Source organism: Alosa sapidissima, chromosome 10 (assembly GCF_018492685.1).
Source record: "Alosa sapidissima isolate fAloSap1 chromosome 10, fAloSap1.pri, whole genome shotgun sequence".
Taxonomy (NCBI): Eukaryota; Metazoa; Chordata; class Actinopteri; order Clupeiformes; family Clupeidae; genus Alosa; species Alosa sapidissima.
In genome coordinates this window covers 31,549,787-31,621,875 of record NC_055966.1, presented here as the reverse complement: position 1 = coordinate 31,621,875, position 72,089 = coordinate 31,549,787, and the positions used below count along the sequence as shown (strand labels likewise).

Here is a 72,089-nt window from a genome sequence, read left to right as displayed (position 1 = left end):
TAAACATACGGGTAGCTACCACTAATCTGATGTTATTACACCTACTGATGGGAGAGACATTAAGTTTTAGTAATTGTTTGAATTATAAAGGCAGAGACGTGTAAAAACAAATAATTGAATATGAATGCGGTAAGGCTGATGACATCAAAGAATGTTTGTTGCCTATGTGAGTTTGATAACATACAGCCCCAACCTAATTACAATCCTGATTATAAGTAACTAAATTGGTCTTAATTTGATTTGTGATGGGATTGTGTTTTTAGCCGGTGCAGGGTAAAATGCTAATCTCTTTTCTAACATGAATAATTGAATTAGAACATTTGGAAATCTAGATATAAACTCAAGCTCTCAAATATGGCTGGGGGAAAAAAATATCTCCAGTACGTCACCACATCCAAAGTTTTGCAGTAGTCTCAGTTCTGTCCATCATAAATGCCGAAGAATGGACTTTAGCCAATTAGCTGAGTTCTCTGTGAAAGAGAGTTCTCCCTGGAGGAGCCTTTGCGATGGCGGCCGTCACAGGGGCAGCTCGCTATCGCTCCAGCAGCTATTTAACTACCCCCCCACCCCATTCCACCCCCACTTCACCACAACCCACCATCGCCTGGTGGAAATATAGATTCTCTGCCATCCATTACATTTGATCTCCATTCATCCCTGCCCTCTAGGTCACTGCGCCACCAGCTTAGCCTGGGCGCTTTTCATCCAGACACTTTTCAAATGTCCCCTCGCCGGAGCTCTCGGGCCGAACTTTCAGCTGGACTTTTTTGGGGTTTTGCCTCTTTCTGTAGGGGGACCGTCAGTGAGTCTGTGATGTCGGGGGCGGAATGCAAGGGGCTAAGAGGGTGTCTCTCCGCTGCGGAGCGTCTGCGTGAAAGGGCACTCTGGTCCAGTGTGGCTCCGTCGGTGATTGTGAAGCGGGCCGTCTCTTTCTCACTCCGCTCTGATCCGGGCTGGAATCTAAGCCGTTGTCTCCCGGTCTTCGGTCTCTCTAAACAGTTGATCTTCTGTGTGTCCAAATCGCCTTAGGGACGGCCTTAGGAAAGGGCGAAAAGTGGTGAGAGAGACAGACTTGCTTGTCGCTAAACTTTGCTCTTGGCAAAGAGAAATGTGGTTACTTTTATGTATTTGATTCCATTGTTCAATTTCTCATGGTCTGAGACTATGTGGTCAGTGTTTCGGGGCTGGCCAGTCTATGACGAGCAGGAAACTGTATTTGCATGCAGCACGGGACTCACAGCACACATGTCCATTTGTATTCTGCGTATACAGTGACATTCTCTTCCCATCATGTTATGTAAGGGGATCGCAGTACATGACGACAATTTGATCCATTTAGGAGATGCTTTCAGCCAAATGAGTAGAGTTTGGTAAGTAAGGCGAGTAGGAAAGCTTTTTTCCCTTTTCTATCAAGATTATGAATTACTGGCAACTTTAGAGGTTCCTATAGAGAGCAATCTGGTTGATGTACAACAGCATCTATTTTATCTCTAAGGTGATAAGCGAGAATATGATCTTCCACTAGATGAATTCTAACCTACAGTCTCTGAAGAATTCATGTAACTGGACACGGTCCATGAAAAGTTTCTCGAGGTCTCGATCAGATAGTCACAGAGTACATTACAATCCAAAAACCACTCAGAACTTTTCCCCACATCTATCTCCTCCAACACCAATTAAGCACCAACCACAGTCCTTTAGCAAGTCTGACACTTGACCCGTGCGGCATCATGCAGCACAGCGGATGCAACGGGGGGTGGAGAGACAGTTGCAGGATCGCTTACCATTCCTGTCCTCGTCCCTGCCTCCCCCCCAGGCCTGAACCACCCGTCCCACGGCCCAGAGGGAGGTGCCCCCCCCCTTCAGCAGCTTGCTGGAGTGCACTGGACCACACAGCTCCCCCTCCGCCTGGGATGACATTTCCTGCGGCAGTGCCTTTGCGCCGAGACATTCAGCTGGGACCGGGGTGTCAGGCGCGAGGGGCCCCCGCAGTGCCGCGTGTTTTGCGCGGAGCACTCCGAGCGCTAAGCTAAACGCAGTCCCCGTGGGAGTGGCGAGAGAGAGAGAGGGAGAGAGAGAGAGAGAGAGAGAGAGAGAGAGGGAGAGAGAGAGAGAGAGGGAGGAGATGACGTGCGGCAGCGGAGGAGGGTGTGGAGACGGATGAAGGGAGCAGTGGGGGGGGGGGGGGGGGGCGATGGAGGGGTTACATTATCAAAGCCGCTAATGAACGATTGTCTAATTTCCATCAAGAGCAGTCCTATGGCCCGTCTCAGCCCTGCTCCTATCTCCCCACTAAATGCTGTCATGATAAAGGAATGCTTAAAGAAAGAGGGGAAGGGGGTTGGAAGATGAAGGGAGGAGGAGAGGGAAGGAAGAGGAGGGTGAAAGCTGTCAAGAGGGGCACTGTGGTCAGAAAGAGAGAGAGAGAGAGAGAGAGAGAGAGAGAGAGAGAGAGAGAGAGAGAGAGACACACAGAACAAGAGAAAGCGAGCTAGCTTGAAAAAAAAAGAAAGGTGGAAGTTCTCTCTCTTTATCTGCTATTTCCTGCTCTCTTCCTGGCTACACGCGTAATCTGTACGTACAGACAATCGCGCAGCCGCCGCCACCAGAGATAAAGCACGCATGACAAAATATCAACTTCCTGCGACAAAAAAAAACTCCAAAGCTGTTATTAGAATATCAGTGCAGGAAGTAATTAATTTTAACTTTAATTACTTACGCAGTGCATGCTGATTAGATCACAGGTCTGAGATGGGGTATTAAAACAACTAGGGAAATATTCGATGGATGTGGAGGGAAAAAAATGTTAATTTCTTCAGCCTTCCTCTTAACCTGCTTGTTGAATGGTGCAATTACATTTTCCGGAGCAAATACATGGGCGATACGGCGCAGATGAAATAGACACCAGCGCGAAGCGTCTGAGGGAAGTGGAACGGTTTGATTGAAGGAGGCTCCGGCGGACTCGCCGACCCTTACCTGGAAATAAAGCATTGATGATAACATCTGGCTCAATGGGTGATATTCATTTTTTGTTCCGGAAAGGTCAATGGCAGTTTGGAATTAATGCCATTTTATGAGGTAGCGTGCGCTTACTGCAGGATCCCTCTCAATTTGTATGTGTGTGTGTGTGTGTGTGTCTGTGTGTTTTTCTGTGTGCGTGTGTTTGTATGTGTGTGTGTGTGTGTGTGTGTGTGTGTGTGTGTGTGTGTGTGTTTTTTCTGTGTGTGTGTTTTTTCTGTGTGTGTGTTTGTATGTGTGTGTGTGTGTGCGTGCGTGCATGCATGCGTGCACTTATTCTGAGGTTTGTTTTCATCTTCCCAAGGGAACTTCCTGTGAAAGCAGTAGTGTGAGTTCTTGGTCTGTGAAGATGGAGGCAAGCTCGCAAGGTTAACAAGCAAGTCAACGCACCGAAAAATAAATTCATCCATCCAACCGCACGGGAGAAGCAAAGTGCTGGTGTACAACACATCATCATGTTTGAGCAGCACATTCAACCTTGACTGCACAGACAATACGGCTAATACGTAGACTGTAACTTAAAGCAGGGCCAATTAACCCACGGGTCAGAAATATAGGTTATTCATAAACAGCCTTCAAAGCCTTGGCAGATCTTGCAGAAGCTGGGTGGTGCATATGCAATGTACGCATTTGGCTTCCATACGTCCCCTTGAATCAGCCAGATCATCCGCTGTGGCTCTGGCAAATGGGTTCTCGCTAAGAGAGATCTCGGCGCATATAGACGTGTGACAGGAGCGGTGGAGACTGTTGTCTGTACTAATCCCCCTTCCCTTCACTTTCAGGGAGTCCCTGAATGTATGCGCGCGGGCACGTCATGTGGCAGCGTGAGTCCGTGGCAGAGTGGAGTCTTTTTCTCATTCCTTGTCTGGGGGAATGTGTGTGTGTGTGTGTGTGTGTGTGTGTGTGTGTGTGTGTGTGTGTGTGTGTGTGTGTGAGCGCCGTGGCAGAGTGGAGTCTTTTTCTCGTTCCTTGTCTCCATTGGGCTTAAATCCCAGGACGCGAAACACACACAAGCTAGGGCTAATAAGGCCAGTGTGTAAAGCCTGAAGGAACCATCACACACACACACACACACACACACACACACACACACACACACACACCCCTCCACACACACACACACACACACACACACACACACACGCACACACACACACACACACCCCTCCACACACACACACACACACACACACACACACACACACACGCACATACACACACACACACACACCCCTCCACACACACACACACACACACACACACACACACACACACACACACACACACACCCCTCCACACACACACAAGCTAGGGCTAATAAGGCCAGTGTGTAAAGCCTGAAATCAAAAAAGCTAATTTTTCATTTGTCAATGAAAGAACCATCACACACACACACACACACACACACACACACACACCCCTCCACACACACACACACATACACACACACACACACACACACACACACACACACCCCTACACACACACACACACACACCCCCCTCCACTCTCCACCCCACCTCTGATACTCATCCACAAACCCTCCCCTACTGCAAAACTCGCAAATAATCAAATGAGATGCCACACTGTTTTGTCCGGCACATATTTGCAATGGACCGCGCAAAACTAACATTCAGCAAGCGCCTCCCTTTTTGAATGAGATTCACAGCCACCTCCTATCTTTACACGATATAGTCTAATTAATTTACTTCCATAAATAAATATTTAGTTCCTGGTCCTTCAGCGGCCCCTCGGCACCGTGTGGAATCCCTCATTATACAGTGCGGCTACAAGAGAGAGAGAGAGAGTGTGTGAGAGAACAGCTAATCTGAAAATCCCTGCCACACAATAAACGGAGTGACAGGAAATGTATGTGTGTGTGTGTGTGTGTGTGTGTCTGTGTGTGTGTGTGTGTGTGTGTGGGTGTGTGTGTGTGTGTGTGTGTGGGTGGGTGTGGGTGTGTGTGTGTGTGTGTGTGTGTGTGTGTGTGTGTGTGTGTGTGTGGGTGGGTGTGGGTGTGTGTGTGTGTGTGTGGGTGTGTGTGTGTGTGTGTGTGTGTGTGTGTGTGTGTGTGTGTGTGTGTGTGTGTGTGTGGGGGGGGTGTTTGGAGATAAGTTGGCGTAATGAAAATGGGTACCAATGGAGGGGGACAGTATGTAATGAAGAGAGAGCAGAGGGGAATGTTTAAGAGAAGTTTGCGCTCGCTGATAACGGAGGAGGCCCGGGGATGATGCTATCTGGCCGATTGAAGGAAGAGCTCGGCCCGGCCGGCCAGGGGACGCTCTCCAATCACTACATCAGCGCAACGCCGCCCACACACCTCCCCTTGTCCCTGTCTTCCATCATACGCTGTTTCCACACTCTAAACAGTCCATTTTCTCTTTCTCTGTGTGTGTGTGTGTGTGTGTGTGTGTGTGTGTGTGTGTGTGTGTGTGTGTGTGTGTGTGTGTGTGTGTGCATGCTTCTGAGTTTGTGTATGTGTAAGGACCTGGGACTTTCCATCATGACATACCAATTGAAGAAAAAACAAAAAAAAACTACATATCAACTGCTTGCAATAAAGTGCAAATTCCATTTGCCTTATCATGGATTGACCAAAAACTAAACACAAGCCCATGACCTTTTGACCCCTGGAGAGCATGTCCATGTAAACGCCTCCACCCAGACGTTGCATAATGGAGTTCCTGCTCTGTGCTCCACCCCAGTGGCCTATTGTCCACCTCATGTGGCCATCATAGACGTCTATGTCCAGAGCTCCGCTTTGGTTCAGTCTACAGTATTAATGGGGAAGGGGGTTGTCCTCTGAGGAAATTTGTTCTCTGCATTTTACCCATCCGGGAGTAGTGTGCACACATTCATACACACATGCAAATGCTCAATCCCTGCTGAAGAGACTGAAAGGTATCCTCCCTTAAGTAGGCCTACCACACTGGTTGCCTATATTAGTAGGCTGGCATCTCTCGCCATTCCATCTGGAATGCTGTGTGTGTGTGTGGAGCGCTTTGTGTTGCAGTCTGTGCATGAAAAATGCGCTATATAAATAAAATACCTTCTTACTTCTTGGAAAACCCGGCTTTATAAAGTAAAAGTACACATTTGTACCAACTATTCTGTAAAAAACAGCCGATTCTTATTAGCTACAGTAAACCCTTTAGCCAGGTAAATGTGCCAATTAGTGACTCACTTATCACTTATTTTACAATCACTTATTTTAGGTGCACAGGTACAATGAATACATGGTAGGACTTTTACATTCTGAAGCCTGGTTTCCCATCTCTGCCAACCTGTACACAGGTTTAAATGGATCTCTGGACACTGCCTTGTTGCTTTGTGATGCTATTGACTTGCTTCAACATCAGTTGCCTGAATGGACACCTGAAATGTAAATTGAAGATCACAGCATTGCTGAGAGAAGAGAGCTGTAAAGACTTCCCACATTCCATATATGTGTAAAATGCTTACAAAGGAACAGTGACCTCCAGATGCAGGCATATATACATACTGTATGTGTTTGAAAAGATGAAAAATCCATAGATATATGCACACACTGACATAGAGTGGGGCATGAAAAATAATCATTTGTCATTTTTTTACAATCCTGGCAAGGTAACAGAGAAGGGAAGGCCACACACAGTGTAGTGACAGATATATTCAATTTCTTAAGGAAGGAGTGCAATTGGATGATTGAAAAAAATCTGCTTGTAAGTATAGAATGTGTAGACAAAACAAGAAATCTGTATTTCGTGGAGAAAGCGAGCAATAAAGATGATGAAAGACCTAAAGAGACACAAGAATCGAGATGAACAGATGACTGGGGAGGGAGTTACCAACAGACGCATACAACAGACAGACAGACAGACAGACAGACAGGCCGAGCGTTGCTGGCCATGTAATGAGCCATGTGGACGGACCCAGGCTGGAAAAGGCAGTCGGAGCCGGTGGCGCCACGCTGGGACGGGCCAAAGCCTGGTGCATTGTGGGGCTTGCCCGTCTCCATGTGCTTCTCCAGACCCTCCTCAGCAACCCCCCCACCCCCCCCACCCCCATACCACCCTCCATTGGGGAACACACGGAGCCATCCGACCAGCCCAGCCCATCTCCTCTCCCTCGTCCATCCCATCAGAGGCAGAGAGCTCCAACAGGACGGTTCTGTCCACCCTGATACACAGCGCCGCACGGCTCACCTGTTCCTCCAGATGACGCCGTCCCCAGTGCCACAGACTGCTTACCCTGGGCGTGTGTGTGTGTATATGTGTGTGAGTTTGTGTGTGTGTGTGTGTGTGTGTGTGTGTGTTTATATATGATATTGTTTAAATATGTGTTTGTGTATATTTAAATATGTATGTGTGTGTGTTTGTGTATATATATTTACATATGTGTGTGTGTGTGTGTGTGTGTGTGTGTGTGTGTGTGTGTGGTGTGTGTGTGTGTGTGTGTGTGTGTGTGTGTGTGCATTACTCCTACCTCCTCCTGTGACAGAGACATTTGGGAGACAGCGAGGAGCGTCTGTCTGTACACCGTTGCAATGAGGATGTTCAAATAGACATATAGCCTAGTATACACACTTTCCGACATATAGCCCAGTATACACACTACCTAATATATAGCCTAGTATACACACTCTCCGATATATAGCCTAGTATACACACTCTCCGACATATAGCCTAGTATACACACTCTCCGATATGTAGCCTACTATACATACTCAATAGATATATAGCCTAGTATACACACTCTCCGATATATAGCCTAGTATACACACTCAATAGATATATAGCCTAGTATACACACTCTCCGATATATAGCCTAGTATACACACTCAATAGATATATAGCCTAGTATACACACGCTCCGATATATAGCCTAGTATACACACTCAATAGATATATAGCCTAGTATACACACTCTCCGATATAAAGCCTAGTATACACACTCTCCGACATATAGCCTAGTATACACACTCTCCGATATAAAGCCTAGTATACACACTCTCCGACATATAGCCTAGTATACACACTCTCCGATATAAAGCCTAGTATACACACTCTCCGACATATAGCCTAGTATACACACTCTCCGATATAAAACCTAGTATACTCACTCTCCGCATTTCCCTGTGCTAGTCATTTATGTCATGCTTGAGGAGTCTCTCGTTCCTGAAGAGCAGAGTGCATACCCAAGCCACATCCCACGTGTGCACTTTATCCATCTCTGCTTCCCCAAGATCTCATACACAAAGGCCCTTGCAATAGTGCTTATTGGTGTTCAGGGCCAGTTGATCCATGCTTTATAATGGAAATAATCACAGTGTTTGTAGTACACCATGGGTATGTGTACATTACAAATATATTCATTTCAGTCATGTTGCCATTTCCATTATAATTTTGTTGACTGAATTTACTGATACTGTATATATACAGACATATCAAGGGTCAAATGGGACCCAATAAGTGGGAATGAGGTTGATGTGCTGTTTATGCAGTATGTATGGAATCCATACCACATGTATAGAGGTAAATGCAGAACGTTATTTCATGATGGGAAAGAATTATCAGAAGTATGCAAAAGACAAACAAGTGAAAAGGTAACTGCATTGTGGCAGATTTCAATATTGAGCACGGGTGTTGATTAACAGTGTTTGCTTAGAATCCTTTCCACCATAGGATTTGCATGATGTTACCATTCCGAGGTGTTGGTACTTTAAAACAGAAGTACTATTTTATGCACAAGATACTAAATTACCATAAGATTGCATAGGTTTTTTTGCAATGAATTAATTTTTCTGCACATGTACAATCCAATATACGGTGCTTTCTTTATACACTGGATGACTCGTCTCTATTGGCTTCTGCCTTGATGCTGTTAAACATTGTGGTCTTACTGTCATAAGAAGAAGCCTAGTGAAGCCATTTCATGTCATGAGTCACGAGTGTTGTGATATTATACAACTGAGATTGAGATTCCAGCATTTTATCCCAATAATATGATATGACACAAGCTCTAATGTTGAAGTTATTTAGTTATTATGTGAGTTTCAGTCGCAATACCAGTCTTTATGTCTCAGAATACGACTGCTCCCTTCCGAAGACGCAATGCCAGTCTTTATGTCTCAGAATACGACTGCTCCCTTCCGAAGACGCAATGCCAGTCTTTATGTCTCAGAATACGACTGCTCCCTTCCGAAGACGTATAGGAAAGAGACCGAGGTGTACTGCAGAGACATGCTGATGGAATGTCTTGGCCTCCCTGTCTAAACAAAGGCTGAGATAAGACTGGGCGGAAATCATAAAGACAAGGTGATAAACAGGCCCTCTCTCTGGGCTTTGACCACAGGCAGACCGGCAAAAAGATCCCGCGCATGTCGGAGAAGTACAGTGTTTTAGGATGTGTATTTACCTCTGTGTCGCCCACCATTTCATGCCCTGCCAAGCATGCAGCCATCAAAGCCTTCTTAGGCCTCTGCACAGCTTTCATGCAGGGGAATGAGATTCAGCTGACACCAGGGGGACACCAATCAGCTCTATGTATTTGAATTCCTTATCTTTGTCAACATTTTCCCACATAATGATGATATACTAGTACAGTATGTTGGCTCTCTGAAACCGGATGTATTTTGATGTGAAAGCTTGTTGTGTCACATTCGCTCAGTTCTGCTAATGCTGGTAGAGCTTTTTGTGCTTGTATGCATGTTTGTGTGTGTGTGTGTGTGTGTGTGCATGTGTGTGTGTGTGTGTGTGTGTCTGCGGGTGATTTCTAATGCACGTCAGTTATTTAACTGCTTCCAAAACGAGCACAAGGAAAAAAAGCAATAACTACCAGAAAACATCAAGTTTAGAGGAGTGAGTACGGAAGCAGTTTTGCCATTCTCAGAATTACATGACATCAAAAGAATACTTAACATGTTGACACATCGCCTTGTAATGAATGCAAATAAAAACACGTTTGCCAAAACAATCATTCAAAAGAAGATTTGTCTCACCACTTCATTGTGAAAGACATCTGCATATAGGCTTGCACAGCAGTTTGGGGAGTGAGAGAAATAATTAGCAGATAAAAAAAGATTGCACTAATGAGACTACTGTTCGACTAGGATACATCACTTGACCTCCAGTGATTCTCTGCTGTCCAGGAAAAAGTGGCTGATTTATAATTACGCCCGGGAATGCACCATGAAATTGTTATTGTGGAATACCTTTTTGAAAATGTTATCAAACAATTACTTTAATTTTTTCCCTCCGGAAACTGTTGCATATGTATACCAAAAGAAATGGCCACGCGCGGCTGTGTGCTTTCTGGCTCTGCGAACAGGACTGCTCATGCAGATGAGCTGCCGGTTTCTCTCGCTCACTCGCTCACTCCCTCTCCCTTTGAAGGGATGCTGTGGCAAATAAAATAATACGCAGATAAAACTGAAATATTTTATGACAGAGTGATAATCATTGCAGTCCTACGTGCCACTGATACCAGGCTGTTGCAGTTGGGGGAAGAGAGAAAATAATCCTTTTTGTGGGCTTTAAAAAATGAATCTCAGTTGAATCACATCAAATGGGGGGGGGGGAGGAAATAAATAAAAAATAAAAAATCTCAAAGACAGTTCCAAGATGAGCCAACTCCACGAGAAAATGACCTCCTCGTTTGGGTGATAAAGTTCTAGCCAAAATATGATATCAGCCTGGGACGTGACTCATTAGAAATGTGTGTATGGCGTAGAAGCTGCTCCGCTATCTGCCCGTGCCTGGCTTGCAGACTGATAAGAGACAAATGCAAATGTCCTGATAAGAACTGAATGCAAATATTTATGATATGATAGTCCCTGGGAATTATGTGTGGATAAAACAAAGTGTATTATTTCTCTGGATTCTTTTCAGGTTTGCCAAAAATGCCCCCTGTTTTTTTTTTCTCGCTTCTGGAATTTGCATTTCTTCAAAATTGATTGGGCCTGCGTATTATGTTAAGCTATTTGTTTGCAGAGGATGGTAATTAGTTACTGTAATTACTGCAATGACAGTTGCTAAATTGTTTTTAAAGCATTACAGTGTGTCTGTGCCAGAAGATTGCAGTACTTATTTTAGGATTTAAGCAATTGCTGGAAAAACTCCCACTCCAAGGCCAAAGTGGGGCTTTTTTGAACTACAAAGCAGCCATTTTTCGAGCAAAGACATTTTTGAAAATGTCTGTTAATTTGCACTAATTGGTGGCTTGACTATGTTTTTGCAGTTTCTTTGCGGATCGGGGGACATGTTACTGATAGGAAGTCTAGAGGGATCAAACTGGGCTTGAAAAGTTTAAATATATGTTTGTTTGTTTTCTTTGTGTGCTCCTTTTAAGGCAATCATTAATGCTTTGTGTCACATAAGGAAATCAGTAGTGAATGCCATCATTTTAATTATGTGAAGGATTCGCTCTGTGCTGTGCTTGCTTTCAAGATGGTAAACATCCATCCATGTGTTTGTATATATGGACTTTGATCATTATGAAACTGTGAATTCCCTGATAAGTGACGATTTTGGAATTTCCCCCGACAGTAAGCGTTCTGAGCAAAAATGTATAAACAAGTTGTTATTCTCACTGAGGATGTTGTCATCCAGGCCTTTAGTACAAGAACACAGCTTGTTTTCAGGATATTTATTGATCTTAGATCACTCAATGAGGGCATTTTTGCTGAGATCTTACAGCATTCAGTATATTTTGCTGAGGAGTTTACTCTTCATTGTATTTTAAAATGTACAAATGCAAATACTGTAGCTACTGTGCAAATTCACACAGAGAAAACCTACAAATACAAAACTAACTTTTGCTAACTAACCAGCTGACAGCTGACAGCTATAGATACAGACACACTAAGAATAGTGCTCCTAATCTCATTGGAGGGCGTCTCTTTGTGAAAAGAGATCTTAGTACAGTATGTATATTTAGCTTTTAGGGCATGTTTGTAAACTATTAAACTGCCATCAAATCTCTGTGACATTTAAACACATCTTAGCCTAAAGGTGTTGAAGTCAGAACTAAAGGCAGCATTTCAAACTTTTACCGTAGAACTGGAAAATGTAAGTTGATGGGGGTATACATGAGTAATCAGATCAGATTAGATTGACAGAGGATCTCAAACATGGCTCTGAAACCTAGGACACACACACACACACACACACACACACACACAACATCTGAGGCATCATACTTCTTGACAGCTTTAAACAGGAAGGACATTTGGCTTTAGGATCTTCTGGGACTGGAGTAATGAAACAACAGCTGCTAGTGAAATCAATGATATTTTTGTATGTAAAGACAGCTACTACAAATTAGAGCTTATGAATAATATTTTGTAAATCATCATGAATCTTTTTTAGAGGATCCTAGATCATGCTTCTAGAATTAATGTTTGGCCTCGATTCTGACTGTTTACCAATATATTGAGTCTCCATACATGACATAAGGCAGTATACTTTCAAGAAATGAATACAGTATTTGCATGTAGCAACATGGCTCTAATCAGTGTTCCTCACGTCTACTGGCAAGCTGCAGTTCCCCTCTCCAAAGAAAGGGGAAAACTCTAAATCAAGCAATCCTCCAGCAATCTGTGCATCATTAAACACGAGACTTGCACTGGTTGCATTCCAAAAAGTCCGAACCCGATAATGAGATTTATTAGGGCTGCATGCTCAGGCATTATGCTAGAGGCACATAACAGGATTTATCGTGCCCATAATTGGAGTGTGTGTGTCCCTTTATGTGTGTGTGTGTGTGTGTGTGTGTGTGTTTGTGTGTATGTGTGTGTGTGTCAATGCCCCCCCCCCACACACACACAAAAGACGAAGACACACACTCCTTCTCATTCTGTAAAGGACAGCATCAGAACATACAGTCTGTGTGTGTGTGTGTGTGTGTGTGTGTTTGTGTATTTCAAAACAAAATCTAAACTCCATCTACTGGGTACTGCAGGACGAGGTGTGTGGAGAGTGGTGGAGTGGAGGGGTCCGCCGAGGCTTGCCTCATCCCTATCTCTGTGTAGCAGTTGCTGGCTACGTGCGTACGGGAGGAGCCTCCTGTTCCGGGCTTAATGAGGCAGCGTGCACAGACAGTGACATGTGCAGGGAGCTGCAGAGGTGAAGAGAATCTGGTGATTTTCAAGATGGAGTAGAGGAAGATGGAGAACACTGACGCAAACAGCTGGGAGCTCTTTGAGCTGTCTGTCTGTCTGTAGTTTTTTGCAGCAGTGAGTTGCTTAAATCAGGGCTCAGATGCTCAGACGTGCGATGTCAGTCAATGACTAAACGTATTACAGTGGGTGATGCAGGTGCCACCCAGTCTAAAGTATATGTAAATAAGCAACCAATGTGTCATGTGTTAGTTCGTATAGAGTTCACACATTTTCTATTTGAAGGCATCAGGAGATAAGGCATTGATCAGTCAAGAATTACATATAAAATGGAGCAGAGATCAAATATGATCAAACACAATGTCTTACCATGTCAATTTACCAACAACTTTGATGTCGCACAGCAAGAGGTCGTAAATGGCATCATGATATCAGACAATGCCGACTTACTTACCCAATGCTTAGATCGTGTGCAGGCATCAAGCCACGCTCGGAGCTTAATTCTCCTCTATTTCCCCGCTCACAGCAACCCTGCACTGCGTGGTATGGACCTCCAGACTGTTTTTGATGCGCAAGCTCTCCCCCGCCACACTGCTCCCGTGGCGCGGCTCTGCTGATGCGCCCCCTGGTTAGCTTAATTAACACCTAGCTAACGTGATTGAGCTGCATTTTTCCTTTCACTAAATCCCCCGGAAATTACACAGGATTAAAGGGAAGTTAGTTGCTAAGTTGATGTGTGCATCTATAATTTAATTGCATCTCAGACCATTAATTAACAAGGCACCCACTTAATAGTTAAGGTACAATTGCTATTAATTAGCGGGTGGCGTCGATAAAGTGTGACTGAAATCAAATAAAAACAATTAGCGCACAGAGGTAAGTTTCTCCCCCCAAAAAAGCCTAATTGTTCACAGAAGAGGTAATGCACCCATGGTGATAAGGACCTAAGCACTGGTGTTTTAATTTGAGGGGTGAGAAAAAACATGCCCTATCCATCAGGGAATTAGAGAGTATTCATGTCAGTTTATTTATTTATTTATTTTTTAATAAAGGGATACTGTGCTGTCACCACTTAGTCAGCACCCCACAGCAATCCAACTTTCATCTAACGTGAGTTCAGAGGATAAGAAAACATTTGATCTAACCTTAATCATATTATAGAATGATTAATAGTACTCTGATCAGTGTTTCTGAATAATAACTACATTTCAATCCTTTTATAAGAATGAAAAACATAAGCAACTGTAAAAACCATGGGCAGTCCTACAGTATATTTGAAGTTAAAAAAATAATATTTACATAGTCCTATATGACATGAGGCATACACATTGTTATTGGAATGAATCTCAATAATGTTGATGTAATGTAAACATTACAGATTGAAGAACTGACAAAATTCACATCTTGCTTATTGTCTTCTTGTAAATCTCTCTGTGCATTGTTATTCTTATCCACTACAAACTACATGGGTGAGGTGCTATATGGTCTTTATATACGCTTAATAAATGGCCTACTACAGCAAAGGAATGCCGTCACTGTGCCACAGCTTGTTCAACATCCAGCAGAGTCTTACAGAAATGCGTCTGACGTGACCTTGGCTGTAATATTATTTAGAATTCTGTGAATTCCCCTCCTTTTCAACAGCTTTCTCTAATTAATTCATATACACACACTGTAAGTTCAAAGAAATTAAAGTGATCCCCGCATGACGTGTACATACATTTCACCATGGCTCCTCTTGAGACCTGTGCATTAAGTATTAATCCCCGCCGTGATGCATGGTGCACTCTGTAATCGTTACATGTATGCAAAAATTCAATACCAGGACATATTTAATCATCAAAGCCTCTCATGTTTGAATCATTTCCTCAAGTACCGCCATATACTCTAAATACAACAGGTAATAACTCAGACTCTAGCCAACATCCATGACTAATATTTAAATACACGATATGCTAACTAGCGGTGGTTGTGTTTGACTTAGACCTCCTTCAAGCTCCCTCCATGGAAAACGATACCCAAACAATTTGGTTGTAAATCTACTTTTTCCCTCCCTTTCTCTCACATAAATCTCTGCATTGCTCTCTCCAGGATATTGGCATGACATAGTTGCTCATGCAAAATGGATTGGGTGGACAAGTCGGAATACGCCGCACATCTGGAGCATGAAAAATTAAACAAACCGGGCCTGGCATATTACTGCAAACACAAATGGCGGCATGACCTCAATTTTCTGCACAGGCGGAAAGGTACTTGCTGACTAAGAGTCCTTCCACAGTAGAGTGCCTCGTTTGATTTGGGTGTTGGTCGCCACATCGTGTCAATAATAGAACAGTTTTGGTGCAGCGGTGGTAAACATGCTCAAGGTCCCCGCAGCCATGTGGGCAGTTATGGGAATTCACAGATGACACATTATGGGAGAATTCAAGTTTAGGTGGATTCGATTTCAGGTCAACATTATGACAGAGAATTCCGCCCTGCACGCACCCCGTCATGGAGAAACACTCTCCATCGTGTAATGGGAAAACTGAGTTTCTTGAGAGCATTTAGAAAATGCAATGCGACTGGAGACACGTTACCATTTTTCGCCCTCTATATTTTGTTTTGTGGTACGAATGCAAATTCACACACATGTCTTGGGAGACTCCCTGTGCTTCCTCCTGGAGGCACGTGTTCATTTCATTTGGGGCCATCACGTCCGAGAGGCAAACAGTCTGTTCCACTATCAGGCCCCTGCATTAGTTTCATGAGATCATTTAACAGATAAGCCCTCTGCAGGAAGATCACAGGATATCTGGCACACAGCAAGCATGCTCAGCATTATTCCAGCTTTGGTGACACTTGATGTGAAGTCAGGGATGGATTACTGCACGGGCCTACCGGGCCCAGGCCCAGGGGCCCAAGGGGTCAGGGGGCCCTGAAGCCCGAGCCTTTACATGGAATCATTGCCTCAATATCAACAAATCAGGATGTAGGCTATGAATCTGATTGAATTTAGAATTGGCCATCCCCAAAATGCACCAGAATACAGGAAATCACATCAAACAAGTTAAAAGATTTCTGGGGGAGGACCCCCAAACCCCCCTCCCACATATACAACAATTAGTACGGGGGCCCTTGTGTGAAGTATGCGCATCAACACCGTCTTCAATATCTGAAAATTACTGGATACAATTAAGAAGCGTATTAAAGGTTTTAAATTTGTAATTTACCTTATTACTTGTCCTATATAATAAGGCCAGTAATGCATGAAATGAATCTTTATTGGATAAAAATATTTAAAGAAATATATTTTCACAATCAACGATCTAACAGATTAATATGAGTTGTATAGAAGAGTGGCTTATAGTGAGAAATCAAAGCTCTCAGTTGTGTCCCCACTCCTCTGTGGCTCCTCCTGCTCTCTCTCTCTCTCTCTCTCCTTCTCTCTCTCTCTCTCTCTCTCTCTCTCTCTCCTTCTCTCTCTCCCTCTCTCTCTCTCTTCTTCTCTCTCTCTCTCTCCTTCTCTCTCTCTCTCTCTCCCAGAGCCCGGGCCTCAGACGAGCCGATGAGACTGACACAGTCCTGGGGGAGCCGCTGAGGCTCTCCTCCTTGTCCTCACCGCATCTGGAGGGCCCCACAGGGATTGTAAGTGTGTGTGTGTGTGTGTGTGTGTGTGTGGTTGGGGGTATATGTCTCGTTGCTGTGCTGTGCAGTGCTTTTGCAGAGTCTCTGTAGGATTGTGTGTCTCATTAGTTTGGTTATGTAATAAGAAGCGGTACTAATCCCAGCAGGCCCCAGTCAGTAACGAACACACCTCCGAGACAATAGTTGTGGTCGGCTACGCGGATAACTCATTGAAGGCCGCCGCTGAACTAAGACAATGGTGTTAATCCCAGCCCACAAGCATACTGCAAATGTAAATAATTAATGATGGTACATGTGCAGGTGCTGTTACCATCGTGTTTCAGTATCACAGGATTCAAGGCAGAGCTTTTTTGGGGGCGATACTCAGGCAAACATGAATCTGACCAAAGTGTAGTATTTATTCCCTTATCTCCTTTAAGTCCTCCTTGACAAAAACGTACCAGGTGAATGGGGTGAGACTTGACCCCCTTGAAGAGAAAGAGCCATAGAAGAGATTGAGCGGTAAAAGTGACTGTATCATTCCACCTGACACGTGTGCAGGGCAGTAACGACCTGCAACATAACATCATTTAACCTTTACAACACACATATTGATCCATGTTGCCAGCTATCAGCGATCCGATCAGTGCGCGCGCGTCCCAGCTTAGCTTAGCGCTGCGCTCAGTAGCCTCTGAATGCATCGTGCTGCTCCGCCAAGACAAAGATACCCCACAGCACCAGTTATTACATCAACTCCACACTTTTATTTTTATTTACCCTATCTGCTTACCGATTTGAACCCCATTCTGCCGAATAAAATCTACTTTTCTTTATTTTTGTGGGAAATAATGGGGTGAGGATAATGCGGATGTAGATATATCAGCCCTAATGCTGGAGAATGACCTGATAAAGGAGAAACCCTTTCCTCAATCCTCTATACCTGTAGGCTGTACAGAGAATAGCAGTGAGAGGTTATTTTGGGCGAAAAAAGTTCACCTGAGTCCTTAAATAACTGGTCTATCCCTCCTGGCTTTTTGAAGGTGAAAGACTCTGTGGCTATATTCAGATGCAGAAACTGAAAACGAGAAAAAGGAGGCTATAAAATTAGACTAATGTTTAAAAAACTGACAGAGATGACAAGGGCGACATCAGGATATTGATGGTACTGATGATAAATTTAAGGATAAAGCTTGGCTATTTTGACAGATAACCTCAGTTGATATGTTTGAGATTTTCCTATAGATGCTTGTCTTCTCCCCCATGCTGTGCTTGCTGTTTGCACGGGTGCCTTCCTGACAGACTTGCAAATGAAAGCATAAAGAGACTCCTTGAATCATGACAGCATCTCACAGGGAGAGGCAGTAGGCACGGAACTTTTCACAGTTCCTCAGCACGGAGATAATAGATATGCTTGGAGTGCAGTGGGAGTGCTGAGGTGTGTGTGTGTGTGTGTGTGTGTGTGTGTTCTGTGTGTGTGTCTGTGTGTCTGTCTCGCGCGTGCAAGGCTTCCCAGTCTTTTTAACTTGAGATCTCCAAGCCAAAATTAAACATACAGTTTAATAGAATCCCCAGTTCAAATTGCACCCAGCGCCATTATAAATCATTTTGTCCGTGTGCCTAAGCAGCCTCTCTCACCCTCACTCGCCCACGTCACAAACACAGAGGTAAGGCATTTGGAGCCTCTGATAAGTGTTAATAAATTACCCGAATTTCAAAATTAATGGCTGCCTGCCTGCCTCTGCGAGATATCATTGTGTTTCATGAATATTTTGATTTGGCTGATTAGATCAAAATGCGGTGAATTCCTAAACAGCCGTTCTCGGGCATGGCTGATCATAAAGTCTTCCAACCCTTTTAAAAAAATATAATAAATCTTATTCTCAGCAAATCTGCTGATATGGAATAATTAGAATGAGTCGGTTGAATTTATTTATTTTTTTTGTCAATAATATTTGCATGACTTCTATGATCTCAACCCAGTGATCTTGGGAGCTACAGGAAAATGTATGTTTTTGTGTGAGCTCCTGAACTTACCTTGCCTGTCGAGATAATGGAATACATTGTGATGTTAAAGAGGCTTGTATTTACAAAGACAACCAAAAGAGAATCAGGCGGCCGCTTCCGGAAGCCATTGATTACGTGCCTCTTGTCAACTCTTTTCAGTTCCTGAGTTTGCAGAGCATCTTGTTCGTTCCCCCCCCTCTCTCTCTCTTTCTATGCAAGAGCGATCAGTGATTCTGTTATTTTCAATGCATTTCTGCCTGCTTGCATGACAAGTATGGAAGGTATGCATGCTGGAAATAGAATAACAATGGTCTGAGTTTAACTGATAATATACAGTGGCATCTATACTATGTACATCTCCTGTACAATCACACAAAATCTTCACATGACATACATATACAAATAAATCTCTCTCTCAAACATACACACACACAAAAGTGCAAGCATAAAACTCTCACTCACTCTCTCTCTCTCTCTCAAACACACACACACACACACACACACAAGTGCTAGCAAACTCTCTCTCTCACACACACACACACACACACACACACACACACACATACAAAACACTCACAAACAAGCAAGGTAGGTACAGTATGTAAACTCTCCCTGTCAATAAACACTCCCAATCACACATATACAACACTCCCAATCACACATATACACTGTCACCTACTCTCACAGGCTAATCCTCCTGTCAGTTCAGAGCAGGTCTCTCTCAGACTGCGGTCATTATCCGTCCACTTTGGAATCTAGAGACACATACTCTCCCTCAGCATAGTGTCTGGACTAGTACGCCCCCCAACCCCCCCCCCCCCCCCGCACTTGTTTGTTTACTCATCTTCTCCCAGTCCTCTTCAACAGTCTTTCATATTTCCCCTTCACTGGCACATTGCTGGAGTGTGTCGCTGCAGATGTGTGCGGAGAAGGCTTTTTCGCTCTGTTTACAACTTTGAATGGGAGAAAGTTGGCTTGTTTTGGCGGTGCTCTCGGAGAGGCAGGCTGGGGAGCTGTGTGGCGCGTGTTGAAAGCCCAGCAGCTGTACTGAGCCCCCTGGGACCGGACTGCAGAGACTGGGCCCAAGCGACGCACTGCTCATTAGCAGGAGTGAAAGGAATCCACACAGATGGCTGTCAGCGTTCAAAAAGGGAGAGAGAGAGAGAGAGAGAGAGAGGGAGGGAGAGAGGGTAAGGGAGAGAGAGAGAGAGAGAGAGAGAGAGAGAGAAAGAGAGCGATAGAGAGAACGAGAGCGACTCAGTTCCACCAGACGTGTCATTTGAGGTTTGAGGTCCTTCTGCTCGTTCTTGTGACATTGCAATATTCAAGCAGTATTTTGTTTATTTCTCTGCCACCATACCAACCACATCCCCTACCCCCACCAGAACTGGAAAAAACACCACACACACACACACACACACACACACACACACACACACACACACCAGAGCAACTACAAAAACTCAGGAGCTGGGTGACATCTGAAAATGTGTTTTCTAATGAGCGCGCCGACTACTGAACAGGAGTCTGTGCTTGTCATTCATCAGTGCAAATTACTCGCTCCACATTGACATGTTTTCAGTGCTACAGATGATGAGTTCGTCTGTTCGGCAAACAGTAAGTGGAAACAGGGGCGTGTAGCAGGCACTGTGCATGTGTTGTTGATGTGTGTGTGTGTGTGTGTGTGTGTGTGTGTGTGTGTGTGTGTGTGTGTGTGTGTGTGTGTGTGTCTGTGTGTGTATATACTGTATGCATGTGTGACAAGTCTTCCACGGTGAGGCTCAGGAAATCAATTAGTTTGTTTACCTGTCGCAGTTCAAACGGAGGCCGTGGCGCCATAAACCTCATCATTTTCATTCCGGCGCGGTCACCTACTCTCCCTCTCTCTCTCTCCCTCCCTCCCTCCCTCTCTCTCACTCTCTCTCTCTCTCTCTCTGTCGCTTCATAAATAAATCGGGGATCCATCCAGATGTAATGTAATAACGCTGGCTTCATCATCCTGGCCTGATCCCATCCATCACTCGGCTACTAATTGCAGGCACACCTGGTGTGCCTTTGCACTCGGGGAGCAGGGACAGAGCCCCAGCGAAAGAGCTGTCAGCTCGCACAGGACTCCCTTGTAAACACAGCCAGGACTTTGACTGGTGGCTCTACGCGTCAGTCAGTCAGCTCAGGCAGTCGGGTTCTAAGCGCGGTGGGGATCTGATCTGTGGCCACTTTCAGCTTTTACCAGCTGAAGTCTTTGTGTGCAATAGTGTAATGGTTATGTGATGAAAGGCATGGTGTATCTTTCTCTGTGCCTTACTTTTAGTTTGGTTTAGTTTAGTTTGGTTTAGTCTTAGTTGACATCCAGAATTTCAAAATGTATTTCTCGTTATTTCCTCTCATACAGAAGAACTTTATTAAGAGATGTTGGTGAGGTATAGGTTAGGTTTAAAGATTTTCCTTATCATTGTTATGAATCAACAGTGGCTCTCTTGTATAGAGACCAGGTGAAGAACCTTTTCTCTCCATGAACACTTCATGGTCACTCACGCTAAGGGAAGCTTCATTTTTTCCCCTCCTGATATCTGAAGTATCGCACAGCCGTGGATGTAGCAGCCTTGTCATGTTCAAAGCGGGACTCATTAATTTTAATCACACCCTGGGGAGGAGGTGCGCAATACTATCAAACAACAGCGTTTTGTTATTCCCTCATCAGTGGTGCACAGGCAAATTATAGCCGTTCACACCATTAAAGACACTGAAGAGCGTCGTCGTCTCTTCTCCGTTTCGGCTACACAGAAGCAATCAAACTTTCATTCGCCTTCCAAAACGAGTTTGCGAGCCGTCTACTGCTGAGGAGCTGAGAGTGCCTTTGGTTGAATGCACCGTGCGGATTGCACTGGCTGTAATAAGAGCCAGGAGGAGGGAAGCTTGAATTGGGTTTGGCTCAGACTGGATTAAGACTTGGACTCCGAGATGTGTAATTGTAACTAGCACCGGGTTGGAGGCACCTCGGTGTGGAAGGCTGACCTACTTGCGTGCCTTCGCAAACTTTTCTTCTCTTTCTCCCTCTCCCCCAACCAACGCTAAAAATAACTCACTGGCCAGTTTCGGAGACGTTTCAAGCTAAAGTCAGACGTTTTGGGATCACTCTGCTGACACAGGGCGATAAAAGCGCACTCTCCTTGCATGCTGAGCCATATTTAAGACACAAATCATTGACATAATTGATTGATATTTTTTTTATCTTACATTCAGTCGCTCTTTTGAACTTCTTTATGTGTTTTCCTGTTTTTCTTTGAGATAAAACACATAATTTCTTTTGGATTTACAGAGTAAATAATCCTATTGACAAAATACAAGTGGTTCAATGAGTATTGCTGGCTTTCTGTGTTTTGCTGGATGTCCAATCTATGTGCAAATGAAAAAGGGAAAAAAATGTGCACACTTCTCAGTTTTAAATGCTTAGAATAGAATTTAATTACATCGAGTTTGTCAACTGTGTAAAGAGAATCAGCATGATGTCGCTTCCTCTTTAGAGTCAGCTCAATAATGGCTGCCGATTATGGCAATACACTGATTTTTCATGTTTACAATCATTTGGTGGGGGGGGGGGGGGGTGGAATGGGTCTTCTCCAATCACTTCATTTGTGTGTCATTGTGTAGATATTTCTCTTGCTCCATGCGCGGCTCTTTGAGACAATTTTGGAATTAGAGGATTCGGCACACACCCCCACATTGTGTTGCTTGGTGGGGCACCATTAGTCCGAATCAAAGAGGACCGGCGACGCGGAGCGTGGTGCCACACAATACCGCAGTCTGTGTTTCGCCCAAATAACCGCCAAATCCACCACTTATGACAGACACTGCAATCCAGCTCATTAAGAGATGAAGAGGAGGGGTCTCGTTGCTTCGACAGTAATATCGCGGGTGGTGAAGTGAAGGAGGGTATGGGGAATGAGGGGTGGGGTTGGGGATGGCTTACTGCTTGAAAAAAGCAATTGGAAAACAAAACAAAGCAACAACAATAACAACAACAAAAAACATCTGTCTACATGGGCGCAGAGCTTGAAGCGGTTGTGCTGCCAACACCTAATCAATACAACCGGCCCTGAGACCAAGATCTGAAGGTCAGGCTCCAGCTGATCCAGTCGGCTGGACATCAAGGTGTGAAGGGCCGGGACCCAGCCAAGCCTCCAGTGCGTGGGAAAGGCGACTGGGAGGGTGGGGGTTGGGGAGCCTCACCCCACCCCGACTCAGCCAGCGTCCTACCTCCCCAACCCTGAGCATCATGGGGGAGTATCTCGTGGCAGACTGTGGGATTAGTCAAGGATCCATCTTGAGGCGCAGATAATGTTGTGTGCCCAGACTCCATTGCCCTCAGTGGGACTCGTGTGCGCTTTGACTGAGTGATTACACTAAGCGGGTTCACTCTGTACTTCGCATCGAGGTGCATGGGAGAGAGAGAGAGAGAGAGATGGAGAAGAGAAGAGAGGGAGTGTGAGAGAGATAGAGGGAGAGTGAGAAAGAGTGTGTGTGAGAGTGAGTGAGTGAAAAAGAGAGAGAGAGAGAGAAGGGGGTGAGAGGGAGAAAAAGCAATGCTGGTGTGGGTCGACCGCAGGAGTAATGTTGCAGTTTGTCAAAAGCCTGTGTGTGACTGGCCGATGCTGCCCACCATTTCATTTGACGCAGATGGAGTCAGGCTGGGACAGAGGTGCAGGAGCTCTGTGGTAGTGAAGGGGCGCGCTCCAGGTAGTGAAGGGGCGCGCTCCAGGGGATTAACTGGACCGGGCTGCCGCCGGGTTAGCCTCTCCGCACTTATTTTCAACAGAGGAAAAAACGAGAGAGCAAACACATGAGAACATTTACACTCACTCTCCCAGAAAGGCATACACACACACACATGGACACTCTTACACACACACATACAGTACACACTCTTACACACACACACACATACACACTTTTACACACACACATGCACACTCTTACACACACACACACATGCACACTCTCACTCACACACACACACACACACACACACACACACACACACACACACTCTTACACACACACACACACTCTTACACACACACACATACAGTACAAACTGATGTAACAGTCATGTCCAATTTGTCCATTACTGTTCCAAAGTTGTCAAGGCCTATTTTACCGATTCACTCCACAAATCTGTCTGGTGACCGCCACTGGATCTGCAGCTACTTGTCCTCTCATGTCTGCCGGCCGGCCATCGTTAAAAAAAGAGAGATTGTGATGGCGCCGGACGCGAGGGATTGTGCATATCCAACCTCACCTGCCTGTCACTTTGACTGACATCCATGAAGGAATTGGAGGATAAAAAGAAGGGGAAAAAACATCATATAAGCCCAGCAGCTGGATGTACGCTGCCAATCTATGAAAGAAACAAAAATGATTTGTTCGAATCGCTGCACCTTAGCGCTAATGGCTTCTGCGAGACTTGTGTGCTCACTTTGGGGCATCTTATCTCGTCTCGCGCTGTGTTCATATACTTGTATACGTCCTCCATACACTCAGTGTGGAGTTCTCTTGAAGCCGTGCTAATGCAGTGCAAATGGTGTGCAGGCAATCTTCAAAAACATTATTCACAATCCAGACAATGCAGTCATTCACTCCTTTGAAGATACACACTTTGGTTCTAAGGAACACCTAATCATACCCCCTCTCTTTTGTGGTGTGTTTCTGCACAGCGTGCGCTTCTTCGCTCGGATACTTCATCGCAGCTGTCTGATCTCCCTCTGTGTCTTTATGTGAAACAATTAATGACTCGATAGGACGGTCAATTTAGGTCAGACGCAACAGCAGAGGAAGGGCCGTGCCCATCACGGTGGAGAAAACCAAAGGGCCAATTTCATTTACTGAGGTTTTTACTTTTTAAAAAAAAAACCCGCCGTCTTTCGTTCTTCAAGCCTGCTCCTTTAAGACACCGATGTGGAGGTTCCTCGCACTTGTAAAAAGGAGCCCATTATCAAAGCATTAAGATGCGATTAAACTGACATTTTCTTAAGAACAACCAAAAGAGTGTTTCGGTTGTGAAGACGGGGGTGGTGGTTGGAGGGGGGGGGGGGGTAGTGAGAGATTGAGAGCGAGGGGGGTGGGGGGTGGGTGGGGTGGTTGTGGAAGCAGAGAAAAGGGAAGGAGAACTCCACACTGCAGATCTTATCGCGGCCGCGTAGCGTACATACTGATCTTTGAAGCTGCATATTACAGAGCAGAGCTAAGAAGACAAGTGCGCCGGGTGTACAGATCAGAGGAGTGCACGTAAACGCACCTGCTAGATTTCACTATCAATGAGAGGGTGTCAGTCAGCATTGGGGCCTTTAGGCAGCTCAGCCCAAGTCCCCCAGCACTTTTTAATATCAGGCCTTTCTTGTCTTTCATCATATTCCGACACTCGATAACGCAACAGAGGAAAAGGCCAGAGCTTTGTACATGTATGGATTTTTTTTCCTCGACATGTCAAAATATCTGTTCTGCATGTTATGGTGGGTAGACAAGCATGCATTATTTCACAGGACAGCTGGCTGAGAAGGCCTTATTTTAGACAAGTGAACTAGGCTCTGAACAGGCTGATGTTTTATGGCTTTGCTGTGCTATGACTAAAATGACTACACAGTTAAACCTCTAAAGTTTTGTGAGATTGTTAGAGTTGTTTCTTGGCCACTTTTTATCGCTCTTTTTAACCCCTAGTTGAGTTGGTCGTCTTCGAAATAGTCTTGAATCTGCTCGACTGATCTGTTGTCTGATGGTTCTATATTTTCCATATGCCTCCCTGCCATAATACAATGCGGTGGGGGAAAAAGCAAGCAATTTTACTGTCAAAAGATCTGAATCAAGATAGGACCTGGACATTTTGATTTATGGTCTGATCAAGTCCCCTCTACTAGGCGCATTGGAGAGTCTTCTGCCTTTAAGTCTCTGTCTGTCTTTATATCTCCGTTTCATTTCTCCCTCCCAGGCAACACCCTACCCAACCCTGCATCCCACCCCCCAGCCCACATCAAACACACACACACACACACACACACACACACACACACACACACATACACACACACACACGTCCTACCCTATACATGACCGGAATTAAACATCTAATCAAAAAGAATCATTAAGCGGCACAAGAGAGCGTAAACCTGCCCCCTGACGAGTCCGCCCCCTTCTCCTCCACCCTCCTCGTTGTTTTTGGGGAGGAGCAGACGTGGCATCCCGGGGACAGCGCGTTTGTGGCGGGATGCATCATTCAGCGCTTTCCCACTGCGTTAATACATCTGACCCCTGTTTAATTAAAATAACAGTCTCTGCTGCCGAGGAAAAAGAAGGAGGAGGAGGAGAGAAGGGGAAAAAATGAATCGGGCGATTTGAGACTTATTCTAACTAATCGCTAATTAAGATTCTGGAGAAACAACAGGAAACTCATGAAAGATGTTATTTTTAGAGATGCTAAGCTAATCGTGAACAAGCGTAAGCCTGTTATAGCAGGGAATGAGAGTGCTACAGTGGGCACACACTTCTCTCGACCTTTTCCCCTGCATTTGGAGGTCATTAAACCAAATGACTGTCATTTTGAGCTAGAAAACAAACAAAAAATGCATCGGATTCTATCGATAGTAACTACTGGTCAAAGATAATAACAGCGGTTTGTATGTAACTTCATCTTTAGGAAATGGAACATTTCAGAGATGGGAGAAAAAAACATGCTTTGGTCATGGCAGGAACTATTGTCTCCTGCCATCTTGGATGCTGGCTTCCTCTGTCACACAAACAGTAATTCTACAGCATGGCATGTTAAGAGGATATCATTATCATGTGTTTTTGGAGTAAGCTGCAGATTTGGTTAAATATAGTGGTGTTTTTTTGTTTTTTTTGTTTGTTTCTGCTTCTTTCATTTGGCCGTAGAAAGCTAGGTCAAGCCAATCCCCCTCCCATGGCAATTTCCTCACATCAAGCGGCCAAAGCTCCTCTTCTTTCACGGACGCCGTCCAATATCGATGCTGGGCTCAAAAACTGATTGAAAAGAGACTTACATGTTTCAAAGCATGCAGGGACCAGGGGAGCAGGCGACAACCCAAAGTATTAAAGCTTAGATGCTCACCAGCATGCTATAAAAAGACAGAGCATGTCTCTACACTGCACGACACTCAGTGGCAAATGATATGGGAACCCTGATTTTAGAGGGCTATACTGTCTATTTTGCTGTATCTGTCTACACTTAAAAGATGGTCTACAGCAAAAGACATGTTCTTACTATGTATGTACATTTATAGGGTTTTTTTTCTGGATTTTAAAAAATGAACAAAAAAATGGTATCTGTGATGTTTTGTGTGTTTTTATCAGCCACCTGAAGCCAGATTTATGAGATGTATCTGAGTCATGGTAAAAGCAAAGTATTGTAATATTTATAAAACACACCTGAAATAGATGTCCAAGGAATACAAACATATTTGAATGAAAGTGAAGTGTAGCACTTGAAATAAAAATAAAAAATAAAATGAAAATATGAAATCAGAGGAAGTAACTTGATACTCCACCCCTCTGGTTTTTGGCACAAGTGCTCAAAATCAATCACTTACCACAGGAGCAGTGCAGAGGAGAAAAAAAAATCAATCAGAGGCAGTGTGCACACACATTCTACCTCTGCTCACAATGCTCCTATCTCTGAACCTGTTCACGAATCACACTCATTTACATATAGATAAATACCATACAGTGTAAATAATTTATTGCAAATGATATCTGGATCATCAAACGATAAGAAAGGGGTGAAGAAGGGAGAGGGAAGAGGAATCACTCAATCATCAGCTCCCCTGGTGCGCCACTTGTCATCCTGCAAGCAATGCATCGTGGGAGAGTGTGACTATCTAAGAGGGAATCAGTGCTGGTGTGCTGCCACACGTTTACATATTTATTTAGCTGTCACATCTATCTGATTTGATCATCGGAGCTGATAAGCTAAAGGGATGAGGAAATAATTGTCCTTTCAGATAAAGGATGTGACAAGGTTTTTTTTTCTTTGAATGTCATTGGAAAGGAAGATTGTAAACATTATCAGACAAAAAAGATGAGCTCGAGGTGTATTCGGAATGATCAAAAGCCAGGATTAAAATGATTGATCATGATGCTGATAACGACATTAAATATTTACACTTGTCCCTCATTGCTATGTAAATATTGGAGTTGAATGTGTAAAATCACCCCAGAGCTGAAGATAAACAACTGGTATAGATAACAGAACGAATACAAGTAACGTGATATTTCTCACACACTGAAAGCCTTTTGTTTTAGTAATTTAACAACAGTATTTGTTAGATATGTTTTCAAGTTGCTATGCAATTTAAAACCTTGAAAACATTTACTTCCAAAATAATACCTGTACTTTGACACAGGACCAATATTGTTGTATGAAGGCAAGCTGTGTGTTGTCTCTGCCCAGGCATTTGCTCTGCACCCTTTTCTGATTGGGTGTACCTGAGCTTTCTCCTATACTCCCTGTGACATTTCTGATAGAGTAGTCCTGCTATTACCTCACAGTAACAAGACACTGTAAACATTATCCGCTGGCTTTAGACACTGGAAAATGTCCTCTTTGATTTCCTGTTGATTAGTAAATATCAGCTAGCTTGTCCTCTCTAAACAGGATGCTGAGTTCTGCAAACACAAGCTGACATCTCCTGCTTTGCCCTTCATGTCTGATCCGTTTAGGGCAAAAGGTGTCTCCAAAAAGTGAAGGCGTCATAAAAGATCCCCCCCAAATACTCCGTTGTGCCCCAATATGTGGGCAAGGAATGAATGAAAAGAGCAAAAAATGTTAGACAGAGAGAGGGAGAGAAGGGGGGGGGTGCTTGGTGTCGAATCACACTGTTGCACAACGATGCCATCTAGTGGTGGAGGAACACCCCACCCAAGCTGACAGAGAGAGGGACACACTGCCCCCCTCGTGAGCCGAGAGGAAAATAATAGAGAAATGTGTGTATTACAGTGATCACTTCTATTTGTGTTCATCGGCTTGCTTTGTTCTCGGATTCATCCCGCTCCAATTATAAGAATAGCATTAAAATATCAATTAATTAACTCAATGGTAAGTAGATTGATTCATTCTAAATAAACATCAGATTGCTAAGGCAAATGAGTTCCGGAATACTGATGCAACTAGGGACTGCAGAAGACAGTTGTGTATGTGATAATCAGCTGACATGTGTATTTGCAAATCTTTTAATTAGCGAAAATAGATAGTATGGCTTCTGCGTGACAACTGTGCCTCTCACACTCTTGTTCTGCCGCGTTTAAAATGTTACAGGAAGAAATGAAGGGCAGACTGGAATTGCTTCCAATTATGGAAGGGGGATTTTGTATGCTGGCTGCCTTATGAAAGCCTCCCCATATAGGTGCAGAATCATTATTTACCAGCTCTGATATTCATATTGTGCAACAATCTTTACTACAAGATGGGGGTCATTATTGTTCCTTTGTATTTTCAATAAAGTCTTCAGACATTTATTCATAACTAAACCTCTGTTCTACTCTAGACTATTGGGCACAATAACATCAGTAACTTGGAAATATTGAGTTTATTTTTTTTCATGGTCAGCTTTTATTGCTAAATATTGATTGAACATATCTGTGGTACAGGGGTACTGTGGCATTTGTTTTTTGTTATTTTTGGGAGTGGGGGATGATGCTAGTAATTAATTGTCTCTGATGGTGATAGTCTACATAAATTGATAAATAAATAGAAAATTTGATAAATTCCCTTTAAATTGATATATGAGAATCATCTCCTGCAAACAGCAGGATTTTGAAATAAAGACCTAATTCCTTATTCTATAAATTACTATAAATTATAGTATATGCTACTGTACATGTAGTTCAATTAGGTATCCATGTATAAAGGCTGGAGCCAATGTGCCTTGTTATGAAAATGTTGTATATTTGATCAGCAAACCTGTCATCAAACTACACATTTACAAGATCCTCATCAGTCACTTTATATAGTGGATTTCTGAACTAATACAAGCTATGCTACACAGCAATATATATTTTTTTAATGCAGAGCTTTGAAGATGGCGACGGGGTGGGCTGTTCAACACCACATGGTGAAATAAAGAGCTTTAAATGCAACAAGCAGAGGCATTCACACTCACTTCACCTTCCTCCCTCCCACCCTCTCAGAACCAGACCCATCTATCTTTGTCCTTAGTTCTTTTAGAATGGTTCTAGTCATTTTGTTGTTTGGTTCACTTTCTCAGGTCAAACCTTCCTAAAACTGCAGCAGTTGGAAGGGTGCGGTAGGGGGCAGTACCTGGTAGAAATCATTTATGGAGAGAAATCCACCGGAGTATCACACGAGTGAGCGCTTTACACTGAAGTACTGTATGTCAGCGCTAATGCACATGAACCATGTGCACCCTCAGTGATTTGTGTGTTTTTTTTTTTTCTTTACTCCACAATCAGACAGATCCATAGGAAGATGTGTAGGGCATGTTCCTGGAAATTAAACACACACACACACACACACAGAGAGAGAGAGAGAGAGAGAGAGAGAGAGAGATAGAGAGAGAGAGAGAATGGTTCCTCACATATTTTCTATGCCAGTGGATATCACATTATGTGATGTGTGCCATACATGTTGGCTACATGCATTTCTTTTAGAGTAAACAATGTCCTTTGTCCCTGCAAGCATACTATAATTCAGCAATGCATAAAAATGCAACCGACTTAAATAATGCCATATTAACACAAAGAACATGCATTCAAAAGATCCCTCTCCGAAGGTGCCGCCAACATCTGCACAAGCAGAAAGGCCTATTTAGGAAGATACCGGTAAAGTGCATGTAACACTTTGGCGATTTAATGCAGTTTTTAATTGGATAGAGGCCCATTATTTCTCAATACAGAAGGGGCAGTGAGGCACGTAAAGCTCTTGAATATTTTTTGCAAATCGTGTTCGACAGCACAATGATTAAGCGCGGCACTAAATTTGCCTCACAAAATGAAAAGCAAACTTCATGCAAGGCGTAATTTAATTGTTTCCTTGCACATTTTTTCCGCCACGCCATTGTTGAAGGCTTAACATTTTTAACGTCTGCTGATCTGTTGTAACAAGGGACTGAGCCAGCCACCGGGGTAACAAAATGTTTGCAAAAAGAAAAGAAAAAAAAAAAACAGGAAAAAACAGATTTACTTGTAGCCTTACATTACTGATCTCAAAAATCAATGTGATTCATTTACTGTAGGCCAAAGAGGATTTAAGACAATTGAGTGTCAATACAAGTGTATACTACCTTACAAGAAAAAAAAATAAAAAAGAACGACTGAATGGTGAATGTAATGTTTAAAAATTGTATTGTCGTCAATGTGTCTGTTTTTTCACAATAATGTAGAGAACAATTCATACTCAAATTCATTCTTTCAAATTGTGCTGTTGTTTCTACAGTTGTGTTCAACAGTGAGAATGCTGCCATCTGCAGACCAACTGGTGGAAGTGCAGGCTGTGTGAGGCAATCCTTTTGATTGGATCAAAATACTTTGATATTGAGTATTCATATTAATAATACTGACAGTTACAGTTGTGCTTAAATAAATGATAAATCACCTATGTTTTATTAATGGTTTCCACTTTCCACCGAATCCAATGCTCTCATAACAAGGCATATTTTGCATTTTAAGTCATAGCAAGGTTGTCAATGGACAGCTTCATTCCAAATAACAGGAAACAGTAACCATGTGCAGTGGTGTCATATTTCAGCAACCACACAGTGGCCAGTTAGCCCTCCCTGTTTCTAGTTCTGTCAAAAAGCTACAGCAGCCAACTATAAATGTACACAACAACACTTCTGTCATGTTCATTTTACTGACAGAGTGCGGTCTTGATGTATATATACTCTGCATGTAAATGCAGCAAAGCAGCAGCTTCTCTGCACTGTCAAATGACTTCAATCTCAGATTTGTTAATTCAACTGTTTGAGAGCCTTGAGATGTCGTGGCGGTCTCGTTAGTATTTTCAACACTGATTGCTTCTCGCATCTTATGTAAATCCTCTTAAGTCACTGGTTATTGTTTATTGTGTTGGTGAAGGTGAGGCGCTCCTAAGCCCTGTAGGGTTGCTTATCTCAGTCATGCATGCATCTTTGTTTTCCTCTGTGAAGTTTTTTTTTTTCCATACAGGCAATGACAAATAAAGTTGCAGAAGATGATGCTAGTGACATTGGCATAGCACACATCCTCTCAACAGACTGAGGTTGTTAGTTCAGTTCACTCACATACAGTAGGGGCCTACGGAATTTGCTTCTCGACTTAAGCATGAACTTGTCCTCCAAGTGGTTGGATATCATATCATGAAAACCTTGTGACGTAGGCACATGGTCATATCTATAGTTTCTGTGTCTGCCTGTAAAAAAAAACAACTTAATGTTGGTCATGACTGAAGTCTTAATTCCATTTTTTTTATCATTTCCATTTGATAAAATGTAAGAATAAAGAAAGACTTAGGAATTTTAATTAGACGTAAAACTATTTCTTATCCAGGACCAAGGATGCAGAGGACAAGAAGGGTGTGCTATATATGACTGGAATGGACAGATAAGATATTTTTTTATGTTTGAGGTCCACACAATGGGGCCCTTACACAAAGGGAGTTGTGTTGATCCAGCATCTTCCACACCTCCCATAACACTCCTGACTCCAGCCAAATGTGTTGCATCCTCCTTACCAGATAGAGAGATAGATAGATACTTTATTGATCCCCAAGGGGAAATTCAAGAATGTCACCATGTCCCTCTTATAGGTGTACAGAGTATATGGAGAGCTGTCCATCCCTTCATAGTGTCTTTTGTGTAGTTCACACACAATTGTTGTTCAAACTTTGGAAACTGAAATCTTTTTATTTTTTGGAAACCTAAATGAGTGTCAGACCTCCTTTTATGTTGCAATGTCACCATACCTTTCTCCCAGTCTTTTTTGCATTTGTTCCTGTTCTTGTTTTAAACACACATTGAAAACGTAATAAAAATTCTACTATCCTTTTCATGCTGTAGTCTCACCAGCCGGCTGAAATATAAGTTATAAGTATTTTATTGAAACAGTTGATTGCTTATTGAGTTACAAGTGTGTTATTGAAACAGTGGGTGTCTTGCAGTATTGATCAAACTTTCACATTTAAGTTGTTATTGATTCTTATTTAGCCTATGTGTTTTTGACATGTTTATGGCTAGTCTTAAAATGTTACCACCAGCCACCTTTATACCATTTCTCTAAAAGAAAACAGATTTAATGCATTGATCAAACTTTTAAAATTTAAGCTGTTAGGCTACTGAATGCTATTTATATATTTGATAGACGTTTATTGCTAGTCTTAGGCTACAATGATCAAAGCTGTGTGGTAGATTGGGGGGGGGGGGGCACCTTCATCTTCATCTCACCAAACGAACTGAAAAGGACACTGGATCTAATGTCCACACACAAAAAGGATACAAAATGCATAGCCTACGTTTTGACAATGTAAGTAAAGTATATGTAGCATGATACAGGCAAATGTAGGAATCCAATAACAGCATGTCCAGCAAGGAAACAAACGTTCTATGTTAGAACTACCAAAGAACATATTTTAGATTGATGTGTCAGACCAATTATACTCGCAATATGTAATTGACACTATAATGTAAGCATACTAACACGTACTAACACTCGTTTTTGTTTTGTTGTAATGTTTCCCGTTCAATAACGCACTTGCTGCTGTCTATCCCATTGAAATAACTCTACACGTGAAGAGCTGTTTGGAACTGTTGAAGCGTATGTGAACCACGTGACCGCGTGGCGGCGACTTCAAAGAGTGTTGCAACTCTCTTTTTCTATGGCTCTAAGTCCCATGCGTTTCCCACCAGCGGAGCTAGTTGGCTAGTTCAAACTTTTGCCAACTTAATAAAAGCCTAACTCGTAATCAATCATTATGTTAAGCCCGCCTAACGACTCTATACACGATTTGATTGGCCTGATAGAAGTTTAATTTTTCGAGCTCACAAGCCAACGGAGAGTTGCTAGGCTAGCCCTGGCAGCAAATCTAATTTGCTGCCGCTAGGGTGCGTCTAGATCTGTTTCGACCTCACTCTGACCGTCACTACGGTCTAAAAAAGGAACGATCACCTTCGTTCTGCCTATCACCGAGACCATATGTCAACAAAGTCATGCCCATGACCTCCGGAAGCAGAACGACTCGAGCTTGTAAATAGCGGAGATTGCTCCCGGTTCAGTCTCTCACCTTGATCGCCTCATCTGAGACCTGTGATACGTGAGTACGTACTTTCACTGCTTTCTTGCTTTGACTGTGTTTGTTAGTCTGCATGTGGCAGTAACCTGTGTTTTTTTCAGGAAACTTTGTTTAACTTTGTTTAACTTGTTGACGCCTTTCCTGAGTTCACCCCATACCGCACGGCGGAGGGTCTAGTGTGAGCCTGCTGCCTGCGTTCGCGCACTGCTGCGGGCTGCCGTTTCAGTGTTATTTTCCTTTTGTGTGTGCCAGGTTTCCGGGTTGTTGTTTGTTAACTACTGTGTACCTTATCTGGCTGTTCGCGGCTAGTTGGGCTTGGTGTGAGCCTGCTGGGTGTGTTTGCGCACCGGCGTGGGCCACCGTTATTATTTCTGTTTACTGCTCTGGCAGCCGGAACCTGTGTGGGCCTGATCAGCGCGTATGTGCTCGGCCGCTTAGGCGCTAATGTTACTGTGTGCTTCTTGTTAGCTTTGTTGTTGTGTGCTAGGCTACTTGCAAAAGGTAAGTTTAGCTGTTTGTGTCTGCTAGGTGCAGTCTTGCACGAGGTGCGGGCTGCTGTGTGTCTTTTCTCCAGTTGTCCACTGGTGTACGTCGGCGCGTGCGTTCACGCACTGGTGGCCGCCTTCTTTGTGTATCTGTTGTGTACCCCGTCGCTGCTGTCCGCAGCTAGCTGGGCCAGTGTGAGCCTGCTAAGCGTGTCCGCACGCTGCTTCAGGCCACCCGTGTACTGTATTACACTACTGCTGTATCTCTTTACGGGCTGCTGCTTGCAGACCCAGTGCGTTGTACGGCCAAGGTAAGTGCCTTATTGTATTGTATTGTGTTGTATTGCATTGTGTTTTTCTGTGGTAGGCAATGGCGGCACACTACTGCAGAGTCTGTAGGGCCACGATGGCCCCCAATGACGGGCATAGAGAGTGTCCCGCTTGCCTTGGGGCCGCCCACCTCCTGGAGGATGTCGACAGCCCCTGCAGCGCACCCTGTGACCTTCCTAGGGAGGAACGGCTCCGCCGGGCTGACCAGGCATGTGGCCACGTGCCGACCGACCATCCCACTCTCATAGGCATGGCCGTAAGCATACGCACAAGCGTAAACGGCAACGAGTCCCCTTCCAGGCATGATCAGGTGGAGGTCCCTGGACCTGCTAAGCGCTCGGCTCCAGCTGCCGTGACCGAGGGTAATGGCACGGAGTCGCTTCAGATTCTCTCAGCTCTCCAGGCTCTGGCTAGGAGGATGGACAGGCTGGAGGGTCTCCAGGGCACGTCATCCCCTTCTCTGCCCCCTGGCCAGGAAGGTCTCTCCCCATCCAGGCCTGAGAGCCATGGTGCGGATGTTGATATGGGTGATGTGGATGTGCTGTCCGTGTGGTACACGGACTAAGGGTCAGATTAGGAGAATGCTCAAGAAATTTGGTGACCTTTGACCTCTTAGCAAAAGTGCATTTTGGCTTGAAACTATTGATGTGTTTGGAATTAAAACTTACTAGTGGTGTCTGTTAATACTGTGGGAGGTCTGAAAGATGACAAATGGCAACTTCTGATGTCACTGTAATCGATCTAGCTGCCATCTTGGATTTAGTCGGAAACACAAAAACATTTTCACAGGTTACGCATTTGATCCGATCTTCACCAAAATTGGCACAGACCATCTTCACAGAATGCCTTATTAGTGCATTACTTTCTGAAGCAATTGACAAAATCGTTTGCTCGTGACAGCCAATCGAAATAGGTGGCAACGCTGCTAAACAGGAAGTGAACTTAAATTCTAACCAATCTTGTTTTTGCATTGTTGCATGATGCTTGTATGAGAAATACTTCTCAAAACAACAGCAGTCATATGAGTGCTGTTGTTTTGGGATGTTTCCCTCATGCAAGCATCATTGGCGGATCAGATCATGCGTAAATCACTGATCTGGAGATCTTTTTAACTAAGACTAATTAATAGCTTTTGGCTGACTTTGATACTTAATGCCAAAAAGTGTTTTATATAGTCTGTGCTCTGTTATTTTATGGAAGTTGCATAAATCCACGTCGTTCTATTAAATGTCGTTTCATAATTAAATAGTCTTCCAATAGGTTGAAGCTTATCTTTGCTACCAAAGTTGGTTTGATGTAAGTGCTGTCTGCTGTTGTGGTCGAAGACGAGTGAAATTATGTGGAAAACTAGTGTGACAAACGGCATTAAGTTATAAAAACAGATAATTATTAAGTTATTAAAAGATAGGCATAGTATAGGTGTGGCGGGTGTGTACTCTCTCTCTTGCGTTGTGTTATATACGACGAGGCGTTGACTCTCTCTGGCTACCACAGCCGTTTATTCTGATAGAACAAATGTCTCACAGTCACACACATTTGCCATAGAGAGCTCCAGCACGAGAACAGGCTACTGCAGACTGGTTAACAGTATTTACACAAGACATGAACAAAAGTATGAATCACGAAAATAGACAACTGTACCTGATAGAACAAATGTCTCACAGTCACACACATTTGCCATAGAGCTCCAGCTAGCAAAACGAAAACAGAAATGATTCAGTTCACGATTCGTAAAGTATTTTAAAGCTAAACCAAAAGAAACAAAACAAAATGGTCTCTAATATAAAATTAGAGACCTCCTGTGTGGATTTACTACATGCATACTAGCATATTATTACACTGGACACATTTATTTACGCTATAACAGCGGAGCTCAATATATGCAACTTACCACGAGAACAGGCTACAGACTGGTGATTGTGTGTAAGCAGTGTTGCCAGATGCCAGCAAGGTTTTCCAGCCCAAAACCTCGTCAAAAACCGCGAGAATGCACAAAAAAACGCCCAAATTTGCTTTTGCTTGTTTCTCATTTAAACACATTGAAATCATTAACAAGCTTTAAAATGACCCATTTTTCAACTTAGCCTATCCAATTTCATAAACAATATTCAATCAAATGAACGCAAAAGTAGGCTACACGGACGTCAGACTATTATTCTATAAGCTTATGTTACGGAAAATAATGCAATAGGCTAAACATAGACTATTAATCTGTCTGTTTAGTGTCAATAGACGCTTGGAACAAAAGCATTCAGTAGGCTAGCCTAACATAAAAACATTGAGTGGATATATGAACATACAAAATAGCCTAATGCACAACATTTCAATTATTTATAATAGCAACATGACACATGCATATTCATGTATAACATTAGATGAAAATCGCATTGATTATAGAACAGGGGTGTCGACTCTTTGCAGAGGCAGTGCGTTCATAACTGGTGGGCCAACTGTAGGCTACACAAAAAATATTTTCATAGGCCTACCCCAAATGTAGGCTAAAGGCTTGAGTTAAACTTGAGTCTGACACCTGTGATTTAGAACAATTAATTAATAGCCTACCTATATATTCCCTGAGACAGGCAGTTAGGCCTAGAGTTTTCATGAAAATCGCGCTGAATAGGCTTTTTAGGACAGTGTCAGTGCGCTCTTTGCAGAAGCAGTGCGTCCATGCATGGCAACTACACGCAAAAAATATTTTCATACGCCAGATATAGGCTAAAGGCAAACTTGAGTTTGATACCTGTAATTTAGAACAATTAGTAGGCCTACCTGACAGGCAGTTAATCCTAGTTTTCATGAAAGTCGCGTTGAACGAACAGGGGTGTCAGTGCGCTCTTTGCAGAAGCAGAACGTTCATGCATGGGCCATCACACAAAAAACATAGGCCTATGGCCCTAGGCCCTTCGTGAACATCGCTTTGAGCAATTGTTATTAGGCCTAAAAATAATTAAAAGTTCTAGTAGGCCTAGGCTTTGTCAAACTTCCTCAACAACTGTCGGGCTGGACGGAACGTGGGCCGTAGTCCTATGTCAAGCCATTCACGCAAGACCTGCGCACATCCATCAACCCTGAAAGAAGGGGTAAGTCCATCCTGTCTCGTAGGTAATCTTTCAGCAGTGTGCACACTCATGAAGAGATTGACTGTAATGACAAAATGCTCTTTGCCCACTTTGGCATATTGACATTGTCAGTCAGCTAGCTAAGTTTGAAAACCCCGCGAGCTGTGTGTTTGAATGGCGGTCTGCGCCAGAGTAGGGGAGAACCGGACTGAAACACTTTTTAATTAAACGTAATTTACAAAGACATCGTAAAACACTGAAAGCTAATATTTTGTCACAAGCAAACTACATCGGTCCTCTGTCAAATACAGTTGCATTTTCAGCTCTGAACAAAACCATTCAGGATTTATTTAAGGAGAAATCGAACATGCGTTTTGTTTCATTCGTCCCTCCAGACCGGGATAAATGAAACGACATGGGGGACGAAAGAAACATACAGCTTAAACTTCCCACAACTTCAATATTTGACAACATCATGAATGGTACTTGAAATATGTGTTAATTTGGATAAATTACTGCTGGGCTTTACTGTCTGCTGTGAATATCTAACAACTAATCGCGGTCATTGTGAAGCGCATATCTCGCGGTTATGGAAATACCATGCACTATGCCATTTATATGGCTAGAATGCATGTTTCGATACATAAGGTGACGTGAGCTGAGAGTGTCTGTTGTGAGTTTAGGGGGGCACGTCAGCCAGAGGGTGTGTGAGTGAGTGAGTGAGAGACTGCTGCCTGCTGACCAGAGACGGTCGCTGGAAGAAGGGTCTGAAGTGCCTTTGTTTCGGCTACAAAAACCCGCCGAACTGATCCGAAACCAGCCCAATTTTTATACACCCGCCCAAACCCATTTTTGCCCGCAAAATAGATTGCAAAACCGCCCAATCTGGCAACCCTAAAACTTACCCTAAACGTCAGCAGAATAGCACCAATAGATGGCGCTCGTGTTACATGAAAAGCCTGTCTCATAGAGAAATTACTAGCTGTAGCTAAATGAAAAGTTCAATTTTAATGGCAAGTGGAATTATTTACTCCGCTAAAGTACATAGGCATAATCTGTATAGCCAGAGACTTTCTAATGAGGAGACAGCACTCAAAAAATCCTCCATAGAAATGCATGGGGCTAGATGGCCGTTGTCTACACATATCCCACCCTTCATCGGCAAAACGTCGACATGTGAATACATTGAGCCAATCATGTGGTGTGATGTGAATACATTGAGCCAATCATATGGTGTGTTGTGAAGACATCGTGCCAATCATTTGTTGTGAACTCACCACTGGAGCAAGATTGCTGTCGTGAAGCCTTGCGCACGCACATTTCTGCCGAATAGGATGCCCGATGAGTGCCCAAAAAGCGTTGCAATATGGCCGCCGAGTGGAGGGACTTGCCTAAAAGGACTTTGGTATAGCCAGACACAGATATGATAACCGCTGCCATACACTCTGGAATGTTGATGGCTGGCCCAGGAACAGGTGCTAATGTGTGCCAGTGGTGTAGAATAATATTGTAGAATAATAAAAAGCCATAATGCTGTACAATAAGAGAGATCCTGGACTAAACCTGAACTGAATGCCAAATGATGTGTAAGAAATTAAAGACACAAGGGTACCAGTATTAGTAGAACTCAATTTTATTACAACTGTATTACAGTATTCAACACAGATCAAGATCGGATCAGTTCAGGCAACCTCTCCGAATGACTCTTTCCTGCCAGGGAACAAGTCCTTGCTGTGTCTGAAAGAATGTCTTGAGGTCCTCTCTCACTGCACTTGCAGCACGGGATGCACGTGCTGTAGACACTCTGGCTACAGCTCTCATGTTAGTGTCATCTGCAACAACCCTCCTCCATTCACCTGGCTGAACTTCACCTGATGGTGATGTGGTATCTACGATGGTTGGTGGGATGTATCTGCATGCTGGAGTGTGCGCAGCATCTGTGTGTGTAAGCATGTTGTGAAAAGCAACACATGTGTAACTGCCATGGTTAATTTGTCACATATGTTTTTTTGTTTCATTGTTATGATTTGTAATGTTATATAGGGTGTGTTCCAAACGGGAGACAGCTGCCTACTGCCTCCCTCCCTACATAGAGAGCTGTCTCACTAGACATGACTTTGGATTAAATGCATCTTTTAAAAATGAGCGTAGCACTCTAGAATCTTTGGTTAACACTACGGTATGACGTTAGCAAAGGCCTGACGTTAAACTAAATTAGCTTACGTAAGCTAGCAGGCTAACGGTATAATTTAGTTTTACGGCCGGCAGATATATCAGACCAGATGCTATTAATGGTTACAACAATGGCATAATCAGATAGTAAATTGTTTATTTCTAATCTGTAATCTGCAAATCTAAGCAAAATAAGATTACACAAATTACATTTTAAACAGATTCAGCAGCCATTACCGATGTCATCCGCCATGTTTGTTTACCTTTCACAGCTGTTTCAGACGTTGCCGCAAGGGATTATGGGTAGGAGGCAGCATGAAGTGTGCATCGATGCTGCCTTCAAAAATGACCGTTATTTGGGAATTCTAAGATATCTTAAAAGGCAGCAGAATTAGTTTTTTCGGTTTCGAACCGCACTTGCTGCCTTGCTCCCCAGTTAGATATCTTAAAAGGCAGCAACTTTACCCGTTTCGAACACACCCATTGTGTATCTTGATTTATTGTTGTGTGTATATTGTTTGATTACGCGGGCCAAAGGGTCAATGGATGATATGTTGCACACGGACATTTGCATGTGTTGCACAGCTCACTTAGACAGTCAAATGCGGTAGGCCTAAGACGCTGACTTGTGGTTCACGCTAAAGGTGTTTGAGTCGTGACTCACTCGGATCTTTCCCCGTGTCTTTAAATTAACCCATGAGTCGCGAGTCTCTAGTATCATTAACTCGGATCAGTTGAGTCCTACTACCCCAGGTAAAAATTAACTGTAAAATTTCATATTAAAACTGTAAAGTACTTCATGGTTGAACTGTTAAAGTTCACTGTAAACAATCATCCATGTTTACAATTTTACTATGAAAGTTCATTGCATTTCGTGGTAATTTGGTCGAAATTACTTTGAAATTAACTGTCAAAGTTCATGGTGAAAACATTGAAATTAACTGTCAAAGTTCATGGTGAAAACATCAACTTGTGAATGTTTCACGGTTCAGCATTCACAGTTCTACTATGAAAATGTATAAATATGATCTGTGAAATTTCATATTAAAACTATAAAATACTTCATGGTTGAACTATTAAAGTTCACTTTAAAACAATCATCCATGTTTACAATTCTACTATGAAAGTTCATTACAGTTCGTGGTAATTTGGTCGAAATTACTTTGAAATTAACTGTCAAAGTTCATGGTGAAAACATCAACTTGTGAATGTTTCACGGTTCAGCATTCACAGTTCTACTATGAAAATGTATAAATATGATCTGTGAAATTTCATATTTAAACTGTAATACTTCATGGTTGATCTGTTAAAGTTCACTGTATAACAATCATCCATGTTTACAATTCTAGTATGAAAGTTCATTGCAGTTCTTGGTAATTTGGTCCAAATTACGTTGAAATTCACTGGTAACTTCATGATGAAAATGTCAACTTGTGAATGTTTCACAGTTTAGCATTCACATTCTACTACAAAAATATATAGCACTTGAAAAAAATTCCTGTATTTTTTGCGGGGAAAAATAAGCCAACTGTGTTGCCAGAAAGTCGGTAAAAAAAGCACAACTGTAATAATCTTTACAAAACAACTTGTAAATGTAACATTTTGAACCTGCATATACAACTTTGGATTTCTGCTAAATTAGCATGACCATTACGCTATATAACATTTTTTTCCAGTAAAATTTATATCAAGTTGCCACTTCTTGTACATCAAATCCCATTCAATTTTACTGAAAAATATTAAACAAGCAACATTATTTCACTGTAAAAGCCTCATTATAGGAGTGTTATTTAAATGAATTTGTTTGTAGATACTCCTCAACAATTATTTACGATGTAATGTCTTTTGATGCATTACTAACTATTTATGCAAAAGCAATATCTGAATATTGCAATGGTATAAAGACTTAAGTATAGTATAGATCTGAAATACCAGCCTTCTATACAAGTATGTTTCATCATCTGTTCATACACAGATCTAGAGTTGTCTCACAAAGTTTTTTTTTTAACCAAAAAGGCATTATTGGAGCAAAACCTGTAAATTCTAGGGAAAGAGTTTACAGACATTAGTGTACTACAAACTGGCATTGGCAAAAAACACTCCGTAACAATGGAATGTAAACAAAAATATATCTTAAACTCTTTACCTTGAAGAACTAAACAGATAAAGAACTCAAAGTAAAATCTTACTGAGCTTAGTCAATAATCAGACATCATGACATCAGAATTGGGGTGAGAACTCTGGGGTACATATGAAGACAGATGTGTTTGTCTCCTCCACTGTAGATCTATTCGCTGGGTTGATGGAATAGAAACACCTTGGGAAAGAGAAGAGAGAGAGAGAAAAAAAACACTATTAAATATAGCTGCAAGCAGCAATGAGGGGGCCAAGCAAACAAGCTGGAGTTGCCATGCAACTCAATGTTGTTACATCAGATATATGGCTATAAGCAGTCACAGCAAGTTTCATGTCAAACAACCGAAGATTGGTTAGAATTTAAGTTCACTTCCTGTTTAGCAGCGTTGCCACCTATTTCGATTGGCTGTCACGAGCAAACGATTTTGTCAATTGCTTCAGAAAGTAATGCACTAATAAGGCATTCTGTGAAGATGGTCTGTGCCAATTTTGGTGAAGATCGGATCAAATGCGTAACCTGTAAAAATGTTTTTGTGTTTCCGACTAAATCCAAGATGGCAGCTAGATCGATTACAGTGACATCAGAAGTTGCCATTTGTCATCTTTCAGACCTCCCACAGTATTAACAGACACCACTAGTAAGTTTTAATTCCAAACACATCAATAGTTTCAAGCCAAAATGCACTTTTGCTAAGAGGTCAAAGGTCACCAAATTTCTTGAGCATTCTCCTAATCTGACCCTTAGTCCGTGTACCATGTTTGATTTTGATGCCTGAAAGGGTTTCCAAGATATGAGCTCACTTCCTGTTTGGCGGCTTCGCTACCAATTTCGATTGGCTGTTACAGACGCATGCTTTTGTCAATTGTTGCAGGGAGTAATGCATTAATAAGGCATGGTCTGAAAATAATGTCTGTCAAGTTTGGTGACGATTAGATAAAATTTGTGACCTGTGAAAATTTTGTTTCACTTTTGATAAAATCCAATATGGCGGAAAATCCATCATGGCGGAAACTGACAGCATAGGATGTGTAGAACTCGGCTTGGTCCAAGGATTCCAAAGATACCTTATTTTTGAAAATCAGGCCAATGGGTCAAAAGTTACGTGCATGAACGCACATCCAACTTTGGCCTGTTGGTGGCGCTAGAGGTGCCAGCATCTTTTTACCAAACGGTTCTATGGGCTGCCAGACTCCCATGGCGGAATAATAGGGAAGAAAACATACAAACACAATAGGTGCCTACACAGCTTCGCTGCTTGGCCCCCAATAACACAAAGCCTCAATTAACGAACAAAACCATCATTCAAGCAATAAATCTTTTTTTTATTATTATTATTAAGGCCTTTTATTCAGATAGAACAGTGGAGATGACAGCTACAGTTGGGCCACTGCGCCCCTTCAAGCATGAGAAGTCCCCCATGCCACGATAGCAGCTATTATACAGTATTTTCTTCAGTTCAATAAAGTAAAAATGTTAAATAACAAAATCCAAAAATACTTTACCTCCAGAAACTCCAGGGTTGGTGCCAGTTCTGTAATTCCTGTGTTGCCCCTACAATGTATTCAGCAGCGACACAGCGACACTCCTAGAATTCAAGCACCACTGCAAAAAAGTTGCCTAATTTAAAAAATAAAAAGACACAAATAAACTTCGGGAACAGCTGCCATTCGTTCCTCTCCAGGTTTGATGTCAACAAATAATAGTAGGCTAACGTTGAAGGCACAGTCAGGGATTCCACAGGAGATCACAATTGTTTGTGTTTATGTTTAAGTTTTTTAGCAGATGCAATTTTGTGCAAAAAAAAAACGTAGCCTACATTATGTTAACCAAGGAACCAAATTAAATATGCCAGCGAGGTAGCTCGCCCCTACCTTCAGTAGCCTATTCCCAGATAAATTCCACACATTGTTTCGTTTATGTTTGTTCTATATATACAGTCAATGCTTTCAAGCCCTGTGTTGCTACACTTATGCTGTGCAACTAAGGTCTAGCTTATTGGTGGGTTTAATTGAATTTGAGTAATAGGATACGCAACCATTTACATCTGGAGATAGTTTGTAATTCCTGTAGAGCTCACCAAAATGATCATTACAAGACACTTATCTCTTACAATCCAAGATAGATTTTCTTTGAGTTCTTCTTAGGCTTTTGAGCATTTTTTTTGTTGAGCATTCCCCTTTAAAAAAGGATAAGTAAAGGTAAATGGTAAATTTGGCTGAGGTAATTCACAAAGCAGTATAACCTTTTGTAGAACTGTTCAAAAAGACAGCCAACCCCTAAAAAGATTGCATCATGCCATATGTTTCAATACATTCATATATTTTGTAATTCACATTAAGTTCATATCTTTTTAATAATTCATATTCTGTGACCTACATAATTATTAATAGTCAACTAAGTATTTAATATTAATTTCATATTGGTTTTAAACCATAAGTCACTTCTCTTTAATGTCATTACATTGTATTGGTGGTGCGTCAGTCTAATTGAGTGCCTGTCACTTTAAGGACGTGATAGTAGCCTAATTAAATATCTGAGTGAATCTCACTGTTTTTGGGTAAGAGTGGAAATAACTTTTTGCATAGTGCATTAGGATATGTGGATGCATGAAATCTTTCTTGGATCATAGAAGAGATAAGTGTCTTGCAATGGTATTAATTTCTATGATTTTGGTAAGCATTACACAAACTAGACTCACAAGCTCATATCACGTTTGTGTAACAAGGACATCTTCAGATGTAAAAGTTTGCCAATGGGTTGGATAGCCTACTCAAATGTAAGTAAACCAAGTAGTCCTATATGAACTTACTTTCACAGCCTAGCAACACCAGGTTGAGAGATGCAAGTTAGCAGACCATTAATGTTAGCCTTCTATTTATTGTCATCAAAACGGCAGAGGAACGAACAATTCTCTGGCGGTCTCTCGTGTCTGCAAAAATGAGTTTGGCATCTGGCTCAATATTCTGCGCAAGGGACTGTTGTGTTATGTGAAATTTCACAATGATTGGTCAAATGTGCGGACAAGTTGCGGTGTTTGGACAAAATTGCAAGGCCACACAGAATTTGAGGGGATTTGTCGAATTTGCATTAATTGTTCCGATCGCAAAATCTTGGAGGGACTGGTAATAGCATAGATAGCCATACATTATTATTAGATTAACTAGCTGAACAACACAGGTGACCACTTCACGCCGGCATACCACGATAGCCTACCAAGAGGATTTTAATTATGTAATTATCACATGGACACTCTGGGGCTTTCATTCCCTCATGGTTGTGTGCAGCCAACGAGGTATGTTGTACCTTATTGTATGTATGTATGCATGTATGTGACTATGTTTATATTGTGTTTTTAACCGAGTGATACGTTTCATGTTACTGTAATTAAACAGTTTGACGGTGGACAATAAAAGAAGAAGAATAAACCATCAGTAATTCAGAACCAAGGCTTTGTGTATTTCCTGAGGGAGTGATAACATGCCTTCACAACATCCACAACTTTGTCGTGGGGGAACTCCATGGGTTTCTGGAAAATCCTCCAGCGTGCAGCTAAGATGCCAAAACTGTTCTCAATGACCCTGCGGGCCCTTGAGTGGCGGTAGTTGTACACTTTCCTGGCATCATCCAGATTGACACCTGCAATAGTGGAAAAAAATTATTAGTCAACTACAGTGACTTAAACCAAATATCGATGTTACATTATTAAAATTAATCTTACATGGAACATTATGATTCAGTTAAAGGGACACCAGGCAAGCCTGATGAGTTTTCTCTACGAAACTCCCCCTCGCTTGGTCTGAAACTCTTTTCCTTTTCTTTGCATCTTCCGTCAAGGATTTCCGCTGCTTCGTCGCCGGCTCTGCCACAATCGCTAGCGTTTCGTTAGCCTGCCTCTGTGCTGTATGCAGGATGTTAACTGATCCTGCTTCGGTCAGTGGGTACGATACACTGAACTTGCAAGAGGGATATTCTTCCTACAGGCATTAGGGGCGGGAGAGAGAGTCTTCATCATTTAACCATATACCGACTTACGAAGATGAGTAATTAACACAAAAACGTTGCCTTGTGTCCCTTTAAGTATCTGGATATGGCCGCATCAAGTTCACATTTAGAGGGAAAAAAGCATTTCCCAGGAACACATGGGGCAGGTTGGTGTTGGTTCCTGGCAAGTGCGCAGGCTGTGGAAGTTGAAGAGTGTTCTCCAAAAGACCAGCGCCAATCTCACTGCTTTGGAAAATCCCCCCCCCCCCATCACTCTCACGGCCAAAAGCACCAACACATCCACCATGGTGAAACGATATCTCGCGTCACACAAGGCCATAAGAACGATGGAATTTGCACCATTGTAATTAAAGTAGTCACTTCCAGCCAGGGTGAGAATTTCACGGCGGCCACGGCCGTCGTTGCCCCTTGCGTTGGCTGTGATGCTCCTTTTGAAAATCAGAGGTTTACAGGCCACTGTGGCCTTGGTGCCCCCTTCTTTCCAACTAATAGCGTATTTTATTAGCCTATGGCCTGTCAAAATAATCTTAGCATTCACAGCGCAAATTAATTTAGTTTTTTACGCAGCACAAAACTAAATCGAGCTCCAGATCACTGATATTGTCCCCTTTTATATGCACTGAACTAAAGGTTGAATGCCGCTAGGAAAGGTGACAAAAGAGTACTATCCATAGCCAGTCGTGACTTAGCAGCAGAAGGCCATTACCATAGATCCTGCTACAGGGCGTACACAAAGGAAGATTCAGACATAGACAAAGATGAAACTAACTTGGTCTGCAAATGTGTACGGACCTGCAAGCTTCCAGACTGCTCCTGCTTTTCAAACAAATTAAAGTGCACGGAATTGTGTAGGTTACAAACTTGTAGCAATCAAATGGAGGAAGATGAGGATGAGGAGAACAAGAAATGCCAGTCTGGATGAATGTGGTGATAGTGATTGCAATGAAGAAATAGGTTTGTGAACAGCAGAGGTTACAGTATTATCATAGAATGCTCATTTCTGTGGGTAAGCAACCACTTGCAATTTATTCTTTTGCAAATGCACTTCTGATAGATACCTCTTGACCTAGATCTCTTACCTGTCCTTATTAATCTTGTCTTCAAACGTTTGAGCACAACCACCTATACCACATTTTATCAAGCCTTCATTGAGAGTCTATTGACATTTTCTTTTATATGTTGGTTTAATGGACTGTCCGTGAAGGACAAAAAGAGACTGAGCGACATTGTCAAAGTATGCTCCTACATCACTGGTACCCAGTTAGAAGATCTCTGTTCTCTCTGGAAAACACGGGTGGTTCAGAAAGCAGAGAGAATATCTTGCCAACCAAATCATGTACTCAGTAATGAATTGGTCGTCATGCAGTCAGGTCGGCGGTACCATGTGCCAATACGTAAAACTAACCGCTATGCGTGTGTGTGCGCGTATGTGTGGCTGTAGAAAGGTGATATATGACTGCTGCAGTACTTACTTATTTATTTTTCTTAACATTGCATACATTTATACAGTGTATGCTAATGCACCCTTCAACTTTTAACCCTTAATGGACGGGTTGGCTGTAAACCGAATTGCCCCTCGGTAAAGATATCTGAACTGAACTGAACTAAAGTTGAGCTATTTTTGCAGCCAAGACATCATGGTCTCTATCAAAGCCAAACATGCCTATTCAGCCATTTAATCTATATATTTTCTAAAAGCCCATACTGTCTAGATGTCACAAAACATGAGTTTGGACTTGATCCACCCTTTCTGTGTGTCAGATATGCTTTAGGTAATCAAGCTTCCACTCAGACCAAGTTTTCCCACGAGCGAACTCTCCTTTCGCTTTTGCCTCCGAGCAGAATTTGCAGATCATACCACTCCTTTCGTAAATATGTCTGAAAGTTTTCCTACCTAGGCAGACCTTTTCTGGGGCATCTGCCCTGCCTTTTTTTCCGCCATGGTATAGTCCCGCCTAGAGTAGCCTAAAGGATACTTTGTATGTAAACATTCTAACTTAGGCTACATCCGGCTTGGTTGTCAGACATGTCAGTATTTTAAATGTTTATTACCTAGCCTACATCGCCGTTGATGCTTAGATTTTTAACCCCTGAAAAAAAATCGTTTCTGCGGTCTGAAAAATCTATTGCGCGGCCACTTCGACTGGTCTGCGCGGCCGCGCACAGCTTATATTAGAGAGAACATTGTGTTAGGATGACGTTGGCCAATCGTGAAACGTGGCGACGCACAAGATCGCCTATATTAAAAGCAATTAGGCTACTTCCGCATTTATGAGCAATAGTGTAATCTACACTGCGGTCATTTTATAGTCTAGCCTATAACATAAAATAAATCGATTGTCATCAGATGTTGTATGCACGTCCATAGTGGCATATTTGCACGCACAACACTATTAAAGCGCATTTGAGATCCAAAATGTTTGTAGAGGCGGAGCTCCACCTGTAAGATACATGACAGAATCCTACACATGAGATAACTTTGTTTTTCAAGACAATTGATTGGTCAGTGGACGGTAGATTACATGATTTGAGTTATAACTTGGTGCCATGGTGATATAGCGACGCTAAAACAGATCCACTTTCGTGTCACAGCATACCCTGGCTTTGAGTGCAACATACCTCGCTAACCCACTAATCGAGATTCGTAGTATACCCCACTGGTAGTCATGTGACTTTGTAGTGTTGTAGTTGTTGTTGTAGTTGATCTACTGTACCCATGAGTTGGCAAGCTCATGTGGTGGCCTCTTCTCAGCCAGATTTCCTTGTGAAATACTTTGCATATGTGCTCAAACCCACATACTGACAAAGATGTGGTTTGGAGCAAACAGAGACAGACACAGAAAAATATTGTATCTCATAATATCTCATTAGTTCTTTAATCAAGGAAGTAGGCACAGGACAAAATTCTTACTTGGAGCCAAAAGTGAAAGGATGGCAGTTTACAGATCAAACCCTTTCCGTTCTTACACTGTAAACATGTATTCTCCAGGAAAGCTGTGACTAAACCAGTGAAACACTAACACTTAAGTTTTTCCCATGTCTGGGTGCTGCCATGCATTGGAAAATGCCATAGGTTACGCATGTCATGGGTACACAGCCTTCAATAATGATTGTCTAGCATTTCATTGTGCTCATTGAACTCCATACTGCATATGGTTTTATTTTACTGAACTGAGAAATTTGAGAAACTGAGAAACACTCACAGCACAGCATACATTTGATCAACATCTGGAGGAAAGTAATGTTGACAAAAATTACAAAAATATGATTACATTTCCTATTTATAACGTACAGTCAAAATGACTGCAATGAGGTCAGCCATACACAAAGTAATAAGCTTGGTGAAAATGAATTAGGCCTAGAGGTCTTAGTTTAGCTAGACTACACCTTATATACAACACCTGCAAAAGATTGCTTGATCCTTCACTTGTCTTTACCATTTGAACCCATATCTTTTGGTGAGATCCACTTTTGATTTCAACCGTATCACCAGATCTTTGACATTCATGCGCGACTGGGGTTTATATTCAATCAATGGTTTCAAAATGTCCTTAAGAGCAGGCTGTAGTTTAGCCAGAGCATGAGGACTCTGGCGATCATAAAGAAGCTTACGTATTTCTTGCAGGTCATTGCTTGACCAAGGTTTAGAGTTTGTGAACATCTCCAGAAGGGTGATGCCAAGAGACCACATGTCTGACATTGTGCTGCATTTCTCACACTCTACTAGGCACTCTGGGGCCATGTAGGGATGGGTTCCTCCCACTGGACCTGTGTGAAGTCCTGTTGTCATTAAGATGGTTCCCTTGCAGTTTGCCAAGCCCCAGTCAGTGAGATAGGCCTTTCTGTTATCTGCTGCAATCTTCAAACAAGAAATAATGAGAGGTCAACTTAAATAACCATACCAGTCCAAACTAGCTACATATATAGTAAATAATATGAGTAAAGTTATATTCAGCTTTTTTTCAGAACAGTGATGGAAGGTCAAAAAGCATCATGACTTTTCAGCTGCTACTGAAGCCATGAAGCTAGACATAAGAATGTGCCACTGATTACAAAGCACCTGGATAAGTACACATTTGTTCAGTTTGAAAAGGTGAAGAATACATCCACCAGAAATGTAAGATGTTTAATGTGTAATACAATTATGAAGGGGTCCTTTGAAAATGTTCTTCTGTATGAGAGGTCCCTGGTCCCAAAATGTTTGAGAACCCCTGGTATAGTATAGGCTAAATCTTAACATTAGGGTAGAGCTACGGTAAGTTATAACTACGAATGATGCAGCGTTAATTGCTGTATACTGTAGGTCACTTTGGATAAAATTGTCTGCCAAATAAATAAATGTAAATTTTTTAGGAAAGTTTTGGGAACTTATTCGTCTTAATTCTCCGGTTCTTCATCTTTGTCATTAAAGAATGCTTGTATGAATGGTATTTCTTAAAGCACTAGTACAGTATAAAACCACACACCAGCATGAAAAATTAAACTTACCATTATATTTGCTGGCTTCAGATCTTGGTGGATGATTTGTTTTCCATGTATGTACTCAACTGCCATAGCAATCTCTAAAGCCACAAACAGCTTATCCTCATGCTGTAACTGTGTAAGTGTAATAATAAAAATATTTTTCTTTATTATGATGTGCATATTATACGGCGATCACTATTATTACTACTACCTAGATAGAGGAAACATCATGTCTCACCTTGATGGGAGTGTCTTGGTAAATAACTTGCTGTAAGTTGGCACCATGGATGTGCTCATTAACAATGAGAATCTGTGTCTCACTTTTGGTTACAGCCATCATCCGCACAATATGGGGGTGAGACAGATACCTGAAGAATATTCAGTGTTGGCTTTTTTCAGTATATGATCAAAGGGAAATTAATTATGCTTACACTGTATACTGATTGTATTAAGGTAGTTAAAAAGTATTTTGTCATTGCATGCATATTGTAATAATAAATACAAATTAAAGTAGACTAACTGTAAAATCTATTTAAATGACATTGAACAAAAATAAAACAACACTTTCGTTCAGAGTTTCCATGAATTGAAGCAAAAGATGGAAGATATATCTTCTATGAACACAAAAACCTAGGTATGTGACCTCTTCGCCAAGATAATCCATCCATCCAACAAGTATGACATATCAAGAGACATATAAAAACAGTGGTGCAGTCGCTGTAGTGGGTATAATGTGATGTAGTAGTTAGCTGTAGGGTATACTGTGATCAACCCCAAATGTTAATACGTATCCTTGCCTATTTTAATTATACCGAGATGGTGATGCTTTTTAAGTGGGTACTGCATAGTCCCTCATATCACCTAGACTACACCAGTGGTTCTTAAATGTTTTGTCTGACGACCCCTCAAAAAACATTGGCCAAGTCTTGCGACCCCCTTCTCTCCAACGGGAAAAAATTTGTTTCACTTTGTAAAATGTTGCGAGATAGACATTAGTGGCAGAGGCTGAAAATGTCTTCTTTCATAGCTAGGCTATGTCATCACCAAAGGTACTGTCAATGGCAGCCTTTAACAATCTGATTTATTATTTTCCAATGGATAAATAGCACTCATTCAATGTATAACTGGCACTCCTGTGGCAAAACAAGGCTGCATCATCATGCTAATCATTGCAAGAGGCACAGGTAAAGATTGGCATTAAAGGGATATTCCACCATTTGGGGAATTTTCCACCTCCCCTCACTCGTTTTCCACCTCCCCTTGAGTTAAACTGTTGAGTTTTACCTTTCCCCAGTTCATCCAGCCGTTCTCCGAGTCTGACAGTAGCACTTTTAGCTCCAGCTCATTGAAACAGATTAGACCGTTAGCATCTCTCCTATAACCGGTCTAATCTGATTCAAGGTAAAACTCAACAGTTTTACTCAAGGGGAGGTGGGAAATGAGTGTAATTCCCCAAATGGTGGAATATCCCTTTAACAGAGAATCCACTTTCAGAGGAACATTATGGAAACACTGTGAATTGTAAGCCTACATCTAGGGCTCCTGAATATCCCTGGTTTAAACATGCTTGTCTAAAAACGTTTAGAAAAATAATTTTGCGGCCCCTTCCATATTTTTGCCGACCCCCCTCAAGATAAATTAACTCACAGAATGTGCTTATTTCAATTCATCAAAAACAGGAGCGAAAACAAATGTGTCTATATTTTTGTTGAGTATACAATACAGAATACATTTTAGATAAAGACACACTTACAAAGGTATGAGAAACTCATTTGTAATGACTGAACTATCTCCAATGGGCAAGACCTTTACAGCAGCAGGAGTTCCCTGGTATGAGCCTGTGTAAACTGCTCCATATGCTCCTCTTCCAATTAAATTATTGTAGTTCACAGTTATTGTAGAGGCATCCACAAAACACATTTTTTTCCGGCTCTCTGGGACTATGAGAACATGGTAAAGTCAAAGGCCACATCAAACTTTTCAAGAGATACTAATGTATTTTGCACTGATCAAAACATATAATTCCAACAGGAAACAACCCAATAGACTAAACTGACTTTTTTCTATTTCTATAAATATGTCAATGAGTTGCAATAAAGGGGTTTGCACCAATGTCGGTAACCCGGGTGTGAGGTCATGTTGGAGGCACTCGGTGTAAAAAACTGAATGGAGTACAATGGAGTATTGTGCGCTTTGGATACTTTAAGTCAATGTAGCCATGTCTAAACAACAAAAAGGTTTATCACAACGCATCCAAGATGCAAAGGCATGTAGGGATGGTCTTGGACCACCATATTTCGAGAAATTACGGTTTATTGGCGGTGCAGATCCCTACGACTTGGGTGAGGAAGACGCAGTACGAAGTCCAACCACAAGCCCCTCTTTTCCTCTGATAACTTCTGGCATTCCTCTCCCTGGTTTTTGAACTTTTGGAAGTTGATAATATTGCAAATATTTTTCTCAGTCTGACCTGTTGGTACAACCTAAAACACGGCAATAATTAACCATTTTCCTTGACGACATTCGGGATTTACTTGAAAGTGCCTGTACTTTGTTGTGATGTAGAACATATCCAATATGGCAACTTACGGTCTGATGACATGTCGTGAAAACCCCTTATATTGTGTATGCGATAACACTTTACGGTAAGGGTACATGCATTATCATGAATTCATGTATTAATTCATTCATGATTTATGTATTACTTCATTCTTTAATATCATCAGGAATTCACATGAGTTCATAGTCTGTCATTTGTGATCTCCTACATAAATAGCACATCACCTAAAGCAGTGGTCCCCAAACTACGGCCCGCCACCTCATCATGTCCGTAGTATATAGCATCTGGCCTGCACGGGAGTACGACATTGTCAAACTATAACCTCCGTAATTTCCCCCATTCATTCTCTATGGCAAGTCTTAACAGTACACATGTAATACTCTTTTTGTCCACTGGTGGTTGTTTTGGAGCTGTTTTGCGTTTGCCATCGAAAATGGAATGAAATGTAGGCCTACCTGCAAACATGTAAGAGGCCTATGCTGACTGCATCAGTGCTCAAAGTATTCTAAAAGTTTATCAATTAATTGTTAATAACTAGCTAACTTCTATTCAAGTCATATTTCTGGGACTTTCTGGGATAATTATTTCTATTTTTTTTTTCAAACTCGTTTCATACAAATTCACAATTCACAAGGTTCTCAAGGTGAGTGAAAGTTAGAATGGTGGTCATTTCAGATGTTTTTGCCAGCACTTCATAAAACTCTCATAGTTTGAGTTATTTGAATTATTTGTAGGATATTACTTGTTCACAATATGAGCTGTGTATGCAAAGACACAGAGTTCAAAGTTCACACATTTTGAATAAAATATACTTTTGGGACTCCTTGCTTATACTTTTGGGAATGCTAAAGTCTTTTTATCAGTATTATTTCATTTGAGCCACATTTTACACTGATATGGCATGATGGCAACATAAACAGCTAACAATGGTATTAAATTGCAATAGATTAAATGTAATGGAAAATTCAACTAAGATAGACTGCTGTTGTTCACAGCACTAAGCTATTTATGGTTACTGATATACTCCGAGTCTGTGGCCCTCTCTTAGAGCCAGGCATAGTGAGCTGGCCCTCGGAAGAAAACGCTTGGGGACCACTGACCTAAAGCATTAGGTATGATGGGCACATCATTATAAATAATATAAATCGTACCTAATGCTTTAGTTGATGTGTTGTTCATGCAAGAGGTCATGAATGACAGACTATAAACTCATGTCAATTCCTGATGAATCATAAGGAGTGAAATAATGCATAAATAATGAATAATTAATTCATGCATGAATTCATGACAATTGATGTAACCTGACTGTAAAATGTTACCATGGATGACAGTTACCAAAGATGTGACTGAAATAAGCTTTCGTTGAACATGGAACAACTACAGGATATTTTCTCTCAGTTCATAAAACATGGGACCAAAAGTTCATATGTTAGATTATCCATTTGTAATATAGGTGTATTACACTAGTGTCAATCACATACTCTATGTATTGACATTGAATAGAGACTAAACAACAAAACAATAGGAAACAAAATGTGTTTCTTTGTTTCTTTTTTGTTTCTAATTAAAATTGTACACTTACCTTTCTCCTTAGTTGCATGTCCTTTTCCATGTTCTGGTCTCAAGTTTAAATTCTGTTGAGGAAGGTCATCACCTACACGTGCTCTGATTCTTTGGTTCACAGTTTCCATCTCTCCAGATCCACTCTTCTCTATTGAGTTCCCTGTGCTGTAGCCAGAACTCTGAGTGGAGGCAGCCACAGAATGTTGCTTGAAGCGCCTTATGAGATCAGACCCGTTACCAGATCTGCTCCTAGAGCGGTCATCAGGTGTGTGCTCTCTCACTGCACAAATACATACAAAACAAACACATTAGATGAATGCAGTAAGCAGTGAACATTCTAAAATGGATTTTTCTTAAAATGAGATTTAGTATGGATTGTATTTGCTTTTAAAACAAAAAACAAAAACAAAGAATGAACAATATTTATACTAACGGCAGAGAGGTAACTCCATACTCTTCAACTGGAAAGGGCAGCCCCTGTTTCCTGCCACCATCTCCTCTATCTTCACCAGCAGCTCTGTCACCTGGCCACCATCTCTCTTCGTATTGTCTACAACATGGTACCTGTTCCCACATTTCTCTACAACCCACTGCAGAGCCTCTCCTCCACTTTCAATGTGCTGCTCAATACTTGTGTCTCCCAGCCATTCCCCACATGTGAACAGCACTATAGTGTGACTCCAGACTCTCTCACCCAGCAGCTCGATGTGTTCCTGCACTGCTATTCTGTGTTTCCCTGTGAATGAGCAATCCATTCTAACGTTCAGGAGTAGAGCATGGGGTCCTGGATGACACAGAGACACACTGAGGACAATCTCTCGTTTATCACGTTCAGGTGTTTGCTCTACAGTGCAGTTATAATACCATCCAGGTGCTTCCACTACAGTGATGCGTCTCCCTGCTGTTTCTCCTTCTCTCTTTTCACACTCAGCTGTTCTTCCTGAGGTGCTAAACTCTTCTCTGCCCAGGATGGTGTTTCCTGATGAACTCTTCCCAGCTATTATGTTTCCCAGCAGCACAACCCTCATGTCTGAGATGTGTAAATCACCACCTGGATGAATGAAAAATCATATAAATCCACTTAAAATAGCCATCCTGTTGAATGCAATGCCTTTACATGATCAGTGTAAGGAGGCACAATGTAGCACACAAACCCTGCAACAGGCACATATCTAGCACTATGGTAGACTATGCAACTGAGGGGATCCTACAGTGCAGTGAACAACAGTGCTTCTAGGCCTCTCAGATCTGCACCTGACAGTCACATGGCTCCTCTACTGTTAACTGTCATGGGAATGTTAATGCTAGTGATCACTCAGAGTGAGTAATAGGGTTTAACACAGCAGATGAATATGATGTCATACTTGCACAAGGTGAGCAGATTGAAACTCATTAAGAGGCTAATTAAGGGAGAACTGCAATATGTAGCAGGACTAAACAAGAAACCCCATGTTCCAAACCAAAGTAACCTTCAGTCATTTGTTTCTAAAAAGTATATATGGAGCGTGTTCAGGACATCTTTCATTGAAATGTAAAAGCATGAGTGTGTGAGAGTGCATTATCACACCCCAAATCCCTGCACCCCAGCAGCACAGTCCTCATGTCTGAAATATGTGGAACTCCACTGGGACACAGAAATCATGCCATTCAAAACACACTGACTGAACATTATGTATCATAATGATGCACCTCGCCATGTTTTTTTCTGTAATAGAAAATCCCCTTTACAAAAGGTTGTGTGCCTGTGTGTGTGTGTGTGCCTGTGTGTGTGTGTGTATGCTTGCATGTGTGCGCGCCTGTGTGTGTGTGTGTGTGTGGGGGGGTGTTCTTGTTTGTGTGTGCGCCTGTGTGTGTATGAGTGTGTGGGGAAGTAGGAGTGTTTTGTGTGTGTGTGTGTGTGTGTGTCTGTTTGTGTGTGTTTATTAGGGGAGACATAAAGAGTGATTATATGATGTTGAATGAATGAATGAGTTTGTTAATGTGTTGGTTCAACAGAAGAAAATGTCTCTCACCTGCTGATGATCTGAGAGTCTTTCTCTGCTTCTGTACCTTCATCTTCCTCTCTTTTGCTCTTATCTCTTCTTCCTTCTTCTTCTTCTTCAGGTCTTTTAAAATCGTTGCATCAAAGTTAAAGTGATGACCAGTGTTACCTGCCACCATTTCCTCTATCTTCTCCAGCAGCTCTGTCACCTGGCCACCATCTCTCTTCGTATTGTCTACAACATGGTACCTGTTCCCACATTTCTCTACAACCCACTGCAGAGCCTCTCCTCCACTCTTAATGTGCTGCTCAATACTTGTGTCTCCCAGCCAGTCCCCATATGTGAACAGCACTATAGTGTGACTCCAGACTCTCTCACCCAGCAGCTCCATGTGTTCCTGCACTGCTATTCTGTCTGTCTCTGTGAATGGCATACTCACATCAATGACCAGGAGTAGTGCATGGGGTCGTGGAGGACACAGAGACACACTGAGGACCATCTCTTGTTTATCATGTTCAGTAGTTTGCTCTACAGTGCAGTTATAATACCATCCTGGTGCCTCCACTACAGTGATGTTTCTCCATGCTGTTCGTCCTTCTCTCTTCACACACTCAGCTGTTCTTCCTGAGGTGCTAAACTCTTCTCTGCCCAGGATGGTGTTTCCTGATGAACTCTTCCCAGCTTTTATGTTTCCCAGCAGCACAACCCTCATGTCTGAGATGTGTAACTTAACACCTGGATGAATGAAAAATCATATAAATCCACTTAAAATAGCCATCCAGTTGAATGCAATGCCTTTACATGATCAATGTAAGGATGCACAATGTAGCACACAAACCCTGCAATAGACACATATCTAGCACCATGGTGGACTATGCAACTGAGGGGGTACAGTGCAGTGAACAACAGTGTTTCTTGGCCTCTCAGATCTGCACCTGACAGTCACATGGCCCCTCTACTGTTAACTGTCATGGGAATGTTAAAGCTGTTAATGGAGTATAGCAATGTTTAAAAGGCTTATAAGACATTTACATTTTGAGTCACAGTATGTTTTGATAATTTGATCCTAAACATATGATACCAGTTCATAGCATGTTCCAAATGTTTTGTATTTGCTTTTATAAACATTAGTGTACGAGAGTGCACTGTCAACACCCCCATCAACAGATTTCATGTTTACCATGCAGGTATTCAGTCCACTCTCAATTCAGATGGCATTCTGCAGCTCATAAACCTAAACATAAACAAGTGCTGTACACAAATTTAAGCTTTACATTACAGCAAAACCAGAAAAATACCTTCACAAAGAATTTGAGATTTACTAAATAACACCATAAGAATGTTTTATCCAATTTTTTGTCCAATTTTGAAGAAATTGTCCAATTTTCTAGCAATACATGAAAGGAAACTTTGGACTCTGGAGTCAACTGACTCGCAAATGGCTTGAGGCTCACAGAGCCAAGAGCATCCTCATGGCCAAACCATGCTGAGCCTGGAGATTTTGATTTAGTTCCTTTCATGGTGTTCATGGTATTTTTTAAGCAAACTAAATATAGAATGTGTTTCTTCACCTCTTTTTAAGCGGCGGACCGCTTGGTGAGGTGTACACATTCAATACTGCAAAATATAATGATCTTGCCATCCATGTATAAGCTTGTATGGCCTTTCTTTCACATGCATGTCTATTTTCATTGATTCAGTTATAATATACTGTAGTTGTCTGTATTTGTTTCATACAATTAACCATACAAGACTATGCACTATAAGTGAAGACAGAGTGATGAATTACATATTATAATACACAACACAACTGAACAAATTACCAATAACATAATTTACCAAATTGTGCGTTTAGCAAGGTGTACTATAGCTATTTATACTATAGCTAATAGAAATACCAACATAAATGTTACTACAATTCAGTGAGTGAACGGCATCACTTTTTTCTTGTACACTTGAGAAAATATATCATTATTCAAAAGAAACTGGTGTTAAAGGCTTTTGGAGTTAAATCTAGAATACTTTGAATGTGTCTCATCTTCCAGTATATCTTACAGAAATGAGATTTTAAACCTACCACTCACAGGTTCATAGTCCAACGTTATCTCCCGGAGAGAAGAAATATGCTGTTTTATTGGCTGATAGGAATTTCTGTAGGAACAAGGACACCTATGAAGTATATCTGCTAAAATGTTCAATCATTGTTCCATATTCATGCTCTTTTAAATGGTAACAGCAGGAGAGTGTTACCAAAACACAGGGCTTGAATGGACACATTACATGTTGCAATAGCCTCCATTTTTGGCACTGAGAAAAAGAAATACACTGAAACAATATGAGGCAATAACCTCAAGTGCAAAGTTTGAGCAGTTTCTGGTCCTGCTGTGCATAACATGATTAATGGCTCACTTGAGGGGGGGGAGAATAACCCTGAGGTTAACTGTATTCATCTGCCTGAGCTGAAAATGAAAGGTTTTGTTTTACAAGTGAAAAAAGTACCTTTGATTGAAACTAAAACTAGCCTTATTGGCAGCTCTCAAAAGTAAAGTATCTTTTGCCAGAAAGACACCTAAACCTATGACCTTTTTTAATCAGTAGTAGTATTAATAGTAGTTGTCCATGGGGTGCAATATATAACTCCCACCACACACACTAAAGTGAAATGCAAAATAAGGGGACTTCAGTGTATGAATCATAATAGCACCCCCCATGTGGTTGTTATGTAAACGTGCATTATAATCATAGTGGCGTGCGTCAGAGGAGGAATACCTGTCTTATGGCACACACAGAAGTTCCATGCCATACATCTGACACATAAAAATCCATTTCTAACTTTTCTTGGAAAATACATGACTGTATAGCTCTCGTTAAAACATGTATCCTCATAGACTGACTACAGCCTTTCCCTGCCATGTAAGCCAGTACACCTCCATCATGGTCAAAGGCAGGAAGACATTGGTAAAACCAGTGGCACCATCTCACTCAACAGGCCCATTTTGGTTCCTACTGTACTGAAATTGGGAGAGTACCTGCCCTCAAATAGGAGCAATAAAGCTGCTTGAAACAGTATTCTTTTCAAGACATTTTTGTTTCAATACATTTACATTTAGCAGGTGATTCTTTCCAAAGCGACTTACAAAATGAAGGATAATATTGAAGCAACCATATTTTCCTGACTATTAACCGAGGTTTATACATTGATTTAGCAAAGAGCAAAATGTTGCTCTTACACTTTGACTGACGTCCCATGGACTTTCATGGAACCCGACACATTGAAAATAATGTAAACAGGGAGTCGCTGTGGCGCAACATGCTACAGCGCCCATACCACGTAGGGGTCCAAGTGCCCATGGGGACTCAGGTTTGAATCCAACCTGCGGTCATATCCCAATCCCACCCCATCTCTCTCTCTCCCACTCCTTACTGTCATATACAAATAAAGGCAAAAAGCCCCAAAAATATACTTTAAAAAAAAAGAAAATCATGTAAACTAGCTACCCAGTATGTGATGATAGTGGGTAAAATACAGTTCTTCTTGATGTTGTTTTAAAGTCATACATTTTAGATTGATTGGCTCATTGGTTGAGTGATTGATTGAATATTGTAAGGACTTGACTTCACTATGAACATGCCAACAGTATACTCTTGGGAGTAATCTGGACCCTGGACAATCTTTGTAACCAGTATGCATTTCCGGAGGGGTCAAGTGTGACGTATACATAAATCACACTTACTCAACATAATTTTCAGGTATTATTTCAAAACAAGATGAACTGAAATGCACTTAAAGGCATTTGTACATTCCAGCACTCCACCCCTGTGATGTTATCTAGTCCTACTGAGACATGCACGCTGTAGTTAAGTGTGTTGACTGAAAATGTGTTGGTATTTGTCGTTATACCTGCATCAGGGGCCTGCAGTTTGCTGATTATGTTGCTAATCAATTCATAAATGACCACAACAACACAGAGGAATGACCGAAGAATGTGTTGGTATTTGTTGGTAGAGAACCCACCATGAGCCTGGAGGCAGGTCTGAGATGCCACTGAGATACCACTGTTGAGCCTTCTGGAGGTGTTGTGGGCCTAATTCAACGAAACGACGATAAACGACTCTTGGTGATGTTTTTGCCCACAAAGGTTGCATAGGTGCTCATTTACATTTGTAGTCCCTGGGAAAGAGTTAATGTGATGAAAGAAAACACTTTAAAAAAAATGTAGAAGGACAAATAAGTATAAAGTAAGTATATATACTCTTTTAATCCCGTGAGGGAAATTTGGTCTCTGCATTTATCCTAATCTGTGAATTAGTGAAACACACTCAGCACACAGTGAACACAGAGGGAGGTTAAGCACACACTAATCCCGGCGCAGTGAGCTGCCTGCTACAGTGGCGCTCGGGTAGCAGTGAGGGGTTAGGTGCCTTGCTCAAGGGCACTTCAGCCGTGCCTACTGGTCGGGTTCGAACCAGCAACCCTCCAGTTACAAGTCTGAAGCACTAACCAGTAGGCCACGGCTGCCCCCCAAATAGACACACATCACACTTTCCTTGACATAAAATCAAGTTCATGCCACTGAAAACCAGTTTGGTGAGCCAAAGACTAGAATGCACAAGTGAGCACCTAGGAATCTGGACAAACCAGACACTCTATGAGGAAGGAATACTCTCAAATCATTTGCTTTGTATTATCTTCGTATTCAGAGACACTTCTAATTTGCTGAAGGCAGGTCAAGCTTTACAAAAAATGTGGTAGCCATGCTAATGTTGCAACCGGTGGTTGGGTGTAGGTAGTAACGCATATAAAACTCAACTACGCCACCCTGGGAATTCCACCCAAGGAAATGTGTATACCAGTTTCAAAATCTATCAAATACAAACAATAAAACTCTGAATCACACAATAAAGGGGGAATGACAGTGATTACTGAAGCTGCGGCTTACCAGTGGAGAGGCAGGTCAACTACAGTAATGAAGGGATGCAGGAAGAGGTCACACCACAGCACACATGCCCACACACACACACACACACACACACACACACACACAATGGTCAAGACTACAACACCCGTGATGTAAAGCAGAACACAGGACAAGGGACACTATCATCATGAAGACAGCAGTCCCTCCATCGTAGGCACTCAGCTCCTGGAAAGGACAATGAATAGGTAGGGGAAATTAGTGGGGCCACATAGTCAAACCAACCAAACAACTAATAGAGCAATGGCTGAGACACTGGCTCTCAGCAGCTGTCAGAATGTCATCCTGCCAGTGAAACACAAACAAACAAAACTAAATACACAAAATAAAGAAACAATACACAAAGTAAAAAATACTGGTACACTAGTTATCAGCAGTGCAGGATGATGACCTCCTGCCAGTGACAAATCAACTAGAAAGAAAAACAGAAAACAAACACAACTCAAAAATAGGTTAATAATATTGAGGAGGTGAGATGGTTAGCAAAAACCTAAAAACAAACGTTCACTGTATGACACACTAGCCTTGTTTATATTGTGGGCCATCAGTCGAGGACCCAGTAACTCTGATATATTGCTATTGTCTATCCATTACATAACATTACATTTGGCTGACGCCTTTTAGCCAAAGCAACTTACAACATGGTAAACAGTTTAAAGCTTTTTAAAACAATTCTCTCAACAATTCCTCAAAAAATAAAACAATTTAGATGGTAAAGTATAATAAGAAAAAGTGCATCAGTGTGTGCTGTTTTTATACAGTCAAGTGTCAGTTCTAGTCAGGTGGTAAGTGGCAGAATTCCAAGATAAGGTGCCTGTTTTCGAAGTTTTAAAACTGATGGTCAAATAAACCAAAACTCATCAGTCAATCTGTAATTTATCTTTCAATTCACAAAGCTTCATCTTACATTTATAGTCTTCTGTAGAGCTTGGCTGGAGGTCCAAATGTAATCAGATGATTCTAAAACCCACCGATAAAGTTGCCAGTGCACCTCTGATAAGGCTCATTCAGGATGAACTGCAGCTGACTTCATAGCCTATATAAACGGGATCTGCCAGTCTCGGCCGGGAGGAGCTAGAAAAAAAGGCAGCCTGCCCGAACACTTCCAAGTATGTCTCATTCCGACCTGTAGGAAGGCATGGTTGGATATCCAACTATGCCCAGTCTGCCCACATCCAAGTCGTCAATTGCACTAGGTCTCACTTTGTTTGTTGTTGCTTGATTTACGCCTTATCTCAAATAAATACAAATGTTAAACATTTTAAGTTACATTTTGATTAGCCTTCTGACCATGTATCCACAGGTTTTCTGAGGTTATTACTATATAAACAAGAATTGATGTGAAATTCCCAGATGTAGCCTTGACACAAATATAATCAAATAATTGTATCTCCTTTTTGTATTTATCTCCTTTTTGCTATTTTGTAAAGCTGTTACATTTTTAGTTTTTTTTTTATCATTAAACTGTATTGTCCCAGACTGAATGTGAACTTTTTTTCTCTTTATAGATAGATATGTAGATAGATAGATACTTTATTGATCGCCAAGGGGAAATTCAAGAAGCATTAAGGTGTGCTAAAGCTTCTACTAAGTAATATTAAAGTAACACAATGTAGTGATTTTTTTTTTTTACCTTATTAAAATAACTGCCTCAAACTGCCTAATTGTGGCTACACTCTGACTGAAGTCCCATAGAATTTCATGGAACCCTACATTGAAAATAATGTAAAATGGCTACCCAGTATGTTGACAAGTGACGGCAGTGGGTAAAAAACAATTTGCCTTTATGTTGCTTTTAATTCATACATTTTATTGATTGATTGATTGATTGCATATTGCAAGGTTTTGACTTCACTATGAAGTATGAACATGGCTGACATTATACTCTTGGTGGTAATCTCCTTTAAGTAGCCTAACTGGATTTGCCTCCACTGATTAGAGCAGGATCTGTAGTACTGTATCTGGCATTGGGTGTTCTGACAATGAAGCAAAAGGGCCCTATTGTGACAGTCTAAAACGCATGGTCACTGGCGAAAGGCTTATGGCTTGTTATATTTTTTAAGGGGGAGGCAGTCACAGTCTGTTCGTAAATACTTTGGTCAGACACAAACACTTGTCACATTCCACTTTCAACAAATAAAAGTTTTATTATCTCCATTTTTTCATTGTGTCAGTCTTTGTTGCAGACAACATTGCTGCATAAATTAATGGTGGAAAGTAAAAATGATTTAAAAAGAGAGAGAAAAATAGAGAGATGGAGAGAAAGAGAGAGAGCGAGAACGACCCCAGTAGAACTAAGGCACACTAACTAAGTGTGCCATATGGGAGTAGAAACAGAGATGCTCACAACCTGCTGCTCAGAACACTCACATGCTCACAGTGTCTCCTCAAACAAACTGTAAATGAAAGACTTTAAAAAAAGGCAAACGGCCGGCCCCAACTGGCTGGGGCACCTGCACCGTACACCGGCGACCCGGGTTCGATTCCCACCCCTGCTCTCTCTCCCATTCGCTTCCTGTCACTCTCCACTGTCCTATCATTAAAAGGCATAAAGCCAAAAAAAAAAAAAAAGGCAAACAGGCAGGTGAAAGAGCACAATGTTGTGATGGATCAGGGTCTTAACAACCAATTCTGACGAGGCGAGGAGATGACAAGGTCCTCGTCTTCATTATTGTACTCCAGTTTTGTTTTAGAGTGTTTAAGTATGCTGATTGGAATATTTCAGAACTCTGTGGAGAGTCGGTTAGAACCCTTAATATGAATGCACATGAATCTGTGATCTTCCAAAGTGAATATCCTTTATTCTTGAGGCATGATTTACAACTGAGATTGCCTTTGGGTTTGATGAAAGGACTATATCTTGTGTGTGTGGTCTACAAGAAACAAATATACAATAAAGTATAATGAGTACTTGAAATACAAACAAATTACCTCAACTACATAAAGACTACATTTACACAACTTAGCGATTTCACTTGGCAGATAATTATCTAGGCATACGTTACTAAATCAAACATTCAAACGGTAACGTCTCACTCAACTGACACCCGACATTTAAACTTACATTCAGCATGAAATTACCGTCTAAATATTAACATCAACATACAAGACATGACAGCATTACTCACTGTTTTAGGAACGCACACTTCTTGAATCAAACAGCAATCTAAATGGCTAAGACATGTTAACTAAACTTCAACTTTAAATCTTAACGGACAACTCCTAGCTGCGCTGATATTCTTCTCTCTGGCACTGCAAGCTCGCGCTGCCAAAGTTCTCAATCAGAAAGCACTTTCCGCTCAGTCCATAGCTGTCTTAAAGGGCCAGCCGCCCTTTTTAACAAGTTTCTTTTTTTAAATCTTTTTATTTCTCAAAGGAAAATCATTCAGATAACGTACAGAGAAACTGGTCCTCGGTCTTTACAGTACACTTTTCCTTTGAGCATTATTCCCACCCCCCACCCCAAGAGGGATAATACTAACCTGACTCTGCTCCGCATATCCATCTGGGAACTTTCCGTTGGAGAACTTTTGGGAAGGGGCGGAAATACTGGTTAGCTGATTGGATAAACCATCTGTCTATCACCACCTTTGTTGTTTATCGACGGGCCAAATCAACCAATTAGATGAACAAAGTGTTCTTCTAATGCCTTCGTTTAACATACAAGTTAGGTAGTTAGGTAATATAACTAACGTTAAGATGTTTTAACTGACCATTTGTATGTGACATGAACCTAATCAACGACAATTCCCATCAAGTTTTCACGGTAGGCCCTATACTTCTGAAGAAAGTATATTCCTCCATTATGAACTGGAATCAGCCGTGGAGGATCTCTGTGTCGTTCATTCCTCCCAGCTGCATGGCTGAGACTCATAACTCACAGCTTACTCAGGAATACTTTCGAATTAATAAAACTTGCGCGATAGTTATGCTCATCTCATCTGTGGATGCGGTCATGTTGTTCGTTGCGTCACATCTAAACCTGCCTCAAAACCAACGCTGATTGGCCGTTCGTTTGGTGAACTGCTCCAAAGTTTCTCTATCGGAAAGTTGCCAGACTGATCTGCGAGTGAAAACCTGAAGCTCGCGAGATCAGGATGGTCTCACAAGGCTAGGATAATCCAGCAGTACTCCCGTTTCAAATATCCACTGAATCGATCCGAACGAGTAGGAAATTTGCTATACATATAGGTTATGGTTTCTCAACAGGGACGTTCGTACTACCTAGGGGGGCGCTGGGAACGTGAGAGGTTTTTTTTTTTTTTTTTTACATTTTAAACTTTCATGGTTTTCACATATTTTTGGTGCAAAAATAGGCTTACCTGAAATAAATAGGCTATTTTCATTCATGGGTTTCTAACCCCTCTACCGTCCCAGCTACATTTTACTGTTTATCTATGCTCAGTGGTCATACAGTGCAGTTCGGGCCTGCACACGCCCGGACTCACGTTCCCCAGCCCCAGCTATCGTCATCTCTATAGCCCGTTTTCCGCTCGCTGTTGTTCTGCAGCTGCTCTGAGCGTAGTCTCCACGAAAAGACCGTTGCTAATCCGTTGGATTGTTACGGTGCATATGTTGTTCACGTGATGTGCACTTGATTTTTGTCCATGATAAAATGACACGTCTTGTTGCCTACATTTAATGTGGAAAAAAAAAAATCATTACAACCAATGCTGATGTGGTAGTGTTTTTTTTACCCAAACAGTCTCCTATTGCTTAGGGACATTTTCTTATAATTCCAGAAGAAACCAAAACAGCACAGAAATTGGCTCGTTTTTTTATTTAAGCAATATAGCATGAGTGTGAGTGGCCTAATAGCCCACCCAGGGGTGATTTTTTTGTTTTTTTTTAAATTGTGTGTGTGGGGGGGGGCACCAGAGGATCAAAGTAAGGTCAGGGGGGCGTTTGCTCAAAAAAGGTTGAGAACCACTGCTATAGGGTGACAGTGATTTGTTCACGTAAGAGTTGTTCCTGGACCAACATTCTAAAGATGGTTCTGGACCAACAACTCTTTAACCAATCACAGCCTTGTGATGTCATCAATGTGAGCCTTCTGCTTCTCCCATTGCCATTTTGAAATTTCCCTCCAGAAACAACCAGTGGGTCACCATAACTTGTATCTAAATACAGGTAGGTCCTTGCATATTTATGTGTAAAATAGTTGTAAAATAAAATAATTCTGAGTGGAATCTGCACCTTAGATTTTTTTTATTTTCGTTTTAGCTGACTTGGTTCCATGTTTGTCTAATGTTAGCTGCCAGGCTAGGGAACATACATTTACTGTAATACATTAGCTTCCTAGGTAATTCAGTGGCTATGCATCTTTTAAATAACTTATTTTGAAGGGATACAGAGTAGTTTTAAGCTCATTTAGCAATCTTGAGGCCGCTGTTATTCTTGCAAATGTTAGCGGCTAGGCTACGGAACATACATTTATGCTACCAAATTACAGTAGGTAGGCGCAGCATGCAACTACTGTATGTGAAGGGCCAAGCCAGTGTAATGTTAGTTCACTGGCTAAGGAGCACACTTTTGGACTACTAATGTACCTTGGTAATAGGCTAAAGCAGTCGCTTTTGTTTGTACATGGTCCTGGAGCGACGTTGCCATTAGAATATTGTTCCAGGACCGCCTTTAGAATGTTGGTCCAGGACCGTCTTTACAATGTTGGTCCAGGACCCACATTATCATGTTTGTCCAGGACCGTCATTACAATGTTTGTCCAGGACTGTCTTTACAATGTTGGTCCAGGATCCACATTGTCATGTTTGTCCAGGACCATCATTACAATATTTGTCCAGAACCGTCATTACAATGTTTGTCCAGGACCGTCATTACAATGTTGGTCCAGGACTGTCTTTACAATGTTGGTCCAGGACCCACATTGTCACGTTTGTCCAGGACCGTCTTTACTTACCTATAAGTATACTTGTCTTTACAATGTTGAACCAGGACCCACATTGTCATATTTGTCCAGGATCGTCATTACAATGTTGTCTTTTACAATGTTGGTACAGCACCGTCTTTACAATGTTAATCCTGGACCAATATCGCCATATAAGTATAAGTATAAATACTCTTTTGATCCCGTGAGGGAAATTTGGTCTTTGCATTTATCCCAATCCGTGAATTAGTGAAACACACTCAGCACACAGTGAACACACAGTGAGGGTAAGCACACCCAAATCACGGCGCAGTGAGCTGCCTGTGTAACGGATGCCAGCTAGCTTAGCTGTGCTTGTGGAACGTTGGTAAACCTCACTCCCCGACGCCTCAAGAGTGCTGCTGGCATGCGAGCCAGTAGCCTGGGCTATTGGCTCAATTGTTAGCGTGCTTGCCTCCCGATCCGAGGTGCTGCTGTTCGCGGGTTCGAGTCCAGGCGTGTGCAGGGCTGAATCGCGCAGGTTCAACACAACGCAGGTTACACCTGCAACAACAGTGGCGCTCGGAGAGCAGTGATGGGTTAGGTGCCTTGCTCAAGGGCACTTCAGCCGTGCCTACTGGTCGGGGTTCGAACCGGCAACCCTCCGGTTCCAAGTCCAAAGCACTAACCAGTATAAGTATATATAATCTTTTGATCCTGTGAGGGAAATTTAGCTCAGTAGGACACGGCTGCCCGTTCAAATTAGATAGGTTTAATAGATTGTCTCTACAAGACAGGGGGAGATTTCTTGGCGAGTTCTCAGCTGCTTTTGTGCAGATCCCCATCATTGCCAGTATTTTGGTCTCAACAAAGTCAACATACTGGGAGCACAGAACATGGAGACTGCATTGGCATCACCAAGTTCAAGCACACTTACCAGCACAACTCAACCCATCATAGACCTGCATGAGGCACTGATTGGAAGTTGGTGTGGTACAGTATGTCGGGGATCCTTACACCGGCATTATACAGGATGTGGACCCTGAGGGTTGTGCTCTGGTGAGAGTCATATTGGCAAAAACAAGTTTTTTTCTGGCCAATGAGAGATTATGTTATTTGGTATCGGCCAGAAGATGTGATCTGGTTGGTCCCAGAGCCTCAACCAGTAACAAAGAGGCATGTGATGGTAGAGCCAACAGTTTGGCAGGAAATATGCTCTGTTCTTGATCATGAAACATAACTGAACCTCTGGCACATATGCAAGTTTGACAGATACAGTATTTAGCAAATACAATGTCTATTTAGTCAGATTCAACTTGTTATGCCACATGATTACAGTGACAGTACATGGATTTACAACATAACACACGACAGTAACATTTAAGTACTGAGTGTTTGCTCTGGTTCAGCATATAGCATATACAGTATATAAGCATTTAAGTTTTCGAAATCAAAATATATTGCCTATTTTAATCTGTTATTCAACATTATATTCAACTGGTTATATTAAGGTAATGATGACATAAAGGGTTTGGTCTAGTTCAGCATGTAGAAAGCAGTGAATAAATGATTCGCTGATTTTTAACACAATTTTAAAAATATGTTTAATATATATTATTCAATACAAATCATCACAGCCAACTTCAGGGAAGGTTTTGTGGTGGATTTCTATGACTTAAAGGATGCATGTATGTTTTTTTTATAAACTTTGATATTACTGCAATTATTATGAGACTTCAAGGCCTGTACACATCTTAAGCAGACCAGGCCAGGTGTCAAAGAGTGGGGTGAATGAGTGCACAGTGACACTGGGCCTAGACGGTCAAGAGCGAGAGGATGAGGTAATGGTAACTGAAAAAAAACAGAATCAGACAGTTTTGCATATAATTTTTATGCATGATATGACAAGGGGTCCCACCAATTGTTTAGACTGGATTATCACTGCAATACGGTGAATAAAGATTCAGCAGTCTTCAGAGATCTCCTGTCTATTCTGTCTCCTTCGGACGCCTTGTCCCAGAGTGCTAATTAGTAATAGTCAAGTGATAAATTGCTAGTGGATTCGAAAGTGGACTAGTGGACGGTTAGGTGTGGAAAATCTTTTAGTCATCACTGATGTGTTCAGTAAATATTCCCTGGCCATCCCCACACAGGACCAGCGGGCCCCCACCGTGGCAAAAGTGCTTGTCAACGAGTGGTTTTATAAGTTTGGTGTCCCTGCTCGCATTCATTCTGACCAAGGTCGTTGTTTTGTTTGGACAACTTTGCCAGCTCTACGGAGTCGAAAAATCACGCACTATGCCCTACGACCCAGCTGGCAATGGCCAGTGCGAACGTTTTAATCGCACACTACATAATCTCTGTACTCTGCCCGTGTCTCGAAAAAAGAGACTGGGTTGCTTGCCTCCCAAATGTGAGGCCGTAGATTTGAGTCACTCATGCACTAACACTTAAGCTTCATATTATCACATATCACGTTTTTTAATTTTGGAAAATTAAAAAAGAAGAGCATATTTGTTAAGTCTTACTAAAATGTGACGAAAATACGACCAAATATCAACACTGTATTTTCTGTATCGTTAACGTATCTGTCAACTTAGATTTGGCAGTGACGCTACCCCAGAAGATGCATCTGCTTTTGGGAAACGCACCCCAGATGAATCCCGTTGTCCATCGTTCTCGTCTTATGAGTGGTAAGTTGTCCGAAAAACTGGAAGTTACGCAAAATTATGCAACGACACACCCATTTCAAGTGGTCTGACGAGAGGCGATCTTGTACAAAGCAGAGGACCCCCACGTTCGGCAGAGAGTTCTTACTAATTGGAAAACAAAGATGGCTGCCCCATGTGTTTGCAGTAAGTAGCTGTGCTATTTTACTCTTCTTTTACTGCTTAGCAAATGTGAATGTCCATTTCAATTACTCATACACATTGCAATGCATCAAAGGTATGTGTAATGTTGTTTGTGGAATGTGTTGTTTATCCTAGCAATGTTGCTGTGTTGCTAGCAATGTTGCTGTGTTGTTAAAAACAAACGCTACAGCAAACTCTAGTTTGCAAGTAGATTGTGCTGTTTATAGCGTGCAATAGGTAGCCTCCCCAACTCTAGGGAACAAAGGAAACAAAAAGTATCTGCAAAACAAGCTATGGCCAGGATTAAGCTGGGATTTTTTGGTTACATTCTAATGGTAATTATGTTGTCTTATTGGTTCAGCTAGCTGTCATTCAAATCAGACCTCCGTGCTAATTTTTAAGGAGCTTTATTCCATTCCATTTATATACTACTTGCTAAATGTATTTGCTCACAAAACAAAACAGATTGTCTGCCTACTACCATATATAACTGTAACGTCAGCGCACAAGACCTTGTTAGCGTTCTCCCACGCAGGGCATGCTGGGATACGGGGGTGAACATTTGGGGTTTATGTCTTTATATCTCCTAAGTTATAAGTGTAAAGTTAGCGTCTTTATTGTGACAAGTTTCCCTTTTAGTTCTCCCTCGTGTGTGTTCCTTTTTGTGTGGGGGGCTGCGTCCTCCCCTGTATGTGTAGTGTGTGTGTCTACTTGACCTGCCCTGTTTGCATTGTGTTCTGGGTCTGTGTCCCTGCTCTCGTTCTCAGCTAATAAACCTTTTGATTGGACAACTGTGTGTGTCGCTATCAAATCGTTACATAACTATTATTTTCATTGTAATAGCCTTATAATTATGAACATACTGTAGGCAGGTACTTGTTGTTTGCTTCTTTTGTTGATAGATGTTTGATGAATAGCCTACTGTAGTTGATTGGTAGTAGAGGGGCAAGTTTGGAAGGTGTTTTCAAATATAATAGGTATATCATACTATGTGCATCTTTGCAGTGGCAAGCGCTTTCTTAATGACGTTGCGTGCTGAGACAAGAAAGCACTCACACGTGGGTGCATACGTAAATTTGCATTCAGTTGGTCTACCACGCCTACTCTTGCTGTTTTACAGAAATAGCCATGATTCCCCATTCCAAAAAGTACAACTTTACTTCATTGTTAGTCTATATCAAAAAAGGCTGTTCACTTTGGGTGAATGGCACTATTTTCCTCGTCTTTTTTTTTTTATTACAACCGTGGGCACTTTGGAGCAGAAACGAGAACGCACACACATCCTTTATTACTTACACCTGGCTTGACATAGTCGATCCTACTGTATTTAAGTGTCAAACATTTATTTTTTTGTTTTTAAATTAAACTCATGGATGGTATTGTGTGTCAGGGTTCTTTGGATCATTGAAATGAATCTCAGACACCTGTGATAATTAGTTTGCCAGGTGAGCCCAATCAAGGAAAACTACTTAAAGTAACACGCCACCCAATGTCAGTATAAATATATGTTCTTACCGTAACTTTCACGAGTTGAATCACACCTCTCCTGTTTCGGTACGTGCACTCAATCGCTCTGGCGCGTGGCGCAAAATTGTTAGCATTTAGATTTTCTCATGTGTTCAAACGGATCC

The 72,089-nt window shown here is 41.9% G+C and overlaps 1 protein-coding gene and 2 long non-coding RNA genes across 3 annotated transcripts; all 3 read right to left on the bottom strand.

The window, feature by feature from the left end:
• Nucleotides 1-49,074: 49,074 nt before the first annotated feature.
• Nucleotides 49,075-57,266, bottom strand: LOC121720031 (GTPase IMAP family member 8-like). Its single transcript, XM_042105865.1, has 7 exons — nucleotides 56,798-57,266; nucleotides 55,219-55,836; nucleotides 54,805-55,065; nucleotides 52,416-52,602; nucleotides 50,901-51,030; nucleotides 50,687-50,794; nucleotides 49,075-50,057 (listed from the first exon to the last, which is right to left on the bottom strand). Exons 1-7 carry the CDS (start codon nucleotides 57,264-57,266, stop codon nucleotides 49,632-49,634), a joined length of 2,199 nt encoding a protein of 732 aa, XP_041961799.1. The 3' UTR covers nucleotides 49,075-49,631.
• An 8-nt stretch (nucleotides 57,267-57,274) lies between these two features.
• On the bottom strand, nucleotides 57,275-60,932 carry LOC121720320. The gene is made up of 3 exons (XR_006034511.1): nucleotides 60,783-60,932; nucleotides 58,845-58,918; nucleotides 57,275-57,502 (listed from the first exon to the last, which is right to left on the bottom strand). It is a non-coding gene; the product is annotated as an uncharacterized LOC121720320 (long non-coding RNA).
• Nucleotides 60,933-63,870: 2,938 nt separating this feature from the next.
• On the bottom strand, nucleotides 63,871-65,005 carry LOC121720305. The gene is made up of 2 exons (XR_006034496.1): nucleotides 64,872-65,005; nucleotides 63,871-64,616 (listed from the first exon to the last, which is right to left on the bottom strand). It is a non-coding gene; the product is annotated as an uncharacterized LOC121720305 (long non-coding RNA).
• Nucleotides 65,006-72,089: the final 7,084 nt, after the last annotated feature.

Coding starts and splice junctions, on each gene's coding strand:
- LOC121720031 (XM_042105865.1), bottom strand. CDS start 57,266: ATGGTCCTCAGTGTGTCTCTGTGTCCTCCACGACCCCATGCACTACTC. Junction 55,837..56,797: donor GACTCTCAGATCATCAGCAG/GTGAGAGACATT, acceptor TCATTCATCCAG/GTGGTGATTTACACATCTCA. Junction 52,603..54,804: donor ACATGCAACTAAGGAGAAAG/GTAAGTGTACAA, acceptor ATGTTCTCATAG/TCCCAGAGAGCCGGAAAAAA.